At 46.5% G+C, this 72,089-nt stretch overlaps 1 protein-coding gene across 1 annotated transcript; it reads right to left on the reverse strand.

The window, feature by feature from the left end:
* Positions 1-1,923: 1,923 nt before the first annotated feature.
* On the reverse strand, positions 1,924-36,407 carry LOC146042239 (cell adhesion molecule CEACAM7-like). Its single transcript, XM_083162160.1, has 7 exons — positions 36,364-36,407; positions 24,948-25,307; positions 16,748-17,017; positions 8,079-8,207; positions 6,913-6,968; positions 5,883-5,915; positions 1,924-2,937 (listed from the first exon to the last, which is right to left on the reverse strand). Exons 1-7 carry the CDS (start codon positions 36,383-36,385, stop codon positions 2,872-2,874), a joined length of 936 nt encoding a protein of 311 aa, XP_083018286.1. The 5' UTR covers positions 36,386-36,407; the 3' UTR covers positions 1,924-2,871.
* Positions 36,408-72,089: the final 35,682 nt, after the last annotated feature.

Below are 72,089 nucleotides of genomic sequence, written 5' to 3' on the forward strand. Positions count from 1 at the left end.
TGCCTAGGCACCCTGGGGTACCTCAGGACACTTTCAGGGGTGCTTTGGGTTGGTGGACCAGGATCAATTCATATTATTTATAGTCAATGTACCAGGCAAAACCAGTCCTTGTGGCTGCCAATCATAAAATATGTGGACAAACAGAAGCAAATCCTGTCCCTCACCAGATAACTGTGACATAAAGTATACACACAATGTACTTCATTTAATATTTTTTTTCTGAATTTCTCGATAAGAAGCATTTGGCCTAGGGGTACCCCCAGTGGTGCAAGTAAAAAAATTTTCTTGGTGGTACTGATAGCCTCCACCAAAAATGGGCATGGTCATGTGTCATCAGGGGGCGTGGTCACACAAAGCTAGAGGAGTGACTAAATGACAATAGAGGCGTGGACACAGGAGACAGGGAATGAGAAACTGGGAATGACTGGGGGTGGGTTGGCTCTTGCTTGGGGGAGAGCCTGGCAGCTTGTGCTTACAATAGTGGAGCCTGCTCTTCATGCTGTCGGCGCTGCTGATGCCAGTCAGTGTGACAGGCTAAATCAGCAGCAGCCGGTAGCTGCATACAGCACCAATCATAACGCTGGGTGAGCGGGCTGCGGATGCATTATATTTAGACTTAAAATGAAAATAGAAATGACAGTGGATCAGGGGTAAGTGGTACTGCGTACCTGCAACATATTTCTTACAGGTACTCCGTACCACGCCGTACCCCCTTACTTGCAACACTGGGTACCCCTGCTGTATGAGAACAGCTCTATCATGGAAACTTTCAGTAAGGTTTAAAGGATTCAGTAAATTTACCCCTAGTGTATTACCTTTTTACTTAAGATTTTACTTAGATATAATCACCATGGCTTGAAGGAGAAGAGAACCCTAAGGGTATGCAGGAGAAAGGAGACCTGGGGGAGGATGTCTATTACTCCTTTGACACCTGGCTTAATAATATGTTTATGGCTTGCTACCTCGAGTCTTGGCTGGAGTCAGGGGCGAATCGGGATGGAAAACCAACCTGTGAAATTTCTGGAAGCCGCCTTCATGGAGGCGGGGACTGTTGAGGGAGTGGGGCCTGTTGAATTGGCAGGTTTTCTCCTCATTGGACACAGTTGGAGCTGTCCTGCAGTTGTGTCTGCAAATTTATGAAAATTCTAATTCAAAGCCATTCACTGGTGTCATAGGCGGGTTGAAAATGTAAAGTGGCCTCATTACATGCTCACATCTTCAGCCTGCCACTGTCTACCCCCTAACACTACTACATCCACACCACCCTTCTGTCACCTCTAACCTCTCCTGGACACAGGTGGTCCTACGAGCGCGCCGGCCCCACCAGGAATATTCCCTGTGGTTTCTATTGCCAATCCACCCCTGGCTAGAGTAGAGAGATAAGGTTATCAGTTATCATTTATCACCTGCTTCTTGGCCTCTTACAGACATCACAAGGGACAGTTTTAAACGCCTATGATAGCCTCTTTCATTTGAAGCAGAATGGACTGTATGTGCTGGTGTTTGGCTGCAAGGACATTGAGGTTTGGCTAGAAGTGACTCAGCCCCAGATGCCTTCTGATGCTCCATACTTTTATCAAGATGGGGGGTACTGCTTTGCCTTCAACCACACTTGCTTAATTGATTCATGCTGCCATTACCAACATATCTCTCTCCATTGAAATGGTTCACAACCAGACAGTGTTGACATACGAGTTGATGGAGAGCTCCTGGCACTTCTACTACTACTTACGGAGGACTCTATTTCAGGGTGGCCATCCCATATATCGATAATGTACAGTATGAAAGTTGATATTAATTACTAACTGGTGAAATCCAATAAGCTATCATTCTGACATTTCTAACAATACTAATGTACTGAGGCATTACATGCTTACAAACAATACTCTAAACAGAAATATAGCTTTTATTTCCAGTGTGTACAGTATAACAGTCATTGCTCCCAAATTATTAAAAACAAAAAAGTATATAGGTAGAACAACTTGCTCCCTACAAGAACAAGATTCCAAGAACATTGATAGAATATTTTAAATAAAATGGTTTCACCGTGTATCGAATGAGGATCTGAAATTTCTAAAATTGACTGGTTTGGAGCATATTGTAACCACTTAATGTCTGGGTGATCAGTATAGGAAACTATGTAAACAAGAAGTCTTCTGGGTGTTCAGATTCAGAATGAATTCTATAATTCCAAAAGGTTTTACAGACTCTGTGGAGTTAAATACCTTTTTTTTAGCATTATCTTGTTATATGTACATTCTATTTTTGTTAGACTATAATTATTTAAATACCATAATGATTAAAAATGACGATTGTCCTCCAAGTCTGATCATCTCTACCAGATTGACTGGGACCTCTTGACTTCTGACCTCTCTCTCTGTGAGCACTTTCTTTCATTTGCTGGGTGATTTGTTGGATTAGGTTGGAGTAGCTCTGGTGGCAAGGTGGCAACTTGTGGTACAAACCTTGTTGTGGCAGACAGGACTGGCTATTTGGTGGGCAGCAGGTATGCTCTCCATCACAGTGGCATTTTGGCTGTTAGCCTTGGTCCAGAGGCCTGTAACGCCATATTATTGGATGGGTCTTGAGGTCCGTTAGGGTGGAGAGTTTGTTTTTGACTGTGCACCATTTCTGGGATGTTTTAAGGCTACAGCGGTTGAGTTGTTAATTTCACTTAATAAGCTATTGGTCGGCTTTCCTGATTTTTGATCACCACCAGTTTTAGTTTATGTTATCATTAGAACTGATGATCTGTGTAACACCACTTACAATTATCTTTGTATTTATTTGTCGATTTGAGTGTTTTCAGGATAACATGTTATTATTAGGTGTTTTGGTAATGGTAACAAGATGGCTTCTGCCGCAAGAAGATTATGCAGTGTATCCATGTCCTCCCTTTAAGTCGCTGTAAGTGTCCTGGGATTTGTATTGCAATTCCTAAAAGAAATACAGATATATAGTGTTAAACCATACACACTACTGTATATTATACACACACACACACGTATCAGCACACACACACACACACGTATCAGCAAACACACATCATGGTGGCAACATTTCCCTAATCATTTATGTTGGTACTTGCTGAGCAGATACCAACTGCAGGTACCAACTTCCTCATTCTGAGGAAGCCGCTGACTCTACTTGTAGGTGGGGAAACGCGTCAAAATACCCGATCATTGACCGGCGGAGAACCTGAAAATTTCCCTAACTACCTCCAGATAAGGCTGCATTCCGGAGAGACGCCAGCAGCCGGGAAGAGTTTGAGGAGAAGCCCCCAGGCAACACTGGACTGATCTGACCCCTTAAAGTTACAGCAAAGCGGTTTTAAAGCCACAATTGTCATGGGTGGGTATTAAATTGCACACTACAAGCCTGATTGCTGTGTTAAAATAACAGAGATATCTATTTCCATAAAAATCAACTCCACTCTGCTGAGAGACCAAACGCTGCTGTGAGGGAGCAGTGAGTCTATGGACTTACATTACCATAAATTGTTTCTGAGTAATAAGACAATGTTGTGAGAGAACATTAGTCAAAGCTTAAACATCAATTCATCGGAAGATAACAACTTTTGCATATACAAATAACATTCTCCTTATCTTTCCCTCCGGCCAATAATCCAACTCAGTTGTGAGAGAACTGTTGCTATAAACTAACCCATGCATGCATATTGCCAAAAACAATCTGCTTTTTACTGCTCCTTATACCCCTTTCACATTGCACCTACTGTAATTACCGAGTACAAGCCGATTTCTTGCCGGTTCGATGTAAAAGGGGTTACTGGTTACAGCTAACCGATAGCAACACGGCAATCCGAACCGGGTTAAAAGCATAGTTCTTACCGGTTCATTACCGTGTTGCTGTGCAGTGTGAACGGGTTAAACAGGTCAAGCAGTCTATATATATCTTTCTTTTTTGGCAAATACTGTAAATATCTCACAGGAGATGCCGTCTTTGTGGGTCCTGGTGTATTCTATATCTATCTTGCTGCATTTACTGATCTTGGTTATACATTTTATTTGTAGCACTTTTAATACTCTTCTTCAATAAATATCAACTCCTAAATCTCAGATATTAATAATAGACTGTGGGGCAAATTCAGGATGGATTGCATACGCAGGTCGTGCAATAGCAGTGCAGAACAGTGAATGCCTCTACCTGACTGCTGATTGACAGGCAGCTGTGCTGGCAGGGAGGAACAGGGGGAAGGCTGGCATTTCTAGAAATGGGGCAAAATACCCATTTTCTGGAAGTGGCTAGGCCAAGGACTTGCAGCCTGAGTAAGGTTAAGGCCCCCATACACTGGGATGATTTGGCCCTGATGGGATGTGTCTGACATCCCATCAGATATGATCAAGGTCCCGTGCACATCAGACCGGAGTAGTCAGAGGTCGGACCTGCTTGCACGTCCAACTTCCTACTCAGATCCCCTCCCAGTGGCAGGAAACAGGTTTGCATGATGACACCAAAATGCTGGCTCCTTCTCAGTGACCTGGTGCTGCATTGTAACATTACATGCAGCACTCTGCTCCTGTCACTATGCAGGAGCTGACACTGCAACCACTGTAGTTTTTAGTGACATCCCACATCTCCAGGACCACCAAAGTGAAGAAAATGGAGGTTCGAGAGAAGGGATTGCAGCACAGTCCAAAATTCAGATTGTGGAGAAACCCCAGCTGCCAGTTGAGTCCCAGCCATCAATGTTGGCAGTTGAGTCCCAGCCACAACTGGGTTGGCAGTTTTTGTGACTCTCCTATTTGATTTGTTGACTGTGGTGAAGCCCCACCCCTTGAGCCGGTCACAAAGCCCTGCCTTTTTCTGTGAAGCCCCACCCCCTTTTTGTAAAGCCCTGAGTTGGCTGCACCAGGTGTCACAGGGGTGTGATGCCCCGGCCTCCACATTTCACTAATTTCTGAGACCAAGTAACCATTACTACAAGAACAAAAAAGTTTAGCAAAAGTATAGCCACGCCAAAAAAAGGCTTCTGCACTGTGTACCGTCTAGGGATACCAACCCCACATGCAAGCATACACAACAAAAAGATGGACACCTGTGCGCTGTCGGAGCTGGGGTTCGGGTAACAGCAGAGCCCCCCGGCACAGCACGCAGTGTACATACCGCAGGACTCTCCCTCGAGCCGGGCACACACCGCGCAGCAGCCACAGCCTGGTGCCCAGACCAACTCCACACACGCCGTTCGAGAAGAGGCTGCTGGGCAGGCAGCCAGGCACTCCAGGGTGCCACAAATACCTCTAGTGTAAACCTAATCACTACTTTACACTAGAGGTATTGTGTGGGAACCCCCAGCTTCACTGACCCTCAAAGCTCTGTTTCCATCTTAGAGCTTTCACCTTTTTTCTACAGCCCGGGCGAGCGGAGGTGTTAGAGGTTAAGTGGCAGCTGGATATTTTCTGTTTTTAATGCTTTTTTACTGTATTTTTTACAACTTTTTTAATGCTGTCTGGAATAAACTTCTCGTGTGAATCAAGTCTGGAGGGGGACTCTGAAGTAAAGAAACCTTTCAGGGAAAATAGGGCACCACCCTGAGGTGAGCTTGTATTTCATGGCAATTGGAGCACTTGATGATTTTAAAGATACCTTTACATGCATAGAGTGCCTGTGGCACAGGTCAGTTATATAAATAATACTTTATCCGTTTAAGAAGATTTAAGTGGATTCATTATTCATCGATTGTCTCTCTATCTTTCATTCCTCACGTGGGTACTTACCTGTGGAGAACCATCCATCAGATGAAAGACAGTGCACACGTGATCATTACTTTCCTTACTTTCAGAGTTTAGTGATATAATCCATATGTCAGGATTATGATGATGCTACTACTGTACATATAACATTGGCTATCTGGAAACACTCACCGTATATGTAGGCTCTTGCTTATCAGGATACCCCTAGAACAGGTAATAGACAGAGGAGTGTTATAGTATCTGTATAATATGTAGTATTTGATTCTAGATATATAAACTGATCAGTGGCGGAACGTGTGGGTGGTGGGCCCAGGTGCAAAATATGATTAGGCCCCCCATCCTCCACCCCGACCCAAGTATATAATATACAACATGGCAGTGGGTGACAGGGAGAGGAAGAGAATGACAGGGACAGGCATGGGGAGACACATGCAAAATGCTGACATGGAAAAGGTAGACAGGTGAAACGGTCAACGCCAGTTTTTCATGTTTTTATATGACAATGTTAACACCTGAACATGCGGACCCCCAATTGCACTATCACATGACTAGTACCACTACAGTTTTGCTCGCCACATGTTACCATTCTAGATCAATGTTAAAGTAGGACAGCCTTTCCATGTGTCAAACATTGCCATGCCGACCATTTGTTGACCTCCTGCATGTCGTCCTTTTGGCGTTGACCTATAGGCATAATGCAGACCTGATCGCTCAGCTTCAAATTTGCAGGCATGGTAATTATCGATAGACTGCGCATGCATACAGCCCATAGCACACATGCGGGAGGTCCTATACAAGTTGATTGACAGGAAGCCGGAGTTTGGGGTTGGTAACCGACCATTTTCTGGGAGTGTCAGGGAAAATGCAGGCGTGGCCTGAGCTCCACCCCCGATCAGCCTGATTCTATCGCAGCCACCGAGTAAGTCCTGGGCTACGCACAGACTGCACACACTGGAAATATTAATGAATGGTGAGTGATGGTGAATGGATTCACAGCGAATCATGGATCCATCCACAGGGCTGTCATCTGGATTACCCATAGTGTCCCTTATGCTGTCTATGTGGATGGATAGATACATATTAATACTAATTCAATTGTTTTGCATTTAATGACACATTACATATACTGTATCAGCAATTCCCGAGTGATCCCATAGAATATATACTGTACAATTTCCGGACACATTAGTTTTATACTCACCACTGTAGCAGCCTGTACATTGTAATACTCTGGGGCGTCCCTCTTATATGATGTCACTGTTGGTAATTAGAAATACTTAGATGCATTTACATTGGTTATCATGTAGGATATTACTGTATTATGCAGCTCTACTGATGCTACTGTAAGTGACTTGTCAAATTAATATACTGTCATTTTATTTAGAAAACCATCTTATATCCAGATTTACCAGAGATGGTTGTGTTTTGGGGACTGTCCCGCTTTCCCAACCATGAGCAGCAGTGTCCCATGGGAAGGGGTATGATGGCAGCTGGATGCCCCCTGTCCTTTCCTGCAATCAGTGGTGAATGTGTCAGGAGACAGAGGGTCTGGGGGCATGAGCAGCTCCCAGAGATGGCCAAGCCCCCATAGTGAAGCCACACCCCTAGTGTTGAGACCACGCCCTTTTTGGTCCCATGCAGACTACAGCAGCCAGATTATTGGGAGGTATGTCATCAACCACTACTATGTCCACAGTGAGTATGTCGACATGACAATGCTGATGCCAGGTCCCAACATGGGTGTAATGTTACCAGGACCGGTGTAAGGCATCTCAGCACCCTAGGAAAAACTGCACCCTACTGCCACCCCCTCCGCCCCGCCCATACTGCCACCAATAACCATTTTCCAACCCCTTAATGCATATTTGCCTAACATTCTGGAGTGGCAGGAAGTCTACCAAAAATTGAGTGGTCCACCCAGCCCCAGGAAGGTGGGCAAGACCCCTGCTTTCCCTGGAGGCCACCCAGCACCCTCCCTTTTGCCACTCATAACAGAGTAGGCAGAGAGAGGGCAACAACATAGGGAAGTATGCCTCAAGAGAAAGTATGGAGGTGAGGTCTTAGAAGTTCCACAGGTGCCACCTGCATTAAGTACAACAAGGATCCTCACAGACATCATTGATTTTTTTATAGGCAGACTTGGTGACGCCCACCAGATCCTGTGCCCTAGGTAGCTGCCTAAAGCTGCCTAATGGTAGAGCCGGCCCTGAATGTTATTTATACAGCAGTGTGACAGTCTGGTTGTTAGACAATAGTAACACAATATACACACATAACAAACGTACGACACATATGCTCTGTTCACATTACACAGTTATATACTAACGCTCATCCAATGACATGTATATTGTACTTCTCAACCATTACCTGTCTGCTCCTGTCTCAGGGGAAGGACACATCTCTTATACAGCAGAAAGGTTGCACTAACAATCAGCACAACCCCCAGGACTGTCCCAAAGATGACTCCAGCTATCCCTCCGACTCCGAGCCCAGCACCTGTGCAATACATGGATGTCTGTTCTTAGAATATTTTAGAAAGTACAATAAAGTATACAGGAATACAATAAATAAAATCAGCAGCGGCTCCTACCTGTGTGGGGAGGGGGCTGCCTGGTGTGGGGGAGCAGAAGAGAACCCCCGCCTCTGGCCATGCCCTGGTGCCTGGCAGCTGCATAGTGAAAACTCTTGGCTTCTATTTAGTGCATTGGCTGCAGCCCACAGAAGCCAACTTGGGCTGACGATGAGGCAGGGAGTGTTGTCCTACAGGATGCCAGCTCTTTACTAATTACAGCCCAGTCTGGCAGGCCCAGGTGGATGGAACATCTCCAAATGGGACCACCTGTCCTGCAGGTACATACCCTCCAACTGTACTGATTTAGCCGGTACAGTACCATATTTAACGGTCTGTACCAGCCATAAGCGCCGATTCTGTGGGTGCTGAAGGGCTTGAGCACCCACGGAAATTCAGGAGCACCCACTGCCGGTTGCCCTCCAAGTCCCACTGGCCAGTGCAGCCCTGCTGAATCTTTAGTTCAGGGCTGGTCAATAGATCGATCGCAGAGCTTCCCATGGAAACAGCCACTGAAACCTCTGAGAGACTGTCAGAGGCTTCAGCGTTCCCAGGCATGCAGTGCGCGGATGCACGATGATGTCACCCATGCACCGCGAGTGAGGAACCATGATGCTCGGCATCACACTAGAACGCCTGCATCCTCTGCAGGGGTTGTTATTATGCGGGTTGGCACCATCAGTTACGGCGTCTGCCCCCCAGTACCTCTCGTCTGCCTGCCCGCCTGTGTCTTCTGTCGTCTGCCTGCCTGCCTCTGCTTCATGATGTCCAAGAGCAATACAGCAGGTGGCTGAAAGAAGTGTCTGCTGCTAGTGTCAGCCCGGGATGGACAGAGAGAAAATTGGCAAGGTGAGGGGGCAAGGAGGCATATGGTTGTGCTGGGTTTCTCCACAGTCCACAGCAGGGAATATTTTATATGTGGTGGGAGGGGGACTCCTCACAAGGGTAACTACATTCCATTTGCTGACTGTGATGGAGTTTTGTGCCCCCCCCCCTTAATAAATATATATATATATATATATATATATATATAGAGGTAGAGGTGTAGGCCTGGCACTCCTCCAGCAGTACAGGTAACCCAGGTGCCTTCAGGAACAACAGAAGTACAGGATGGATAGTGAAGAGACAACAGCGGCACTTGAAAAAATATATTTTCAGCAAAAAAAAAGCTTCCAACTTTTCGGGGTATGCGACACCCCTTTGTCAAGGTTGCACGTATAACCTTGACAAAGGGGTGTCGCATACCCCGAAACGTTGGAAGCTTTTTTTTGCTGAAAATATATTTTTTCAAAAAATCCCCAGAGTGCCGCTGTTGTCTCTTCACTATCCTATATATATATATATATATATATATATATATATATATATATACACAGCAGTGGATGGGCAGTGGCACTCAGGAGACTTCAAACGTGAAATAACGAGTTTAATGTAAAACTGCTGACATCTCAATGCCGACATTTCGGGGTCAGACAAGCCCCGTTTTATTTTTTTAAGTGACACAAAACTCCATTACAGGCAGCAACTGGAATGTACTTACACTTGTGAGTAGACCCCCTCCCACCGCATAACCGAATTTTGTACAAACAGTAGATCCCGGGTTACAAAAGTCTGGCCACCCCTGCTTTAGTTTATAAAACAAATCATACCCGCCACGGCCGCCATACTTCCGCCCTGTGCAGTCCACGCCCCACGCACTCTTACATGTCCTGCGTCATGCTCACCCGCCTGGTGCCTTTGCCGACGCCAACCACCTCCCCCTCTCTCTCCTCCGCGCGCGATCAGTCACACAGCGCGCCTGGCCTGCCACCTGCTGCAGCCTGCGAGGAGGTCTGGAGCCCAGTCTGGAGACGGCAGCTTACCCGGTCCCCAACAAACAGAGACACAGAGTAGTAGCCTGGCTGGCAGAAGCAGGACCGCCCAGCCCCGGCAGATTCTAACTAGTGAGTGACTGTCAGGCAATAAATATCTGCTCAGGCCCAAAAATATCTTTATCAACAGTTATCTGTGCATCATTTGTCATCCTCAGCCTCAGCATGAGAAATGATGCACAGATTACTGCTGATAAAGTCTTTATCCTTTGTAATAAAATATGTGGCACAAGGTGTGTGGTCCATTTACTCTTTCCTAGCATTTGTTTTCACCATATGATGTCCGGTATGAGCTGCAAACTCCATACAGCACTGTGGACAATGCCAATGCTTTCCAAGTAACGGACACAACTCCTGTTAGATACATATATGCAGATATCCTGGTGGCATGTCCTGTTGTCAGACTACAGTTTACGTGTGCAGCACACTTTCAGTCACACTAACCATACAGCAAAAGTTGTCATACTAACTGTATTGATCCCCTTCCATCATATTAACTGACAGACTAATACTGAATCATTTTGATGGCATTGATTACTTTCAATACATTTCATGGTGTGTACTGTTACATTGTGTTGTAATGTGTAAAAAGGGGGACTCTGTTGCCGTAATTTGAATATTGGAGACAAATGTGCTGCGTAATATAACTTAGTATTATTTTGTGGCCACGTCCCTTCCTCATTAAGCCACTCCCCTATAGTTTTGGCTTGAGAACCCACCGGCAAAACAATAAATCGGCACCTATGGTACCGGCTAAATCAGAGTGTACCGATTGTTCCGCTTTTTCAAAGATTCAGACGGCTCCTCCTTTTATTGCATTACGGACACGGAGCAGAATGAAAGGATCATTCTCCGGCACGGCGGCACCCTGGCACCCTCTCCGTTCCCTGGGGTGCATTGCAGCAGGTCCCAGCAGCGTACGCCACGTCATGACATCACGCAGCATGCACCGTATCATGGCGTCACGCAGCCCGTGGACCTTCCTGCTCTGGAGAGATGGGACGTGACAGGGAGCGTTAATTTGTATGTATATAATATAAGGGGAGTGTTGCGAGTGTTAAAATGCCCAGTACGCATTCGGAAAGGGGGGTGTGGGCACGCCCCTTTACCAATGGACAAGCCCCCTTTACCATTGGTCACGCACCCTTTCCAAATGTGTACCGATTTATATCATTCATATGTTGGAGGGTATGCAGGTGACTGACAGGTAGCACTTCCAATAAGAAATCTCTGCCAGCCTCAGTGTACCAGGGCAGTCATGGCTCACTGCAGTGGCGGGGTTTACTGGGTGTCTGCAGTCCTGCCCTCCATAGATTAATTCAGCGGGATGCAGTCATTTGGTCTACAGAATGATGGTCGACAGTCATTAGGTCGACACCATTAGGTCGATATGGGTAAAGGACGACATGGGTCTAGATCGACATAGGAAAAGCTTGACATGGGTCTAGGTCCAAACGTCATTAGTTTGACAGGTCATTAGTTCGACAGGTCATTAGTTCAACAATGTCTAGGTCGACAGTCATAAGGTGGACATAGGGTTTTTCAATGTTCTTTGAGCCGATGTGCCGACAGGCGGTATTTCATGCCCTACCATCCACTAGGGTGTGGTGGGGGAGTAAAATAGTGTGCCGAGCATAGTGAGCGCAGAGAGCGATGCAAGGGGATGCGGTGCACTTGAAACTGTGTCCATGTCGACTGTGTTGACAGTCAGGTAAAAAAAAAAAACAGTGAAAAACCCCATGTCGACCTTTTCACTGTCGACCTAGACATTGTCGAACTAATGACCTGTCCAACTAACAACCTGTCGAACTAATGACCTTTCGACCTAGAACCATGTCGACCTTTTCCAATGTCGACCTAGACCCATGTTGACCTTTTCCCATGTCGATCTAATGGTGTCGACCTAATGACTGTCGACCATCATGCTGTAGACCAAACGATCCCAACCCAAATTCAGCCACTGAATACAGTTCTGTAAGATAATACACAGCGATATCACCCATATTTCTCTATATATCGATTATTGTTCTACTGTATTTCACATGATATGAAGAAGAAGTGGGACAATGATCAATGTCCCGGCTCTTCCCTCGGCTTAAAGAATTCCTACAGTAACTCTTAATCTTAGTACACAACCTACAGTCACAGTTTCAATATTGGTTTGTTTTATCATATACCAATGAATAAGCATGTTTGATGATGGAGGCCCGTTTATGAGCTGGATGGATCTTAGATCACTAGACTGAGGAAGATTGGGCTTATTCAGTGCACAGCACCATGGGGATATGTGTTTGTGGTTATCCTAGCTGGGGTGTGGTTAGGGATAAGAAATATACATTTTCCTATGGTGACCTTGTGCATGTCAAACTCTATTCGGCTGCACATTATAGAGAAGGAGGGGGCATTATTTGTAAGCGGCACTACTCTGGGCAATATGAATAAGGGCCACCACTCCAGAATAATGGGCACTACTCTGAACATTGGGGCTGATTCTGGTTGACTCGGTAAGCTGCAAACATCGAGCGCCAGAGACCCCAGGCTGATGAAAACTGAAGACACGTATCCTTGAATGTGTCCAGTGCAGGATAAATCATTAAAAGTCAGTGGAAGCTGTCTATTATATGCGTGTTCCTGGAGGAAGATGGGGCGGGCAGCTGACGGCGTGTGAAGTCAGCCGCCCACCGGCGGCACACATCGGTCCGTCTACATTCCCATAAGAATGCCCAGTGTTTTCATGGGAAAGACCATGAAAGAACTGGGCGTTCCCATGTGCGAAACCCGACCCTGCCACATCCGCCCCCGGCCCGCACTGTTCCTTGCGAACAGCTCGCAAGTTCCCAAAACCATTTGTAAAGAGGACCTGCAGATGCACATAAAAGACCATGTGAGTGCGCAGTCCCCCAACCATCGGAACTGGGCCAAATTCACCCCATTCCAAAGGGACTAGAATGATCCCCATTATGTATAACCTGCACTACTCTGGCCATTATAAATAATGGGCACTATCATAGATGTTGTGCACATGCACAGAGCTGGCATTATGTGGAACAGGCACTAATCTGAGTATCCTGTGGAAGCGGCACTAGGCTTCAACTAAAACTATCAAGAATGATGACCGATAATAGTGATCCGAAGCTGCGTCCTCAGTCACTTTCCTGCGACTGTGCAATTCCATCCAATCATGAATTGGCTTAAAGTAAGAAAAAGTAAGTAGCTGTAACCATGTTGTACTGCAGGGGAGAGATTTAGATGTTATGGGGGTGTGTCCAAACTGTGATGTAAATTCAGTGTACAGTATAAATAAAGCTTTTCAATATTTGTCAGTTACATAAAGAAAGTAGCCAATAGTCACCCAGCATACAATAATAATAATAATAATAATAATAATAATAATAATAATAATAATATATACAGTATATTGCACCGCTTGCTTTGTTTTGTCCAGGTACAGCTACTGTACGTGCTTTTTTAAATTTTATTCCCAAATCATTCAGCTTATCTGCAAGAAGTGCATTTTAAATCTTTATATAGATTGTATATCGCAAGTGCACAGAGTAGACATATGGGGGAGACCGGAGAGTGTTTGAAGTGCAGAATGAGCAATGCAAAATACTTTCACTGTTTTTGGTCTTGCTCTAAGATCCTGAAATTTTGGCGCAAGATAATGGCATATATTAAAAATATATGTTCAACAAACGTCCCTCTGGATCCTCTGGCATGTATTTGTATTAATTTCAAAAAGTGGTCTATTCCCCCTCCATTCTCGGCTACCATATCCTTCCTCACAATAACGTTTACGATGGCTAAGAAACAAATTCTGACCCACTGGACAGTCAGAACAGCACCAACTCTGAACGAACTAAAAGATAGACTATTCCAAATCCTCCTCTTTGATATGAGAGCGACCATCCAATCGCCTCATTATACAATGGGTAAGCTGATGCTGAAATGGGGAATATTCATCGAATCCCTTCCTTCAACCCAAAAACTACAGATATTATCCTCATTACCCCATACTAATACGACTCACACATCCCAGCATCCATGATGTTTAACTTCAATAGTTCATAATATAACACTACTCCAACTACTCCCTCAACCCCCTCAGATCTCGTGTTAGGTTTAGTAGTAGTAGTACGTTTATTTATAAGGCGCCACAAAGTGTCCGCAGCGCCATACATAGCAAACAAAAAACAAATGACAATGTAACGTACAGGGTGTGTTGATAAAATACAGCATAAATAGGGGTATAGCTGGTAGAACTAAAATCAGCATCAGTTCTGAAGTAGGTGTCGAAATTGTCGAGGAGACTGAAGATGAAGTAGAGGAAGGGAAGAACAGGACAGGAGCACAGGTGAGGTAAAGTGGTAGAGTGAGTACGTGAGGAAGGAGGGCCCTACTCATAAGAGTTAAAATACTAAAAATAGGTGGGTGGACGAACGAAAAACAATAGGATAAGTAGGAACGGATGGGAACGGAGGCAGGATAGGAGGATCAAAAGAGGTTAGGAGGAGGAGGGATAGGCTAGTCGAAAAAAGTGGGTTTTGAGGGAGCGTTTAAAGGAGGTAAGGGAATCAGAAAGCCTGATGGGTGGCGGGAGGTTGTTCCAGTGCAGGGGGGCAGCGTGAGAGAAGTCTTGGACACGGGAGTGGGAGGAGGTGATTAGGTGAGAGGTCAGTCGGCGGTCAGCGATGGAGCGAAGAGGACGGGAGGGAGTGTGGATAGAGGTTTACTGATACAAGTGCCTTTTCTCCGCATAATTGCCTCTCCCAGAGGCCAATTTAATTGGGACCTTATCTCACTCATGGATGCCAGAAGACAAAAGAAAACAGAAGATCCTAAGCTTCCCCAACACCCCCACAACTTTCATGATCTCCTCCCCTTCTGGAAAGACTAATCCCCCCCCCCCCTTTTCCTGGTGTCTCCTGTCTTTTCTTTAATGTTTTATAGTTCTTAAGGTTATTCAGAATTGTCACAAATATGGTGATATTGCTGGAGTAACGGTTCAGTTGCAAGCTTAATTTGATAAGTTCTAGCCTTCTCCATGGATCTCTACATAACTTAATAACCATGGTGATATTGCCTTAACTGTTATACCAAATGTTTAAGTGATCAAAAGCCATGGGAGACGATCTTTAACCCATATACTATTTGTTCACAATTTCTATATGTAACCTGCCGTAATTTTTGAAAAAAAATAAAAATATTCCCAAATCATAATCAGACCCAGTAGTTGCTTACAGAAAGCCCATTTCTGGTCATGTGTCTATGCATGGTGTGATGCATGCACAGCCTCCACGTACCCATATGAGCCATGATCTGCGGGATATAGGTAATATCAGGACACAGAGGCAGAAATGCTACTATAGGTCACCCTGTATCAGTGTCGCTCCCGGTCTAGGCTGAAACAGTGTGGCCTAAACAGTGGGGAAACTATACATTTTTGCTCCCCCAAGCCAAAAAAATGTTAGGTGCCCCCTTCTCCATAATGCCCCTTACACTATACTCCGCACATCGTAATACCCCTTACACTATATGCTTCATATCATAATGCACCTCATACTATACGCCACACACTGTAATGCCACTCACATTATACTCCGCACATAGTAATACCCCTTACACCAGAGTGTGGTTCGTGACCCAATGGGGTCGCGGGTGCTCAACTGCTCTGATACCCATCCCCGATTAGGCACCCCAACACCACCACTCAGGTGTCCATCTGCAGGTGAAGTGACCCCGCTGCTCTTTGGCAAATGGGTGTGGGTACAATGAAGAGGTGCTTATACTCTCATTTGGGGTGGTAAGGCTGTCTACAGGGGCAGCCATTATATGGAACATATTGACAGCACTAATCCCTCCCTTCTTCACACCACAACTGCCTCCCTGCTCCGCACCACTGCTCCCGCCCTACCTATCTATTCTGCGCCATCAATCCCATCCTCCCTCCCTGCTATGCACCACCACTCCAACCCTCCCTCCCTGCACCAATACTACAACTCTCACTTTCTGCTCTGCACCACTACTCCAACCCTCCCTCCATGCTCAGCAATAAAACTCCCTCCCTGCTCCACACCACTATCCCACCCTCTCTGCTCTGCACTACAACCACTCTCGCTGCTCCGCACCACAACTCCATCCCTGATCCGCACCAGTAGTCCAACCCTACCTATCTACTCCACACCACCACTCCCATCCCCTCTCCCTGCTCTGCATTACCTCTCCCACCCTCCCTGATCCATTCCACAACTCCCTCCATGCTCAGCCCCACTACTGTGCTTGATGGGGAGGTGGCCCCAAGAGACTTCCGTGTAAGGGGCCACAAGATTTCTGTTGGCGGCCCTGTTGACTCTGCTCAAGCTACTGCAGACAAAACACATATGGAAGTAATAAAAGGCATTTTGTGTTGTTACATTCTAAATTAGCACATACTACACTGCTGGTGTGGGAGGATGGTGTATCCACTATTATTTAATGTGGCACTTAATTAAAGTTTACTTTAAAAAATATATATACTCCCAAAATGGATTATAAATGCAGCAATACTGTATGTAGTCATTTACTTATACACAGTCAGTAATCTGTCAAGTACTTACGGGATACGGTCACTGGGTAGGGATCGCTGATACTCCTACTGATTAGGTTTTCAGCCCCGCATCTGTATTCTCCTGTGTCTGCCTGTTTAACATTAGAGAATGTGACCGTCTTGTTATCTGCTGATAGGCTGGGTCCAGAGGGGAGACTGAGGCTGTTCTTACTCCATAGTATCCTCTCAGCTCTCTTATTGGTGTCACATGTCAGGGAGAATGCGCTATTTTCCTTGGGCTGAGGTGTAGACGCTGTGACCATAGGCTTACTGACCCGCTCTGTGGATGAAGGAACATAGAAGCTAATAGATCACATTTTCACATTGTCAGTTATATTACTATGTAAAATGACACAGAAATAAAATTTATCTGGTAACTAATAACTACATTTTGCTCCTTGATATGATAAAATCCCCATCATGCTTTAACAGATCATTTCATTTACTAGAGGATCCATCATTGAAAAACAATCCTTTGTGAGCCCAAGTATCATATTGCCACTAGGAAACATTGGGCAATTGTTGACTTCTTTCTAATGCCCCATGTGTGGGGGCAACCAGGCTGCCTTTTCCGGGGACTGGTAGTAAGGAACCTATTAGATATGATGACATGGGCAGTAAAAGGAAGTCACAACAATGTGGGGCTGGATGTAAGGACACGAGTCCGGCGGCCAGTCTAACTGGACGTTTTCTTAAAGGGGCAATCATTTTCAAGGCATAACTATGTCTTGTAAAGGATTGCCCCTTTTGAAAAAAAAATCAGAGTTTTTCCAGGGTCCTGCACAGCCACCAGACTCTCCCAACTCCAACCTTGGCCTTTAATTTTTCAGCTATTTCCTACCTATCAAAAACAGTGATTTGAAAATGCAGAGGTTATTTTATGTACAATGGCCTAAGGGCCTGATTCAGAGGTGGACATAGTGTGGCTAAATGTGTCATCTTCAGTCCCTTACTCAGATACACTGTGATAACTGTGTCAACTAACAGTCAAGGATGCAGCCACTGACTTCAGTACACCCCAGAATATGTGGCCAATGTCACCTATTTCAGCAACACTTCCCATTAAACCCACAAAATGCCTGATACTAAGGCACCATCACCACACTTGCACACTGTGGCTCCTGTGCGCAGTTCCAAAACCATAGCTCAGATGGAGCAAATCAAGACAGCGTCCAAGGCTGAATCAGCCCCTTAGTCTGGCCAAAGCTTGCTTGATATTAAATCTGTTTTTGGATTATAAATACTAGTTCTGATATGGCTACAAATCTCAAATTAGGGGCCTATAGTACTACAGAGTATGGATGAATTGTATTTCTAGGTCAGGGTTGGCTACTTTTATGCTCCCCTCACCGGTAGGAGGCAGCCTGATAGAGGAAGCAGGAGGTGAAGCTGGCAGGTGTGCTGTGAAAGGGGCGGGGTCGGCAAACACATCATCATGACCAAGGCCCGTGCTGTGAAATGACAGTATTTCACAGTGGGGGGCGGGGCCACGATGACATGATTTGCATCATCAGGTCCCCACTGATCCCATGCCGAGGGAGGATTGCGGGAGGCTTCCTGGGGGCCATGAGGAAGATACGATTTTCAGGAGCCTCCCAGCATTCCGGGAGGGTATGCAAGTAAGATCTATGTTCTACCCTCTCTTAGGTTGTAAATAGGACATTGCGCACTTGACAAACCAGTCATTTCAGCCAGAGGGACTGCCAAACCTGTGACTGAAATGACTGGTTCATTTGGGCCCCCACAATAAAAGAAGCAATGCTCAAAATAGCACATCATATAAGAAGAATAATCTCATGAAATAGAAGAGGCGCAAGGTGGAATTGTCCCTGGAAAAGCCCACCCACCCTTAGGTTGTAAATAGGACATTGCGCACTTGACAAACCAGTAATATCAGCCAGTAATATCAGCCAGAGGGACTACAAAACCTGTGACTGAAATGACTGGTTCGTTTGGGCCCCCACAATAAGGCACAGACTGACTGATGTCATCATTCGCCATCCTAATCTTCACTCTCATCAGTGTGTACACTAGGGCGGAGTGAAAAAAATTAAATTGAGAAATTCAAAATCGGCTAGTGTGGAAAAGTTTTTGAATAAGAAACGTGCAAAAGCATTTTGAGTCAACATCTTCTGTTCTGGCAAGAGGCTTAAAGTTCAACTTTTTAGGTGAAAATAACAAAACCTATGAAGATGCTCCGATCTAGTTAAAATTATGTCAGGATATCTTAGAGTGGTTCATTAATATACTATTGTGACCATGAAAATGGGTCAATTATTAGGGATTTTTTCTCCCGCCAAAGTCAGTCACTTTGCACTACGACAAGCTCATACTGTTTTTTACTGTGATAAAGTATTAGCCTCCCATTAGCCTTGTAACTGTGGCTAATGGGAGGCGGGGGACGGAGTCAGTGTATGGAGCTTGCTTCTCCATTAAGCAGGAACCGGAAGTCCTTAATTTGTTTTTAATGCGCAGCTTGTACAACGCTGCATGGAGGCCGAACAATTACGCACACCTTCTGACAGTGTGTGCACTACACACTATGGGTGCACTACACACAAACACTACACACAACACTACACACAACAAGGATTTGTTTGAATTTCTTTTGTTTTTTTAATGCGCAGCTTATACTGTATAACGCTGCTTGGAGGCCGAACAATCACACACCAACCTTCTGACAGTGTATACTATGGGTGCACTACACACAAATAATGAATAATTAAAGAAAAGAAAAATTGATTAGGAAGTTCTTGATAAAAGTCTAGCCGACTAAAAACATCGAACGGAGAACCCCAAAGTGGTCTGACTGTTTTTTTTTTTCATGCTTGAAGTCCTGGTGAGTGCCGCCATATTGCCCTACACATATATATGTAGGGCAAAGCCAGAGGCAGAACTCTGGGAGGCAATGGAGTCATCTGCCGCCGGGCTCCTGCTCTCAAGGGGGCACTTCTCCACCACTGCCAGTTTAAATCCATTAATTGAAAGCCATCAAAATCGCTTCTGTGGCTGAGTTCTGAAATATATGTGTTCTCCCTCTCTGTATATACATACAGTATATAATATATATTTCATAACAGACTATATATATTTTGAAGAACGGTGTGTGTGTGTGGGGGGGGCACCAATATTCATCTTGCCTCCGGGCAACTGGGACAAACTTACGCCACTGGGCAAAGCCATCTGCACTGCACAAACCCCTCTGCTGAGTCTGCACTGACTGCACTGCCACAAACTCCTCTGCACTTCACATCACCCCTCTACACTGCACAAAAACCCCTCTAGTCTGCACTGCACAACACCCCTTGGTGTAATATCACGGCGCCCGTTACATAGTTAGCGTAGCATCCCTGTCAGAATCAGCGTATTGTTCCAGCAGCCAGCGTATCTGTCAGATTCGGCATAGTGTTCCCGCGGCCAGCGTAGTGATGGCTGCAGAACCTGTCACAGTGTTTAACCTGCCACAGACAGAGGAGTCAATGGCTTTTTTTTCAGCAGCACCATTTTCTGCCACTGACACAAACCTGTGTTAATGGACACCCAATTCACTTGAGTATGAAGGAGTGCATGTGGCGCTGCCACATTAAAACTTAAAAAAAGGTCAGTCTCCATGCGGTACATTGGTTTCCGGTGTGTCGTATACCATTTCTTACCCTCATCCGTTTTATTTATTCATGGGCGGAGGAGCTCACAAGCATATCGTTTTGTGAGCGACAACTAAAGTTGTCGAACAAAACCACTGTGCTGTACAATAACCTTATGCGGGAGGCCTGCACCATGGATTTAATGTTGCAGCCCCAACGCTGGATTGGCGGTCCGGGAAAAATAGTTGAGGTGGATGACAGTCTCTTTGTCCAGAGAAAAAGTCATGTCGGACGCTTGCTGCCTCAACAGTGGTTGTTTGGAGGCATTTCCAGAGACACCGGTGAGTGTTTTGTAATGCCTGTGGAAAGACGTGACGCCAGCAGCCTGATGTCCACCATCAACAAATATATAGAACCAGGGACAACTATATATTCAGATTGCTGGCGTGCATATAACACCGAACAGCTGAAGCAAGCAGGGTACCACCATGCACGGGTGAACCACCGGTATAATTTTGTTGATCCGGACACTGGGGTTCATACCCAAAACATCGAACGCCTTTGGGGATCGTGTAAGTGGTATAACAAAAGGCAAAGGGGCACTGCGCGCCAGAACATGGACTCCTATCTCCAGGAATTCTTTTTCCAAAAAACTGTTGTCGCAGAAAACGCTTTCCAGCGTATACTTTATGCCCTTACTCTGCTCCCAAACGCTGACAAGCAGACGACACAGATGCAGACACAACTGCATCAACTTCAGCTGCAGGTTCTGTGAATGCAGAATCAGAAGAATAACTGTTTATTTTCTTTGGTCTTGATAATTTGATATTATTGTTCTTTGTTAAGTTGCTTTTTTCTTCTTTATTATTTACTAAAATCCAGTTACCAGTTATCAGGGTATTCAATCCTCCCAAGGGGGAAAGCAGATGCTCCATCTGTCTGAATTTTAGGCTCTGTATATACAGTATCAAAATTACAGGCCACTCACTGACCTCCAGAGGATCAGGACTATCCTGACGGTCAGCAGCAGCAGCAGTTTTTTCTTTACAACTGTGGAGCCATTTTTTACTCTTTCAGAAGCAGTCACTCTCTACGGTTACCGCTGCAGTCACCAATATGCCATGGGGTGCCTAGAATAATTGATTTCACATATTTAATGTCGGTACAAAATTTGATAAAAATTGTGGCTGTGTCTGGACTGTACCAGTGACAGGGCTACCCCTTCTTGGTCTATTATTGGTCTATTATTGTATTTTAACATCTTGTGACCAAATAACCTAATATATTTCGCTAGCTCACAGCAACTTATACGTGCCCAGAACGGTGACAGGGATTGGACACATTTATATATTACTTCCTCTGAGCTCCCTGTTCATCAATTACCTGTTTAATGAATTACTTATTAATTGAATCTATTTGCACAGAAAAAGTTATCTCTGTGACATCGATACTGCATCAGTGGTAACAAATAGGTGTATACGACCGTACTATCTGAATGTAGACTTTTTGTGTTGTTTGTAGTTTGTCTATGTGTCCATAAAACATATTTTAGTAATATACAATAAAATCTATATTTTAGACTAAAAAAAACCTTTTTATCTTACATAAAAAAAGTGCCCCAATCATACAACTCTATCGGGACTGGAGGTGGTCGCCGGAACATGTTGGGTGAATAATGGTATGTAATATTTCTATTCAACTTGTTAAAACCTGACGAAAATACCTAATAAAGAGGATTGAAATGTTCACTATACACCTGGAGTACAATGTCTGCTTATAAGCTTGGATTGCTGCACATACTGTATCCATATGTCCCCCCCCCCCCCCCGTCCCCCCATGTAGGCAACCAGCTAAGTTGCGTAAGTCTGTCCCTTCTTCTCTCCATGACATGATCACTCTCCTGATCTCTTCTTTCTCACTCCATCTCTGACATTCTCTCACTCCCCTCCCTCTTGCTCCTCACTCTTTATCTCTGACACCCTATCACTGGCTCTCCCTCGTTCTTGCATTCCCAATTTTCCATGAAGCCGTCTCTCGCTCCATGACCACCCCTCTCTCCATCGTTCACACTATTTCTCTGATGCTCTCTTGCAGCACAATGCACCAAGTAATGGCTGTACATCCAGCTGCCCACCACATATCACATATGCACTAAAATATACAGGTCCGGATGCTGTAACATCCGCGCCCCCTGTCTGCCGCACATCGCCGGCTACCGCAGACTTAACTATCGCATATGCTCTAACATATGCGATAATTATGGCAAAGGACACCTCTTGCGTTAAGAGCTGTCCTGCAATCTTGCCGGCGATGTGATGCGGGTCCCGGCGGCTCCCCCCTCCCTCCATTACCTGGGGTTGCTGCTGCTACATGCGTGTGGGCTCTCCTCCTCCTCCCTGCACCCAGAAGAGGATACAGTGCGGGAAGGAGGAGGTCAAAGGTCCAGGCAGCACAGTGCTGTGCTGCCCGGTCAGATGAGGGGGAGGGTAGGTGCGAGGGGGCGGGGGTCCGTTCGGGGCAGCGTGGGTTCGTTAAGAAGACCATAGGCTTCTATGGGGTATTGCCCTATACCCCCCGCAGCGAACACCCGCCGTGCATACCAAAATGTGGTAAAAACCCAGATAACGGGGTTTTTACCGCATTTCTGCTTTAGAGAATCTCCCCCAGAAGGTAGAATTGTGTAAGAGTATCCGATAGAACCCCCTTTTTCCAACTCGTGTTGGTAATTATTTATGTCTCCTTTGAAACCCTTTCAGGTTCCCCATACCTTTCTTTCTCACCCCTTCGAGTCATCCTTAGTAATATATACATGGAACAGAGAGATCAAGAGTATGTCCCATGATGATTGAATTTAGATAGTTAGAATAATCTTCATCATTAGATATTGGATAGGATTCTCCTTTATCTTTACACACTGGGCAATTAAATACATAGACGAATGAGAATTCAGAATATGTATATATCTATCAAAATTGTTTCTTTCTCCCGGCAAATAACAACTAAATATTGCCATTATTATGTTATCGAGGTGATTAGAGAGGACATATGATACATGTTTTAATTAAAGAGATTGCTGCATAGAATAACCCGGCAACAGAGACGCTAAATCAGTCATGTGACCGGCTGCTAAATCAGAAAGAACAAGCCGGGTAACCTAGCAACTAAGACGCTAGAAATGAACTCACTATGCTGACAGATGCCGAAACCAACCACGTGACCGGCTGCCTTGATAGAATGGTCAGCAATAGAGACGCCGGAGCCAGTCACGTGGTCGTCAGCTGTGAAGAAGCCGGGTAACCAAGTAACTAGGACGCTGAAAAAAAACATGTGACAGGCTGCCCCAATAGATTGTGAGCGGCCGGAAAACAGCCGCCCACCCAGCAACGGAGGACGCCCGCACCACCTGAAATAGTATGCTAATCAAGGGCTGTACCTCCGTTATACAAATGTGCAATAATAAAAGCCTAATACTAAGGCCAGAATAAGGTTTATTTTACCATTTTCTTAAGTAATTATATTTCATTGTGTATGTGTATAAATGCTGTTTTTTTGCCTCCTGTTCATTTCTTTGATTTTGTGAGATTTACAAATGATTGGATATTCTCAGCTGGGGCTGATAAATCATGTGACAAATAATACCTGGGTATATAAAGCCAGCCCCAATACAGTCAGCTACCCACCTTTGATAAAGCCACCTGGAGTGGCGAAACGCGTCAGTTAGCTGCTTGGACCCCCCCTCTATGTGCTGACTTGTGCCGGATTGTAGCCTGAACCAACCCCCGGAATCAATAAAGTGAATTTCTCACCAAAGGATTGTTCATCACCTCCAAGGGCCTTCATCATCCTAGCCCCAGCTATACTATTCCACTAAACACCATCGGATTGGACTTACCATCTACACCTGCGTTTGTCGGCAATTTGTGCCAACTTGGGCCGACCGCACGGAAGATCGGTGGAGGATGCACATACCCTACTAAGGGTGGTAACTATTGATTCATCAAACTTTCTATTCATTCGGGGGTACAATAGGAACAGACTCTCCGGCAACCAGCCTTATCATTAGAGGTGTCCATGAATTGATTTGATCAGATTTTTATTGTGTTATATGTGTGTTATAAAGAAAATGTATGAGTTAATCACGTTATTAAAATTTTCTGTAAACGGATTATCCAATCTATTCCAATTTTTCTATCCTCAAAATTGTGCGCTGCTTTAATTTATTCCCTTTTTTCTGCTCCCCCACAATGTGCAACACAAAGGGCAGCCCTTCCGATAAGCGCTGCCTGTTGCTATCTCTGCCGCTACCTGAACCTCTGGGTCTGTAACCCAGGAGTCCCTCTGTGCATGCAACAGCGGGGCATGCTGGGAGAGATCCGTGTCAGATCCCTCACACAGCAGCATCACAATGCATGGTTTTTACAGAATTTCTATTTTAGTATATCCCGGCTCTTTCTTCTGTTCCCTGAAGCATTGTAGGGCCCTTTAAAAAAATTGCTATGGGGGCCACAAAGTTCTCACTATGCCCCTGGCTGGAGCTACCCCGGTACCCAGCCTTACACAGAGGTGACCCAGCTCATTACCCATCACACGGCCGCCTGGGGCAGTTACACCATTGTTACTACTCACCATAGACAGTCAGGGTCACAGAAGATGTTTCTGGTCGACTATAACCAGCCTGGCTCTTCACTGCATAATTACCAGCATCAGTTATATGGAGATCTGTGATCAGTAATGAGCCATTAGGGAAAGGTGTGATCCGTGAGATGTATAGAGGACCAGTAACTAGTGGGGAAGGATCATGTAGACTATATGTGAGGATTATATATATATCATCTGTGTTTGGTCCTTTATACCAAATAATAGACTCAGTCGTCGAAGTGACCCCAGTAACAGCCAGGGTGACAGATTCGCGGATCGCCGGATACTGAGGGATCAGCTGAATACTGATGTTTCCACCGGTCAGATCCATCCACAGACTGAGGAGAACTGGAAGAGAAGAATCCAGACATCAATCATCAGCCAATCTGACAGTGTTACTGCGGGATGTGGTGGTGACAAATACGTCTGTAGGGTACTAGTGATAGCAGGAGACATGACGTGGGCACATAATGTAGATGAAATATGGAAATATACATATGGGTGATATGGTAAAGAGTAGCGCTAATATACAAGTGACATTGCTCATTTTGGCCCTTCTGAACCATATAATTTGTAATATTGTCCACTATGTACACACGATGTCGCTAACGATGCGCACTCCTGAGACCCGGGCCACAGACAATACAATACAAATATTCATTCCCTTGTTTAGGGAATATATCTGTCTCAGCTGCTGCTCATATTCAGTAAGTAATTGGAGAAACGTCCTATATAACCACCATACAATGCTATATCCTGGGCAAAGCCATAGAACCAGTGGCGGCCTGTACCTTTTCTGGGGAGGGGGACTGACCTAGATGCAGGCACCCCTCTGTCGCTGCCGCCGGTCCCTGCAGTGAGTTACTACAGTGGCCGATATTACCTGGGGGGGCAGCAGTCCTGCCGCCCATAGGTAAAAACTGCCACTGCATAGAAAATATGAAGTGCTGCTGAGATATACTTTTATCGACACATTAATTGATCAAAAATATATTTCTAAAAAAATCAAATAAAGCAAAAAACATATTCTAGATTTTCTTATCCACAGTGATAGCGATTAATGATTATTAGGCTTGGTACTTTTCTTTATACTAAAAAGAAATGCTGGAAGATCCTTCCCATAATATTCTTATTCCTTTCTATAGGATAGTCACTTGAAGGGCTTAATATTATCAGTCCTGTGCCTGCAATCAGCCGCCTATGATATTAGAGGCATATTACAGTTAAGCTTTGAGCCAGCCATTCATCTACAGACCGATTGTCAGATTGGGCTGGTTGGAACAAAGTCCTGGTAATGGATGAGAGCAAATTACAGTTGACCATTTGTTTTGAAATGCTGGAAAACTGCCAAACTGCCATTCAGATACTACCAGGTTTTTGTTCCAACCAGCCCAATCTGACAATTGATCTGTAGATGTATGGCCAGCTTTACAGTGCACTGACCTCTCACAGTGCAGTCTACAGAGATGACCTCACATTAGCTGGCACCAACGCTCAGGGGCAAACGCAGGATTTCTAAAGGGGGGTTTCCAAGTGGGATGAGTCAGGCCGCGGAAGGGGGGTTAGGTTTAGGCACTAGTAAGGGGTGACTTAGGGTTAGAAAGTTCGGAGGGGTTTACAAGTTGGGGTTAGAGATAGGCTGCGGGGAGCCCTGCCTGGATTCTCCATATCGGGATGTTAAATGTATCCCTTTGAGATATTTGCTGTATTTATGTATGTATGAATTTATTTATTTATGAACCGTTTCTTATATAGCGCATACATATTACACAGCGCTTTACAGAGTATAGTTGAACATTCACATCAGTCCCTGCCCCAGTGGAGCTTACAATCTATATTCCCTACCACATATACACGCACACACAGACATTCTAGGGTTAATTTGTTAGGAGCCAATTAGCCTACCAGTATATTTTTGGGTTGTGGGAGGAAACCGGAGTACCCAGAGGAAACCCACGCAAGTACGGGCAGAATATACAAACTCCGCACAGTTAGAGCCATGGTGGGAATCGAACCCATGACCTCAGCGCTGTGAGGCAGTAATGCTAACCATTACACCATCTGTACTGCCCCATATATATATATATATATATATATATATATATATATATATATATATATATATATATATATATATATATATATATATATATATATATATATATATGTGTGTGTGTATGTATATATGTATGTATGTATGCACCCCTCTGACGAAGTCTGACGACGAAACGCGGATAGCAAGTCACTTGCTATCTGGACACTGGAGAGTGCACATCCACAGGGAGCACTAAGGAGACTCCTTTGCCTTGATTTTAAGCCATTTAAAGGATTAAGGGACTCCATCCTTTTTTGAGGAAAAAATTATATACATATATATATATGGGATACGGTCATTTGGTCTACTGCATTATGGTCGACAGTCATTAGGTCGAATCCATTAGGTCGACATGCTAAAAGGTCGACATGACTCTAGGTCGACATGGGAAAAGGTCGACATGATTCTAGTTCGAAAGGTCATTAGTTCGACAGGTCATTAGTTCGACAAGGTCATTAGTTCGACATTGTCTATGTCGACATTCACAAGGTCGACATGGAGTTTTTCACTGTTTTTTGAGCCAACATGTGCCGACAGGCGGTATTTCATGCCCTACCATCCACTAGGGCGTGGTGGGAGAATAAAATAGTGTGCCGAGCGTAGCGAGCGCAGCGAGCGATGCGAGGGGATGCAGTGCACTTTAAACTGTGTCCATGTCGACTGTGTTGACATTCAGGTAAAAAAACAGTGAAAAACCCCATGTCGACCTTGTGAATGTCGACATAGACAATGTCGAACTAATGACCTTGTCGAACTAATGACCTGTCGAACTAATGACCTTTCAACCTAGAATCATGTCGACCTTTTACCATGTCGACCTAGAATCATGTCGACCTTTTAGCATGTCAACCTAATGGATTCGACCTAATGACTTTCTACCATAATGCAATAGACCAAATGATCCCAACCCATATACAGTAGGAGCAAGTTTCATCTTTGCTCCTTTGGTCATGGCTAGCCATGGCTAGCCATGGCTATTCTATTGTTCTCAGCTGCAATACAATACGTATTGCAGCTGAGAACAATAGAATAGCCATGGCTAGCCATGGCCAAAGGAGCAAAGATGAAGCTTGCTCCTACTGTATATATATAATAAAGTTCCCCCGTTTATGTGGTTGATTTATGTCTGGACGTATCTTTTGAGAGGTACATCATTTCCAATACAATAAAAAGGTGAAGTTATTATTTATCTAAAATGGTTCACACCATCAACCCATAATTGATTCCCTCCAGAGACAGAGGGTTTCAACAATTGGTGAGCACATATTTTACTCCAGCAATTATTTGGCCACAGTGCCAAATTAGCCAAATTAACCTGGATAAAATTTCTGTCGACATGGAGTGCTGACATCAGCATCAGCTCCCATTTGTTTTGAAGTACTGATAATAACACCAACCACCTGGTACTGCTGGCTGCTTATTATTATACTGGGACTCTGTATATCCATGCTTTTCTAAATCTGAGCCTACCCATACGCAATCGGAAATTCCAATCCCCATATATGTGCTTACTGATAGTATTGCAATTTATGGATGTAACTACTGTAGGAATTAATAATGTATGAATTTGCATAAGTGTCCCACAGATGTCATTGTGATCACCTTCTATTTCTATTCAGAAATTTATAGTTTTTTTTTTATATTTTATTACTGTATTAATAAATTTATTGATTTTTATGACAATTGCGCTCCTTTTCTTATCAAGAAATACCTGTGCTTTAAAGTTGAGTGATACAGAATCACTCTTAGGAGCAGCAATATTGTTATAAATTTTAATTTAATTTATTCCCCTGTGGTGCCTTTTATTGAGAGTGTCACTAACCGCGGGTTATTGCGTGCCTGATTTTGTCCTATCTGTGATTTGCATTCTGTGTCTAAATATATCACACGTTTGCAACATCACAGATTGGCTATTGTATTGAGTCTCCTGGAACCACTGACTGCCGCCCTCCCAGGCCGCTGCCGAGTGACAGGTGATGTCCTGCAACTTTAGAGAGGTGCCTCGAACTTGCCGCTGCCTCCATTACCAAAGTCCCTCTCTAGTCAATGCTGCTGCAGCTTCCGGGTGCCCACCGCTGCTGCCAATGCCGAGTCGCACTACTGCGGCTTCCTGGTGCCGACTGCCTGCCGCTGCAGTGCTCAGTGCGCCTGCCGTCTCCCTTGCCTGCCGCTCCCCTAGCACAGAGATTGTGGCTCTTCAGCAACCTCATCCTGAAGAGCTGGCGGCATAAGCTTGTGAAAATCCGCCTCTGTCTCTGCCCTGCCAGGTACTCGGGACGGAGAAGTGGCAGCAGGTCACTCAGGAGCAGCGTCAGCAGGACACTATTGAGGACATTCAGCATTCACAAAAAAAACCTTAACCTCTCAGGGGGGGGGGGGGTCTCTGGGCTCCCAGAAACCACCCACGTGTGTGCCACTCAGCGCTGTAAGCCTGTTGCAGGTTATTTATGCATGCAGACTCCTGACGTTTCACAGGATTCCTGTTTGGCTGTGGTTGAGACGATGGGCAGTATTCAATGAGAATTTTGACGATGTGCAGCGAATCCTGTTTAGGATTCCCTGCACATTCCCCACTGCCCGCCGCGTCCGGGAGCCTCGCCGGCTCAGTATTCAACGAGTCAGGGGCTCACTGCCCCTGACCGGCAAATTTTAACTCCTGCGGCGATGCCGCAGGGAGCCTGAGGACGGCGGCAGGCAGGGAGATGGAAGTCTCCCTGCCTGCCCCAGAACGTTTGTGGGGGGGAGGTGGGCTCCCCGGGAGCCAGGCAGCACAGGCTGCCCCCCAGGATAGCCAACAGGGGACCGGGTATTCACTACACCCGATCGTGCATATGTAATGATTGGGTGCAGTGAATATATGAATATCTAATGAGCGGCTCGGCTCCCGGCCCCCTGCTGGCTGCTGTGTAAAAAAAAATATATATATATTTTTTAATTAAATATATATTCATGTGCTTACAGCACATGAATAAAAATAGCATGCCCCTCCTCAGAATAAAATTCCTGATTTTTTTACACCAAATGTAAAAAACAAAACACTTTATTTAAAAAGTTCACATTCCACTTCACCATAAAAAGATAGCGATTGCTACTCGGTGAATCATGGCTATAAAAACCTTGAAATGTATTCGCCATCTGGTCATTGAATAGGGTGATTCACCGTTTTAGTCAAAAAATCGCCGTACAGCACGAAAATAGCACAAAATCGCCATAAAACATGGCGAATCAGCCTCATTGGGCAGTATTCAATGTCAGAAAACAACAATTGTCCAGGGGCTCAAATTACAGGTTTCTCTGCCTTTCCCCGAGTATCAGCGGCTTCCTCCATCCTGTTACACATCAGGAATCTGCACGCCTAAACGACCTTCCAATAACAGGCATAGTACAGTGTTGGTGCAAGCTACTGTGATGCAATGTAGACTACATTGTGAGAGGACAGACAGCGTCAGCACCCAGTTTTAGGGAAGACAGCAGCAGCACCCAGTTATAGAGCAGAGAGCGGCAGCAACCGGTTATAGAGCAGACAGCGGCAGCACCCAGTTATAGGGCAGACAGCAGCAGCACCCGGTTATAGGGCAGACAGCGGCAGCACCCGGTTATAGGGCAGACAGTGGCAGCACCCGGTTATAGGGCAGACAGTGGCAGCACCCGGTTATAGGGCAGACAGTGGCAGCACCCGGTTATAGGGCAGACAGTGGCAGCACCCGGTTATAGGGCTGACAGGGCAGCAACCACTTATACGGCTGACAGCGGCAGCACCCAGTTATAGGGCAGACAGTGGCAGCACCCAGTTATAGGGCAGACAGTGGCAGCACCCAGTTATAGGGTAGACAGCGCCCGCTTATAGAGCAGAGAGCGGCAGCAACCGGTTATAGAGCAGACAGCGGCAGCACCCAGTTATAGGGCAGACAGCAGCAGCACCCGGTTATAGGGCAGACAGCGGCAGCACCCGGTTATAGGGCAGACAGTGGCAGCACCTGGTTATAGGGCAGACAGCGGCAGTGCCCAGTTATAGGGCTGACAGGGCAGCAACCACTTATACGGCTGACAGCGGCAGCACCCAGTTATAGGGCAGACAACGGCAGCACCCAGTTCTAGGGCAGACAGCAGCCCCCAGTTCTAGGGCAGACAGCGGCAGCAACCAGTTATAGGGCAGACAGCGGCAGCAACCAGTTATAGGGCAGACAGCGGCAGCACCCAGTTATAGGGCAGACAGCGGCAGCACCCAGTTATAGGGCAGACAGCGGCAGCACCCAGTTATAGGGCAGACAGCGGCAGCACCCAGTTATAGGGCAGACAGCGGCAGCACCCAGTTATAGGGCAGACAGCGACAGTGCCCAGTTATAGGGCAGACAGCGACAGTGCCCAGTTATAGGGCAGACAGCGACAGCGCCCAGTTATAGGGCAGACAGCGGCAGCACCCAGATATAGGGCTGACAGGGAAGCAACCACTTATACGGCTGACAGCAGCAGCACCCAGTTATAGGGCAGACAGTGGCAGCACCCAGTTATGGGGCAGACAGCGGCAGCACCCAGTTATGGGGCAGACAGCGGCAGCACCCAGTTATGGGGCAGACAGCGGCAGCACCCAGTTATGGGGCAGACAGCGGCTGCACCCAGTTATGGGGCAGACAGCGGCAGCACCCAGTTATGGGGCAGACAGCGGCAGCACCCAGTTATGGGGCAGACAGCGGCAGCACCCAGTTATGGGGCAGACAGCGGCAGCCCCCAGTTCTGGGGCAGACAGCGGCAGCGCCCAGTTATAGGGCAGACAGCGGCAGCACCCGGTTATAGGGCAGACAGTGGCAGCACCCGGTTATAGGGCAGACAGTGGCAGCACCCGGTTATAGGGCAGACAGTGGCAGCACCCGGTTATAGGGCTGACAGGGCAGCAACCACTTATACGGCTGACAGCGGCAGCACCCAGTTATAGGGCAGACAGTGGCAGCACCCAGTTATAGGGCAGACAGCGGCAGCACCCAGTTATAGGGCAGACAGTGACAGTGCCCAGTTATAGGGCAGACAGTGACAGTGCCCAGTTATTGGGCAGCACCCAGTTATAGGGCAGACAGCGACAGCACCCAGTTATAGGGCAGACAGTGGCAGCACCCGGTTATATGCAGACAGCGTCAGCACCCAGTTATAGGGCAGACAGCGTCAGCACCCAGTTATAGGGCAGACAGCGGCAGCACCCAGTTATAGGGCAGACAGCGGCAGCACCCAGTTATAGGGCAGACAGCGGCAGCACCCAGTTATAGAGCAGACAGCGGCAGCACCCAGTTATATGGCAGACAGCGGCAGCACCCAGTTATAGGGCAGACAGCGGCAGCACCCAGTTATAGAGCAGACAGTGGCAGCACCCGGTTATATGCAGACAGCGTCAGCACCCAGTTATAGGGCAGACAGCGAAAGCACCCAGTTATAGGGCAGACAGTGGCAGCAACCAGTTATAGGGCAGACAGCGGCAGCAACCAGTTATAGGGCAGACAGCGGCAGCACCCAGTTATATGACAGACAGAGGCAGCACCCAGTTATAGGGCAGACAGTGACAGTGCCCAGTTATAGGGCAGTACCAGTTATAGGGCAAACAGCGACAGCACCCAGTTATAGGGCAGACAGTGGCAGCACCCAGTTATAGGGCAGACAGTGGCAGCACCCAGTTATAGGGCAGACAGCGACAGCACCCAGTTATAGGGCAGACAGCGACAGCACCCAGTTATAGGGCAGACAGCGACAGCACCCAGTTATAGGGCAGACAGCGGCAGCACCCAGTTATATGACAGACAGAGGCAGCACCCAGTTATAGGGCAGACAGCGGCAGCACCCAGTTATATGACAGACAGCGGCAGCACCCAGTTATAGGGCAGACAGCGGCAGCACCCGGTTATAGGGCAGACAGCGGCAGCACCCGGTTATAGGGCAGACAGTGGCAGCACCTGGTTATAGGGCAGACAGCGGCAGTGCCCAGTTATAGGGCTGACAGGGCAGCAACCACTTATACGGCTGACAGCGGCAGCACCCAGTTATAGGGCAGACAACGGCAGCACCCAGTTCTAGGGCAGACAGCAGCCCCCAGTTCTAGGGCAGACAGCGGCAGCAACCAGTTATAGGGCAGACAGCGGCAGCACCCAGTTATAGGGCAGACAGCGGCAGCACCCAGTTATAGGGCAGACAGCGGCAGCACCCAGTTATAGGGCAGACAGCGGCAGCACCCAGTTATAGGGCAGACAGCGGCAGCACCCAGTTATAGGGCAGACAGCGGCAGCACCCAGTTATAGGGCAGACAGCGACAGTGCCCAGTTATAGGGCAGACAGCGGCAGCACCCAGTTATAGGGCAGACAGCGGCAGCACCCAGTTATAGGGCAGACAGCGGCAGCACCCAGTTATAGGGCAGACAGCGGCAGCACCCAGTTATAGGGCAGACAGCGGCAGCACCCAGTTATAGGGCAGACAGCGACAGTGCCCAGTTATAGGGCAGACAGCGACAGTGCCCAGTTATAGGGCAGACAGCGACAGCGCCCAGTTATAGGGCAGACAGCGGCAGCACCCAGATATAGGGCTGACAGGGAAGCAACCACTTATACGGCTGACAGCAGCAGCACCCAGTTATAGGGCAGACAGTGGCAGCACCCAGTTATGGGGCAGACAGCGGCAGCACCCAGTTATGGGGCAGACAGCGGCAGCACCCAGTTATGGGGCAGACAGCGGCAGCACCCAGTTATGGGGCAGACAGCGGCTGCACCCAGTTATGGGGCAGACAGCGGCAGCACCCAGTTATGGGGCAGACAGCGGCAGCACCCAGTTATGGGGCAGACAGCGGCAGCACCCAGTTATGGGGCAGACAGCGGCAGCCCCCAGTTCTAGGGCAGACAGCGGCAGCGCCCAGTTATAGGGCAGACAGCGGCAGCGCCCGGTTATAGGGCAGACAGTGGCAGCACCCGGTTATAGGGCAGACAGTGGCAGCACCCGGTTATAGGGCAGACAGTGGCAGCACCCGGTTATAGGGCAGACAGTGGCAGCACCCGGTTATAGGGCTGACAGGGCAGCAACCACTTATACGGCTGACAGCGGCAGCACCCAGTTATAGGGCAGACAGTGGCAGCACCCAGTTATAGGGCAGACAGCGGCAGCACCCAGTTATAGGGCAGACAGTGACAGTGCCCAGTTATAGGGCAGACAGTGACAGTGCCCAGTTATTGGGCAGCACCCAGTTATAGGGCAGACAGCGACAGCACCCAGTTATAGGGCAGACAGTGGCAGCACCCGGTTATATGCAGACAGCGTCAGCACCCAGTTATAGGGCAGACAGCGTCAGCACCCAGTTATAGGGCAGACAGCGGCAGCACCCAGTTATAGGGCAGACAGCGGCAGCACCCAGTTATAGGGCAGACAGCGGCAGCACCCAGTTATAGAGCAGACAGCGGCAGCACCCAGTTATATGGCAGACAGCGGCAGCACCCAGTTATAGGGCAGACAGCGGCAGCACCCAGTTATAGAGCAGACAGTGGCAGCACCCGGTTATATGCAGACAGCGTCAGCACCCAGTTATAGGGCAGACAGCGAAAGCACCCAGTTATAGGGCAGACAGTGGCAGCAACCAGTTATAGGGCAGACAGCGGCAGCAACCAGTTATAGGGCAGACAGCGGCAGCACCCAGTTATATGACAGACAGAGGCAGCACCCAGTTATAGGGCAGACAGTGACAGTGCCCAGTTATAGGGCAGTACCAGTTATAGGGCAAACAGCGACAGCACCCAGTTATAGGGCAGACAGTGGCAGCACCCAGTTATAGGGCAGACAGTGGCAGCACCCAGTTATAGGGCAGACAGCGACAGCACCCAGTTATAGGGCAGACAGCGACAGCACCCAGTTATATGACAGACAGAGGCAGCACCCAGTTATAGGGCAGACAGCGGCAGCACCCAGTTATATGACAGACAGCGGCAGCACCCAGTTATAGGGCAGACAGCGGCAGCACCCAGTTATAGGGCAGACAGGGGCAGCACCCAGTTATATGACAGACAGTGGCAGCACCCAGTTATAGGGCAGACAGGGCACCCAGTTATATGACAGACAGTGGCAGCACCCAGTTATAGGGCAGACAGTGGCAGCACCCGGTTATATGCAGACAGCGTCAGCACCCAGTTATAGGGCAGACAGCGGCAGCACCCGGTTATATGCAGACAGCGTCAGCACCCAGTTATAGGGCAGACAGCGACAGCACCCAGTTATAGGGCATACAGCGGCAGCACCCAGTTATATGACAGACAGAGGCAGCACCCAGTTATAGGGCAGACAGCGGCAGCACCCAGTTATATGACAGACAGTGGCAGCACCCAGTTATAGGGCAGACAGCGGCAGCACCCAGTTATATGACAGACAGTGGCAGCACCCAGTTATAGGGCAGACAGCGGCAGCACCCAGTTATATGACAGACAGAGGCAGCACCCAGTTATATGACAGACAGAGGCAGCACCCAGTTATAGGGCAGACAGCGACAGCACCCAGTTATATGACAGACAGTGGCAGCACCCAGTTATAGGGCAGACAGCGGCAGCACCCAGTTATAGGGCAGACAGCGGCAGCACCCAGTTATATGACAGACAGTGGCAGCACCCAGTTATAGGGCAGACAGCGGCAGCACCCAGTTATATGACAGACAGAGGCAGCACCCAGTTATAGGGCAGACAGCGGCAGCACCCAGTTATAGGGCAGACAGCGGCAGCACCCAGTTATATGACAGACAGAGGCAGCACCCAGTTATAGGGCAGACAGCGGCAGCACCCAGTTATATGACAGATAGCGGCAGCACCCAGTTATATGACAGACAGCGGCTGCACCCAGTTATAGGGCAGACAGCGGCAGCACCCAGTTATATGACAGACAGCGGCAGCACCCAGTTATATGACAGACAGCGGCAGCACCCAGTTATATGACAGACAGCGGCAGCAGCCAGTTATAGGGTAGACAGTGACCCAGTTATATGACAGACAGTGGCAGCACCCAGTTATAGGGCAGACAGGGCACCCAGTTATATAAGAGACAGTGGCAGCACCCAGTTATAGGGCAGACAGGGCACCCTGTAGTAAGACAGTAGACACAGCAAGCACCCACTGAGGATACCACCCACAGACAGACAGAGTACCGTCCTGCACCCTCTTCTATGCTGGAGTGAAGATGGCACCAATTGGCAGGGACTTACATTATATAGGACCCAAAACCCAGGAAAACCCATCCATGGCAATATGTGCTATATTATACATGTGATAATGTAGTATAGATGTATCATTATATATGTGGCACCTTACCTGCCGTTACACAGACCCTCATTGTAGCTGTCCGCTCAGTGTGTCTCCTGTCAATCATCTGCAGAATGAGGAATCTGTGCCTAGTTATGTAGCAATAGAGCGGCTATTTCTTGTGTCACAGCCCAACCACAGAACATCCCATTCCTGTAATCTAGTGACACCATCAGAAACCTCATGCTGAATAGACCTTATTGAGATCCCTTCACAGATAGCCTGCGTTCGCACGAGGAACAATGTTTTGCTAGTGCGCATGTGCATTTCTGCGCATGTGCTGTGGTCCCATGAGAATGCTTAACGTTCTCATGCTAATGAGGGCGTGGCATTGGAGGAGTGTGGGCAGCTGACATCACCTGATGGTAACTTCCCGCCCATTTCCTCCCCAGCATGCACGCATATGTAAAGTTGTTTAGAGCTACTGTACCTTACATATGCCAGCACCTACAACGTCTTTCTATGGTCGGCGATCATCGAAAGATGTGGGAGGTTCCCCCGGCACCGTGCAACATCCATTCGCAGGCCCCTGCGAGCGAGTCGCCCTTGCGAATGGGTGTCATAAGCCAACCATAATAACCCCCTCTTGCGAATCAACCAGAATGTTTGTACATATTGAGGAATTCCACGGTGAGTTGATTGCTAGGAAGCCTGGCAAACTCTGGCATGCCCAAAGGCCTGTGTTGTCAGTGGCAGCCTTAATCAGCATTTTTCTATTATACCCCTTTCACATAGCAAAAAATTACTGGGTTCATGCCGGTTTCTTGCTGGATCAACCCAGTAATTGGTGCAATGTAAAAAGGGTTACTAGTAGCAACACGGCAATAAAAACCGGGTAAAAAGAAGGGATCTTACTGGTTTATTGCCGTGTTGCTGTGTAGTGTGTACAGGTTAATTGGGTCGAGTAACCCATTTTCTGTTCACACTATGGAGGAGTCAGCGCTTGGAGCAGTCCCAGCTCTAAGCGTTGCCTCCTCCCCTGCCCCCGATGATGCTCCACCGCAGCCCCACATGACTTCAGACCAGCAATATTGCCGGTTCACTGATGCAATCTGAACAGACTGCAAATGCAGGGTCGCACCGGAACCGAACCGCTTCAAAGTCCCGGCTCTCCTACTCACAGCGGCAGAGGCACCGGAGGGGTGGGGAAAGCCTGCAGTGCTGCACTCTGCTCTCCTACTCACAGCGGCAGAGGCACCGAAGGGGTGGGGAAAGCCTGCGGTGCTGCTCTCTGCTCTCTCATACTCACTGCATCAATGGAGGAGACCAGCCCGGACTACACGGGTGAGCCTGCACTACAGGGGGCATTAAGCAGAGGCACTATACGGGGCATTTTGTAGCGGCATTACAGGGGGCATTAAGTAGTGGCACTACTGGGGGCATTAAGCAGAGACACTACATGGGGATATTAGGGAAATTTACTAAGCATACGAATATGACTCAGGTGGCCAAAAGAGCCTTGGGAGGGAGGAGCCGCAAAAAATAACCAAACCTTCTGCGGCTTCTTATCAGTGATTGCAGGGATCGGGTACAGATGTTTTGTTTTTGGATGTCTACATGGAACGAAGAGGACGCGATCCATGCCTAGGAGGTGGTAAGTAGGGTTTCCTTCCCCAGGTATCCCAATTGGATTTCTACTGGACAAGGGGACCAATCTACATATCAAGATAGGTAAGTTGGTATGTGTGGGCTCCGTATGAAAGGAATGGGATCATTAGATAGACAGTAAGGAGGTCGACAAGCATTAGGTCGCCAAGCATAAAGCTCGACACGACAGAAGGTCGACATGCGTTAGATTGAAAGGTCATTAGGTCGACACAAGCATTAGGTCGGCATGAGGAAGGTCAACAGTCAAAAAAGTCCAGAATTTTGACACAGTCGAAATGGACACTGAAATGTAGCACTGCGTCCCCTCGCACGGCTCGCTGTGTTTGCCATGCTTAAGGCACGGTGCCTCGCTACACTATTTTTTTTCTCCCTCCATGCCGTAGCGGATGGTAGGGCATGAAATAAAGCCTGTCGGCACATGTCGTCTCCAAAAAAAGGTGAAAAACCCCATGTCGTCCTTTTGACTGTTGACCTTCCCCAAGTCAAACTAATTTTAGCTTGCGAGCAGGGCCCTCCTACGTCTATGTCAGTTTGTTTAATCACTGTTGTTTCCAATTGTAAAGCGCAACTGAATATGCTGCGCTATATAAGAAACTGTAAATAAATAATAAGTAAATAATGACCTGTCGACCTAACCCAAGTCGACCATCAGTCATGATTAAGCCCGGGGATAGCCCAGGGCTTCAGCCAGAGCAGGTAAATTCTGGAGGGGGGACCCCTTCATTAGGGGGTCAACACTTCCCCAGGACCCCTGCCAGGGATGACCGGTCAGGGGGGTAAGTCCTTTGACTTACCCTGCTGGCTTGTTCTCGAAATATGGGGGATCCCTACTCGTTTTGTCCCCCATATTTTTGGGAACCAGGACCGGCCCTCGAGCCTGGTGCTGGTTGTAGAAATTCAGAGGTACATGCCTTACCCCGCAAATTTTTAGAACAATGACTCTGAGCCCGGAGCTGGTTATGGCGGTGGGGGGCCACAATGTTTTTTTAAATTGTACATTTCTTCTATTTTTTTTTACACTGAAGCTTACACAGATCTGACTGATCCATGCAGGCTTCTGCCAAACATGCCTGGAAAATGATTTGTATTTTACATACGGCCGCTTAGTAAATTAGGAATCACCATTCGAATGAATGCTGATTCCTATTCATAGTCTGTCTATAGCATATACATTTGTATAAATAAATAGGAATACGAATGTGCCACGAATACTAACACAAATGTAAATGTTTTCGGCTTAGTAAATGGCGAATATACATGTAGGCAGTCTCGTATTTGCATATGACTGCCTATGAATACACCTAAAGGAATAATGTAATGTCTGCAATAGGCATGGAGTGGGTTAAACATCCAAGACTGTTGTGTGACCTAGGGAAGCATGTGACTCGGTGGTCCAATAAGGACTTAGGGAAGGGCAGTGTTAGCTGGGATATCAGGGCAGGAAAGGGAGGAGTATTTCTCTCTTTCCTGAAAGTTTTCCCGCCCTCCCTCCCTTGTGTATTATGGTTGGGTGGGTGTTAATCGCGTTGACTGATAGGCGGGAAAGAACGGCAGGTGAATAGAATTAGTTCTTATTCAAATGATGATGCTACGTATATGTTTGCTTTTCGGTGCGCTCGCCACTCATTGGCTTAGGCCTTCGCTCGATCACCCGCTCCGGGGGCAGCGAACCCATCAGATGGGTGGGTAGTCAATGCAGTAGGTCGAGCGGATACCGCTTGTTAGGGTAGGCTTGATTACGTATGCAGATTGTGTGGGTGGAGTTTAGGTAATTAGCCGTTCTTTCTGGGTCACCATTAATTAATTAATAATTAATAAATTAATCTAGCTTAAAAGTGCTAAAATAAATCAGCTAACAGTTTCTGCCAAACCTAAGTCTCCGAGTCTTTATTTCAGGTTTAGTTTGTAAGTTTTGAAATGTGATGTATACACATGCTAGAGGTCACACACATCAGATGCTAGGATGTTTATAGGCATATTCACCTTAGGGGCCGGGCAATATAAAGCAGCACTACACAGGGCATTATGTATAATCGGCATTACAGGGGGTATTATATATCACCCGCACTACAGGAGGCATTATGAAGCGGCACTACAGATGGCATTATGTATAATCAGCACTACAGGGGGCATTATATATCAGCGGCACTACAGGGGTTTTGAAGCGGCACTACAGAGGGCATTATGTATAATCGGCACTACAGGGGGCATTATATATCAGCGGCACTACAGGGGTTAATGAAGCAGCACTACAGAGGGCATTATATATAATCGTCACTACAGGGGGCATTATATATTACCGGCACTACAGGGGTTATGGAGCAGCACTACAGAGGGCATTATGTATAACATGTAGCAGTGGTGCTACCAGTTCCTTAAATATAATTGTTGGTAGGGATTTGGGAAGGGGAGGAGTCAGGACTGGAGGGAGAAGGGTCAATATTAAACTGTAAACTGTCACCCCCCCTCCCCCCCACTCCCTAGAAGAGAATGGTACAGGGTGATAATATTAGGACTGATTGTTCTGGGTGTTATATAATACAATAACTAACATTTATTTTGGGTATTTTGTCATCATGTCATCATCTACAAAGCCAAAGCTGTAAGAGGAACTACAGGAGACTATTGCGGGAATCGTTTCCTCACGCGACTCCTGTACGTCAGTAAGCGGCTGGCCTGGGGTTGCTCACAGCATTTTGTGCTGTGTGAATAATGTACAATAATAAAATAACAATGCATTACAGATTGTTCATTATGTTAGGTCTATACATATTAATATAAGGCACATATACTGTAGTAAGTTACACAAGACCATAGGCGTGCGCACAGGGGGTGCCAGGGGTGCACAGGCACCTCCTAATGATGCTCCCCTCGCTGCTGCCGCCTCCTTCACATTTAAAACGCTGGCCGGAAGCTATCCCCCGCTCTGCGCCTCCAGTCCTTTCCCCCCCTCCGCCCGGCACCTCCATCCCTCCTCCGCCAGGCCGGCAGCTTTTTCCTCCCTTCACCGGGCAGCAGGAGGGCCGCCTCCTTCCCCCCCTACGCCCGGCACCTCCTCCGCCAGTCCGTCACCGGCAGCTTTTTTCCCCCTTCGCTGGGCAGCAGGAGGGCCGTCCCCCTTCCACCCGGCGCCTCCTTCCCTCTTCTGCCTGAGAGCGGCAGCTTAGTCCCCATGGCAGTGCTCTCCCCTCCCTCCGCAGGCTCAAGGCAGCTCTTACCCATATACACGCCACTGTGTATATGGGACAGAGCTGTGTATATAGCACTATGGGGGCATTACATTGCATGGCAATACGGGGGCATTATGTGTGTGCCATTACAGGGGGAATTATGCATGTGGCACTACAGGGGTATTATGTGTGTCACTATGGGGTGCAGTATGACTATAGCACTATTGGGGCATTGTGTGTGACATGAAAGGATTAGCATTATTTGTGTGGCACTAGAGGGAGCATTATGTGTGTGGCACTACGGGGGGCATTATGCATGTGACACTATGGGTGGCATTATGCATGTGGCACTATGGAGGGCATTATGCGTGTGGCATTACGTGGGCATTATGTATATAGAACTAAGGGGGGCATTATATGTGAGCAATAAGCATGTAATCCCCCCAGACATTGAGCATGTAATCCCCCAGGCAACGAGTATGTATTACCCCTGGGCAGCGAGCATGTAATCCCTCCTGGTAATGAGCATGCAACTTCCACTGGCAACGAGCATGTAGTCCTTGTGGCAATGAGCATGCAACCCCCCCCCCCCCCCATGGCCATGTCAAGGAGCATGTAAACCCTGCAAAGAAGAATTTAAACCCTGGCATCGAACATGTAATTCCTGACAACGAGCATGTAGGTAAGTGTACTTATATGGCATAATATGTAAGGGGCATTATGGTATGTGGAATAATGTGTAATGAGCAATATGGTGTGTAATATAATATGTAATGTATACATGTATTCACCATATACATATGGTATAATGTGTAATGGGTATTTTGGTGCATGGCATAATGTGTAATGGGCATTGCTGTGTGTGGAATAATGTGTAATGGGCATCACAGCATGTGGCATAATGTGTAATAGGTAATTCGGTGTGAGGCGTAATATGTAATTGGCATTACGGTGTGTGGCGTAATAGGTAAATGGCATTACGGTGTGCGGCGTAATAGGTAATTGGCATTACAGTGTGTGGTCTAATAGGTAATTGGCATTACGGTGTGAGGCGTAATGTGTAATGAGCATTACGGTGTGTGGTATAACATGTTTTGGGCATTAGAGCATGTGGTATACTACTGTATGTAATGGCTGTGTGACGTGTAATAGGCATTATGGTGTCAATTTTTGGCGCATGCCTTCGGCACGTACTGTCACTATTGTCCCTATTTTACCCAAAAAATTGTCAAGCCCTGGCATAATGTGTGGATTTTTGAACTGAATACAGTCATACCAAATGGCTTGAATGAATACACCAGCTACAATTCATTTTTGTAGTAATCCTACTTCTTTTGTAAATATAACAAAAAGTATGCTAACAACACTGCCTGAATTTATTATAAAAAAATCACAAGTCTCACTGCATATGTCACAATCCAACTACATACCAAGATATTACTGTATAACACTGCTTCTTAACCTTCCTCCAATCAACAGATTGTAAAGTATTTATATGGTAATATCAATATGTATGTTTTCCTATAAACCTTTCTGTCTTATCTTTTTTCTTTTTTTCTTTTTCTTCTTCTTCTTCTTTTTCTTTTATTTCTTTCTTTTTCTCTTCACTTCTTCCTTTCTTTTCTTTTTACAGCTTTAAATTAAAGTATATTAACAGCACGTACAGCACCATTTAGGACAAACAGATATATGTCCACTTCACAAAAGACCATTACGCAGACACTATGGGGGAAATTTACTAATATGAAAAACCTAGTTTTTTGTATTAGTATTTTCCCTACGACTGCATACGACTGTTTCAGTCGTATGCAAAGTCGTGTTCCGGAGGGGGATTTACAAAGCAGTCATATACGACTGCTTTGTAACCCTCCGATGTCGTAGGAATTCGTATTAGCAGCCGTATATACGGCTGCTAATACGAATTATTTGTAGGCAGTCTGCACGGATCAGTCAGATCCGTGCAGGCTGCAAGGTGTAAAAAAAATTAAAAAAAATAAAAAAAAAACGGCGTGGGGTCCCCCCCACAGCCGAAACCAGCACCAGGCTGACAGAGCCTGGAGCCGGTAATTAAAAATCAGGGAACCCGACAAATAGGGGTTCCCTGATTTTTAACAACCAGCCCCAGGCTCCTGCTCTGGGGCTGGTTCCCAAAATACGGGGGACAAAATGACTAGGGGTCCCCCGTATTTTAAGAACCAGCCCCAGGCAAAACCAGCCAGCAGGGTAATGCCACAGCCGGGGGGAGACTTTTTACGCCCAAAGCATTAACCCTACCGACCAGTCAGCCGGCCAATCAGGAAATACGAATGTTCAATCTTTAGGACTACGAATTGTTGTATTTTTGGGATTGTAAATCCCGAAAATCCAAATTCGTAAAAAAAAGGTGTATTTCTCCCTACGAATACACCTTTTTTCTACGAATCCATTTTGGTAAATGTCCCCCTATACTTCAACAACATTCCACCTCTATCACACTCAGTACACCATAATTAACATATCCATACTTATTGAACCTACCACACAGATAATTACTTTAAGTAATTCACTAATTTTATGCCCCAACACCATCGGTTTCCCCCTTTTCCCATCACTCCTCCTATAGTAAAAAAGGCATTATGTCTCTTTTACACACACTGCTAACTTATTCTGGTACTCTTTACCTAGAACGGCGCCCATCGTGACCATCGCATGCACTAAAAAACGGGTGCGATGCGATGCCCGTGATGGCCGCGATTTCCCATAGGGATCAATGTTAAAAGTGTGATTGGACGCGATTTTAGTGTTCAATGGCCGCGATTTTTCCATAGGAAACAATGTTAAATGGGCCACAGAGCCCAAATAGTCACCCTAAAGTCAGAAATGGCCCCCACAATTGTTAACGCCACCCCACGATCAACGTCAACCCGAAGCGTGGCGAGCGCAGCGAGCCCGCGAGGGGCGGCGGTACGCGTCCTCCGACCTTTTCATACCCCCACTATCCACGTCGGCGTGGAGTTGAGAATAGATTAGTGTGGCGAGCGCAGCGAGCCACCGAGCCCGAAACGTGGCGAGCGCAGCGAGCCCCGCGAGGGGACACGGATACCTTCACAGGTAAACGCGTCCCTTCGCGGGCTTCACAGGTATCCGCGTCCCCTCGCTGCGCTCGCCACACTATTCTATTCTCAACTCCACGCCGACGTGGATAGTGGGGGTATGAAAAGGTCGGAGGACGCGTACCGCCGCCCCTCGCGGGCTCGCTGCGCTCGCTGCGCTCGCCACGCTTCGGGTTCACGTTGATCGTGGGGTGGCGTTAAAAAATGTGGGGGCCACTTCAGGGGGACTATTAGGGCTCTGTGGCCCATTTAACATTGTTTCCTATGGAAAAATCGCGGGCATTGAGGCATTTAACACTAAAATCGCGTCCAATCACACTTTTAACATTGATCCCTATGGGAAAATCGCGGGCATCGCGTCGCACCCGTTTTTTTAGTGCATGCGATGCCCGCGATTTTTTACCCCCGATGACCGCGATGGACATCGTGGGCGCCGTTCTAGGTAAAGAGTACCCTTATTCTCTTTCACAGATATCTCTCCCTACTCTATTACACATTCCTATAGCAATTCACTTATCTAGTAATAGCACACACCCACCTATCCTCAAACTCATATTACCACTCCGTTACACAACCTTATATATCTCTCTCCACACAGTCACCTAATTTTATTTTATTTTTCACCATTAATTTACACTTCACACAATTATTTTATTTTCTCTTTACACCGCTTGGCATTTTTCGCAGGCTGATCACGCTTTAGTACACTTGCTCAAATACTATTCATCAGCTATCGAACACAAAGACACCATATAATTATTTCATACAACTAAGCCATACCGGGCAATTTATGCCATTTATACATTATAACTTATTCACTGACACTCTATCTCTCCCGACCAGTTACACATTCCCACTAGCATTTCATCTATCTAGTAACAGCCACACACCCACCCATCCCCACACACACTGACACAAACTTTATCTTTCTATACACATTCACCTTTTTCTATTTTTAAGTTCATACTTAATATTAATATTAATTATATTTATTTTATTTATATTTATTTTTATTTATTATTATTATTATTATTATTATTATTAATTTTATATTTATATTTATTTTAATATTTACTTATTTTCACATTAATATTTAATTTTATTTCTATATTTATTTTATCTTTTATTTTAATATTTGTTATTATTATTTTTATTTACAATATTATACTATTTTATTTACATTATATTATCATCATTTTATTACCAAATAATCCACCATTACCCTTATTAATATTCTACACTTTACATATCTCACACGCTCTCTCTACACCCCTTTGCATCCTTCGCAGGCATATCACGCCAACAGTACACTTGCTACAATACAATTCATCAGCCATCTAAGTATCAGATACACTAGGTGATTCATCGCGCCCTCCGGGCGCTCTTCACACCGTCGTGAGGGGCTTCGCCCCATTAGAAGTAGAAATATGTGAGTGTGAGATATAGTGTAATTGTTTCTGAATAATGTGCTTGAAGTGCATTTGAGTGAGAGCCTAAATGTTTTTAAATGAAAGTGCTTATAATTGCAAAGGGGTGTAGTGAGTATTGTGAGGCATGGGTCGGTGCGCGCGTGTGTGTGTGTATTGGAGGCATGGATGGGTGTGTGTGTGTAGTTGTGAGTATTGGAGGCATGGGTGTGTGTGTGTGTATAGTTGTGAGTACTGGAGGCATGGATGTGTGTGTGTGTGTAATAGTGAGTATTGGAGGCATGCGTGTGTGTGTGTGTGTGTAGTAGTAGTAGTGAGTATTGGAGGCATGCATGTGTGTGTCTAAACCCACACAATATAGTGTGAGATTACATGTTTAAGGGAGGAGAGGTGTGTTATAAGAGGCGTTGTTGGTGTAGTGTTATGGGGTGGTGAGTGGTACTTACATATGGTGGTGGAGATTGACGTTTGGTGGCAGCAGGTTATGGAGAGTGTAAATAGATGTGTGTATGTGTTAGGTGAAGTAGTGTGAGGTGCATGTGTATTGCAGATGTGAGTGTAAAAGGTGAGGTTTTGTGTTTTGTGAGTGGTGTAGGGTGCAGGAGATAATAGAGATATAGGGTAAGTAGTGTGAAGCATGTGGCATGGAGTTGTGAGTATTGTGAGGCATGGGTCTGTGCGCGCGTGTGTGTGAGTATTGGAGGCATGGGTCTGTGCGCGCGTGTGTGTGAGTATTGGAGGCATGGGTGTGTGTGAGTAGTTGTGAGTACTGGAGGCATGGATGTGTGTGTGTAGTAGTGAGTATTGGAGGCATGCATGTGTGTGTCTAAACCCACACAATATAGTGTGAGATGAAATGTTTAAGGGAGGAGAGGTGTGTTATAAGAGGCGTTGTTGGTGTAGTGTTATGGGGTGGTGAGTTGTACTTACATATGGTGGTGGACAGTGACGTTTGCTGGCAGCAGGATATGGAGAGTGTAAATAGATGTGTGGATGTGTTAGGTGAAGTAGTGTGAGGTGCATGTGTATTGCAGATGTGAGTGTAAAAGGTGAGGTTGTGTGTTTTGTGAGTGGTGTAGGGTGCAGGAGATAATAGAGACATAGGGTAAGTAGTGTGAAGCCTGTGGCATGGAGTTGTGAGTATTGGGAGGCATGGGTCGGTGCGCGTGTGTGTGTGTGTGTGTGTGTGTGAGTATTGGAGGCATGGATAGGTGTGTGTGTATTGGAGGCATGGATGTGTGTGTAGTAGTGAGTATTGGAGGCATGCGTGTGTGTGTGTAGTATTTGTTAGATTGTAGCGCTCAGCGCCTGTCTCCATACACTGTCTAGTGTAAGGCTCACAGTCTGCCTTGTCCCCTTGCAGCCAACGTAGCTAGGCGTCACCCTGAGTGACAGCTCGCTTAAGCGTATAGCAGGGCAGAGACCCCTGACCCTGCTGGCAGCGTTCCCTTTCCTGTTGGAAGTCCCCGCGTAGTGTGTGCCTCGGAACGTGTGTGACTCCATCCATGCTGTTTGTAGCTCCACGTGCACCGGAGCGCGTAAGAGCAAGCCCCGCTGTAATCCCGTTACAAGCGTGACCTTTGCACAGGGAGATCCATCATCATTGGCAGCAGCGACGACTGGGAGAGATACCGCCAGCGTAAACCAGTTGAATAGCCATTAACCCTGCACAAACCGAACGCTACAGCTAAGTAACAATCTGACACTGTGATTCCCAATGTACCAGTTGTATTACTGCCTGAAGTTAACTGCAAAAGTACTGTTGTATCCTACAAGCCTGCCACTTGAATAAATCCTTCAGTTGGTTATATCTTCGAAGTGTGTCGTCTAACAACCACACTGCACGTACTTATAGACACTCTGCCAATAGGTTATGGGCCCAGCACGTCACGTGCGCGAAGATTAACCCCCTAAAGACAAAGTGCTAGCGCAGTACATAAAAGAACACAAAGGAATTATTTCTGAATTGCCATTTGTGGAAGAGTTAACGAGAATGCACAGTACAGGGCATAGCATGAACTTTCCAAAGCTCAAAGGCTCAGAGAATTATACTACATGGAAGTTCGCTATGGAAATGCAGCTTAAGAGGGAGAAGCTATGGAAAGTCACAATAGCCCCAGGAGATAGTCCAAACCCAGAAGAGGTAGACAAGGCCATTGGCACAATAGGCCTGGCTGTGGAGCAGCATGTTTATTCTACTATCTGTGGGAAGGAGTCCGCTAAGGACATGTGGACAACTCTACAAGGTGCTTATGAGAATAAAGGCTTAATGAGAAGGATAAGTCTGAGACGCACACTATATGGAACAAAGCTGAATGCATGCAAGGACATGAACGATTATATTGATAAGATACTATCGATAGCTCAGCAATTGGCATGTGTAGGAGCAAAAGTGGATGAGGAAGAAGTGGCGATGGTAATGCTGCAGAACTTGACAGAAGAATTTGACTTTCTGGTTGTCGCACTGGAGTCAAATGAAACCAAGCTTACAACTGAAGTTGTGAGAGCCAAGCTACTACAGTTTCAAGAGAGAATCCACAAAGATGCCATGGCTGAGGGTTCTGCCTTAGTAGCAAAGGGTGCGAAACCCAAGAAATGCACATTCAAATGTTATGTGTGCCACAAAGTAGGGCACAAGGCTTCAGAATGCAGGATGAAGAACACTAGTGGCATGCACAAGCGGCATGACAAGAAGAACGAGTCAGCACTGAATGTAACAGACAAGCCAAGGAGGGATCTCTGGTACATGGACTCGGGAGCCTCTAGACACTTCAGCTGCAACAAGGAGTGGTTCAATTCTTTAACACAGTGTACACCCACAACAGTTACCGGGATTGGTGAAAAGGTCCTTACTGCATCAAATGTTGGGACAATCACAGTGAGACTAAGAATTGAGGGACAGACAGTAGTCACAGATATTCAAGACGTCCTGTATGTACCAGAATTGGGAAGTAACCTCATCGCTATCAGCGTACTCGAGGCAAAAGGCTACAGAGTCCAGTTTGCAAAGGGCAGGTGTATGGTGCATAATGAAAGAGGGACTGTAATTGCTTCAGCAACCCGATGCAACCAACTATACGTCCTAGACACAGATGAATGTGTAGCTTTGGCAGCCTCTGCTGAGAATGAGTCAATGGAGCTCTGGCACAGACGTTTGGGACACTTAGGATATGATAATGTCCAGAAACTAGCTGATGGGATGGCAACAGGAATCACAGTGAAAGACACCGGAAGACCTGTGTGCGAGAGTTGCATAAAAGGCAAGCAGACCCGCAACCCATTTCCCAAGTCAGCAGGCAGAGCAGAATCACGATTAGCTCTGGTGCACACAGATGTGTGCGGACCAATGGAAGAGGAATCAACCAGTGGTTACAAGTACTTCATGACTCTCATCGATGACGCCACAAGAATGACACACGTATACTTCATAAGGAAGAAAAGTGAGGTGATCAAGAAAATTGTGGAGTACAAGAACCTAGTGGAAACTCAGACGGGCCTAAGGCTAAAGGTCCTGAGATCCGACAATGGGGGAGAGTACGAAAATGAAGAACTAACCGACTTTCTCAGAAAACATGGCATAAAGCATCAGCTGACGATGGCCTACACGCCTGAACAGAATGGCGTAAGTGAAAGGGCGAACAGAACAATCGTTGAAAGAGCACGATCGATGGTAAACGATGCTGGCCTGGAGAAGAGTTTTTGGGCAGAAGCTGTATCTACTGCAGTATACCTGAAAAACAGAACACCTACAGTGGCCGTGAAAGGGAAAACCCCCTTAGAGGCCTGGTCTGGGAAAAAGCCAGACATCAGCCATCTCCGTGTCTTTGGGAGCAGAGCTTATGCGCATATACCAAAGGAGAAAAGGAAGAAACTTGACCCAAAATCAAGACAGTGCATATTGCTAGGCTATTGTGAGGAGAGCAAAGGATACAGGCTTTGGGATGCAGAGAACAGACGTCTTCTGAAATCAAGAGATGTGATATTTCAAGAAACAGCATCACCCACAAAAGCAAAAGAACAAGAAAAGCAAGCACTAGTAGAGGTGTGTGAAATAGAAAGCATACCTGAAACAGAAAATACTGAAGAAGGAAGCGAACCAACAAACAGAGCTTCTATAAGGAGAAACAAGGGCATACCAGCCAGAAGATATGAGGAAGAATATGCGAATATAGTTTTCAGTGAACCACAGAGTATTCAAGAAGCGAAAGCGTGCAGTGATTGGAAGAAATGGAAATCTGCAATAGACACAGAGCTATCAGCACTGAGAGAGAACGATACTTGGACCATAGTAGATAGGCCAAGCAATCGCAAGACAGAAAAGGTGTGTCTTCTGAAGAAATCCATATATGGCCTAAAGCAGAGTGGTCGTTGCTGGTACATAAAATTGGACACAGTACTACTTGAAATGAATTTTATTAGATCAGAGACTGACCACTGCCTTTATCACAAAACTCTGGGAGAAAAGTTGTTCATCATAGCAGTCTATGTGGATGATATACTTATAGCAGGTCACGAAGATCACATTACAAGTGTGAGAGATCAACTAAAACAGAGATTCAAGTTGAAAGACTTAGGTCCAGCCAATCATCTGTTGGGCATGAGAATTGTTCAAAACTTGCAAAAGGGAACAGTCACAGTCGACCAACAAATGTACATCGAGGCAACAATCTTGAAGTATGGAATGGCAGACTCCAAGTCAGTAAATACACCAATTGACAAAAGCATCAAGATTACAAAAGGTATGTCACCAACCACACAAGAAGAAGCAGAGGAAATGCAAGATGTTCCTTACAAGAGCGTGGTTGGAAGTCTTATGTATGCAAGTATTGGAACCCGTCCAGACATCACCCATGCAGTCAGTCGGGTGAGCCAATTTGCAATAAATCCTGGAAGGCAACACTGGATCGCAGTGAAGAGGATCCTGAGATACCTAAAAGGTACAAGTTCCTTGAAATTAAAATTCGCCAAGACAAGCAATTCAAATTTGAAAGTCTTCTGCGATGCCGACTGGGGAGCAGATGAAGATGATCGTCGTTCCCACACCGGTTACCTGTTCACACTGGCCGGAGCTGCAGTTAGTTGGGCGAGTAGAAAACAACCAACCGTTGCTCTCTCAACAACTGAGGCCGAATACATGGCTCTTACAGAGACATCAAAGGAAGCACTCTGGATCAAAGAGACTTTGTGTGAGTTAGGTCTACTTTATGAAGAAGAGACTATCAGTATCGCATGTGACAACAGGGGAGCAATAGATCTTTCCTGTACTACCAAGCATCATGGAAGGTCGAAACACATCGCGATAAGACACCACTTCATCAGAGAACTAGTGGAGAACAAGTCCATCGATGTTGAATACATTGCAAGTGAACAGAATGTTGCTGACATGCTCACTAAAGGACTGTCGTAAAACTTGCTTATTAAGTTCGTGAAGGACTGTGGACTTGTCTGAGTTCAAAATGTTGATTTGAAGTTTTGATGTTCTGAATGTCTTTTCTCTCTAACCATATTTTCGGTTACAGGTATTACAAAAGGACAAAGTATTGTATTAAGTTCTTTTATGTAGCCGAAGACAGCCTTGAGCGAGGGGGAGTGTTAGATTGTAGCGCTCAGCGCCTGTCTCCATACACTGTCTAGTGTAAGGCTCACAGTATGCCTTGTCCCCTTGCAGCCAACGTAGCTAGGCGTCACCCTGAGTGACAGCTCGCTTAAGCGTATAGCAGGGCAGAGACCCCTGACCCTGCTGGCAGCGTTCCCTTTCCTGTTGGAAGTCCCCGCGTAGTGTGTGCCTCGGAACGTGTGTGACTCCATCCATGCTGTTTGTAGCTCCACGTGCACCGGAGCGCGTAAGAGCAAGCCCCGCTGTAATCCCGTTACAAGCGTGACCTTTGCACAGGGAGATCCATCATCATTGGCAGCAGCGACGACTGGGAGAGATACCGCCAGCGTAAACCAGTTGAATAGCCATTAACCCTGCACAAACCGAACGCTACAGCTAAGTAACAATCTGACACTGTGATTCCCAATGTACCAGTTGTATTACTGCCTGAAGTTAACTGCAAAAGTACTGTTGTATCCTACAAGCCTGCCACTTGAATAAATCCTTCAGTTGGTTATATCTTCGAAGTGTGTCGTCTAACAACCACACTGCACGTACTTATAGACACTCTGCCAATAGTATTGAGTATTGGAGGCATGCATGCATGTGTGTGTGTGTGTGTGTGTGTGTGTCTAAACCCCCACAATATAGTGTGAGATTACATGTTTAAGGGAGGAGAGGTGTGTTAGAAGAGGCGTTGTTGGTGTAGTGTTATGGGGTGGTGAGTGGTACTTACATACAGTATGGTGGTGGAGAGTGACGTTTGGTGGCAGCAGGTTATGGAGAGTGTAAATAGATGTGTGGATGTGTTAGGTGAAGTAGTGTGAGGTGCATGTGTATTGCAGATGTGAGTGTAAAAGGTGAGGTTGTGTGTTTTGTGAGTGGTGTAGGGTGCAGGAGATAATAGAGACATAGGGAAAGTAGTGTGAAGCCTGTGGCATGGAGTTGTGAATATTGGGAGGCATGGGTCGGTGCGCGTGTGTGTGTGTGTGTGTGTGTGTGTGTGTGTGTGTGTGAGTATTGGAGGCATGGATAGGTGTGTGTGTGTGTATTGGAGGCATTTATGTGTGTGTAGTAGTGATTATTGGAGGCATGCGTGTGTGTGTGTGTGTGTGTGTGTGTGTGTGTGTGTAGTATTGAGTATTGGAGGCATGCATGTGTGTGTGTGTGTGTGTGTGTCTAAACCCCCACAATATTGTGTGCGATTACATGTTTAAGGGAGGAGAGGTGTGTTAGAAGAGGCGTTGTTGGAGTAGTGTTATGGGGTGGTAGGTACATATGGTGGTGGAGAGTGACATTTGGTGGTAGCAGGTTATGGAGAGTGTAAATAGATGTGTGGATGTGTTAGGTGAAGTAGTGTGAGGTGCATGTGTATTGGAGATGTGAGTGTAAAAGGTGAGGTTGTGTGTTTTGTGAGTGGTGTAGGGTGGAGGAGTTAATAGAGATATAGGGTAAGTAGTGTGAAGCATGTGGCATGGAGTTGTGAGTATTGGGAGGCATGGGTGGGGGCACGTGTGTGTGTGTGTGTGTGTGAGTATTGGAGGCATGGATGGGTGTGTGTAGTTGTGAATATTGGAGGCATGGGTGTGTGTGTGTAGGTGTGAGTACTGGTGGCATGAATGTGTGTGTGTAGTAGTGAGTATTGGAGGCATGCATGCGTGTGTGTGTGTGTGTGTGTGTGTGTGTGTGTGTGTGTGTGTGTGTGTGTGTAGTAGTAGTAGTAGTAGTGAGTATTGGAGGCATGCATGTGTGTGTCTAAACCCACACAATTTAGTGTGAGATGAAATGTTTAAGGGAGGAGAGATGTGTTATAAGAGGCGTTGTTGGTGTAGTGTTATGGGGTGTTGGGTGGTAGGTACATATGGTGGTGTAGAGTGACGTTTGTTGGCAGCAGGTTATGGAGAGTGTAAATAGATGTGTGGATGTGTTAGGTGAAGTAGTGTGAGGTGCATGTGTATTGCAGATGTGAGTGTAAAAGGTGAGGTTGTGTGTTTTGTGAGTGGTGTAGGGTGCAGGAGATAATAGAGATATAGGGTAAGTAGTGTGAAGCATGTGTCATGGAGTTGTGAGTATTGGGAGGCATGGGTCGGTGCGTGTGTGTGTGTGTGTGTGTATTGGAGGCATGGATGTGTGTGTGTGTAATAGTGAGAATTGGAGGCATGCGTGTGTGTGTGTGTGTGTGTGTGTGTGTGTGTGTGTAGTAGTAGTAGTAGTGAGTATTGGAAGCATGCATGTGTGTGTCTAAACCCACACAATATACAGTAGTGTGAGATTACATGTTTAAGGGAGGAGAGGTGTGTTATAAGAGGCGTTGTTGGTGTAGTGTTATGGGGTGTTGAGTGGTACTTACATATGGTGGTGTAGAGTGACGTTTGTTGGCAGCAGGTTATGGAGAGTGTAAATAGATGTGTGGATGTGTTAGGTGAAGTAGTGTGAGGTGCATGTGTATTGCAGATGTGAGTGTAAAAGGTGAGGTTGTGTGTTTTGTGAGTGGTGTAGGGTGCAGGAGATAATAGAGATATAGGGTAAGTAGTGTGAAGCATGTGTCATGGAGTTGTGAGTATTGGGAGGCATGGGTCGGTGCGTGTGTGTGTGTGTGTGTATTGGAGGCATGGATGTGTGTGTGTGTAATAGTGAGTATTGGAGGCATGCATGTGTGTGTGTGTGTGTGTGTAGTAGTAGTGAGTATTGGAAGCATGCATGTGTGTGTCTAAACCCACACAATATAGTGTGAGATTACATGTTTAAGGGAGGAGAGGTGTGTTATAAGAGGCGTTGTTGGTGTAGTGTTATGGGGTGGTGAGTGGTACTTACATATGGTGGTGAAGATTGACGTTTGGTGGCAGCAGGTTATGGTGAGTGTAAATAGATGTGTGGATGTGTTAGGTGAAGTAGTGTGAGGTGCATGTTTATTGTAGATGTGAGTGTAAAAGGTGAGGTTGTGTGTTTTGTGAGTGGTGTAGGGTGCAGGAGTTAATAGAGATATAGGGTGTGTAGTGTGAAGCATGTGGCATGGAGTTGTGAGTATTGTGAGGCATGGGTCGGTGCGTGCGCGCGTGTGTGTGTATTGGAGGCATGGATGGGTGTGTGTGTGTAGTTGTGAGTATTGAAGGCATGGGTGTGTGTGTGTGTATAGTTGTGAGTACTGGAGGCATGGATGTGTGTGTGTGTGTAGTAGTGAGTATTGGAGGCGTGTGTGTGTGTGTGTGTGTGGTAGTAGTGAGTATTGGAGGGATTCAGTACTGAATCCCGGCGGTCGGGATCCCGGCGTTCAGAATCCCGATGCCGGAATCCCGACAGCCGAAATGGCGAGGCCCCCACTACCCCATGGGGGGAGAGGCGTTGGTAGTGTAGTAGTATGGGGTGGTGGGATTGTACTTAGGGTCTTGTACAGTGGTGGTTTGCTGCAGCAGGTTAGTGAGAGTGCGGATAAGGGAGGAGAGGTGTGTATGAAGTGGCGTTGTTGGTGGTGGAGTGGTATTGGGTGCTGGGTGCAATAAGGCTGCAATATGGCTGCTAAAGTTGTAAATGCAGCACGTACTGGGCTGCGATGGAAAGGCTGGAGTGTTGAGGACTTTAGCACACCTATTATGGCACTTAGCACCCCATGGTGGGAGAGGCGTTGGTGGTGTAGTGGTATGGGGTGGTGGGATGGAAGTTTTACAGTGGGGGTCAGCGGCAGCAGGGGTGAGTGCGGTAAGGGAGGAGAGGTGCGTTAGATATGGGGTTGGTGGTGTAGTGGTATGGGGTGGTGGGATGGTAGGTCGGGTCCTGTACAGTGGTGGTCAGTGGCAGCAGGGGTGATAGTGCGGTAAGGGAGGAGAGGTGTGTTCGAAGCGGCGTTGGTGGTGTAGTGGTATGGGGTGTTGGGTGCCATAAGCCTACTAAAGTAGTAAATGCTGCATGTACTGGGGCTGTTTACTACTTTAGCACACCTATTATGGCACCCAGCACCCCATGGTGGGAGAGGCATTGTAGTGGTATGGGGTGGTGGGATGGTAGTTAGGGAGCTGAACAGTGGTGGTCAGCGTCAGCAGGGGTGACAGTGGGTTGGTACTTACTGTTGGTCAGCGGCTGGAGGGTGGCGCTGGGTGGTATGATGTCCAGGACAGCGTCGGGCAGCGGCAGCTGTGGTCAGCTTGAGGCAGCAATGGCAGGCGGCAAGCTAGCGGTGCACTGTGCACCTGCGATCCGGGCGTCTGTGGGCGGGCAGTGTGTGCGGAGGCAGCTCTCTGCAGCGGCGTACTGTAGCTGGGCTGGCAGCGGCTGGTGGTGCACTGTGCACCTGCGGGCAGTGTGTGGAGGCAGCCTCAGCACTGCTGTCCTTCCGTCGATCCATCCGGGTGTGGGGGGATGCGCGGGCAATGTGGGCGGAGCCAGCGCCGTGTGTCGATCCGGCCGGGTGTGGGGCGATGCGCTAGCAAGGGGCGGGCAATGTGGGCGGAGCCAGCGCCGCGTCATGTAGCTGGGCTGGCAGCGGCTGGTGGTGCGCTGTGCACCTGCTGGCAATGTGTGCGGAGGCAGCCTCAGCACTGCTGTCCTTACGTCTATCCGGCCGGGTGTGGGGGGATGCGCCATTGGACGGCGTATAGTAAGGGGCGGGTAATGTGGGCGGAGCCTGCGCCGTCTTTCTATCCTGCCGGGTGTGGGGGGATGCGCCTTTTGTAGCAAGGGGCGGGCAATGTGGGCGGACCCATGAGACAGTTCTGGCCGGGTGTGGGGGGGGTGCGTCCTCGGACGGAGGGTATTTGTGCTGGGAGGGGCTGGGGGAGGGGCGGTGTGGGCGGTAGAGAGAAGTAGGAAAGTGAAGGGGGTGGGATTGGGGGCGTGCTGTGCACCCGTGGGGCAGGGGGGGTGGGGGTGTGTGCGCTGAGGGGGTTGGTGGTCGGTGACTTGCTGCAGCTGCCTGGTGTAGAAGACAGGGCAGTGTATGACGTTGGCCAGGTCTGTGTGTATGTGGAGCCCCGCCCACCGTTAGAGACTGGGTTTGAGTGACAGATCTGGCTAAATATATAAGAGATTGTTTCTTTTTCCTTCACCAATTTCTTTCAGTAATTTTTCACACAAACAAACCAGACCAGGCAATTCAAGCCTAAACAACATACATTATAACACAAAGTGGCAAGATCCTACAAACATCTTAAACCGGCTGTCGCTATTGCCGCTAGGTACTAATAAATATCCAATACGCAAAAGCCACAAATGTGCATGTAAAACTTTCTTTTCTCTCTCTACTAATCTTTAAATAATTTTCTTTGATTACTTAGTCGGCTGACTTGCTGTGAACGGCAGAGACAATATAACACAGGCTCTTCTCTCCAAACGCTCTTTCTCAATATAAATACCACTGAGTATTAATTTTTATTCATTAGTCGGCTGATTTGCCCTGTACGGCAGAGAACACATAACACAGGCTCTTCTTTTCAAACGTTCTCTTTCAATATAAAAACCACTGGGTATTAACCTTTATTCATTAGTCGGCTGATTTGCCCTGTACGGCAGAGAACATATAACACAGGCTCTTCTTTCTATAAGTTTTTTCTCAATATAAAAACCATTGAGTATGAACCTTTATTTATTTATTAGAATATTTCTATCTTCATAAAACCTATTCTAAAGCAGAAATCTTCAGTAATTACCGCCTGCGCAGAAATTCCAGCGATACAAGCTTCTAACTACCTGCTCTGATACTAATTAGCTATCCCGGCCAACACATTTAGCCAATTAACGGCTTATAAATACCCTCCCTGTGAACTACCAAGTCACAGGCACTGAGGAAGCTCCACCCAGCGAAACGGCCGTCTGATCCTGACCGCAGCCACACTAGTGGCTCACCCCCACACCCTGCCGCACTTGCGGCTTATAGCAGTCCCGGAATTTAGGCGAACGAGACCAAGACATCTCAGGGTAAGCGGCGGTAACCGCCACCTTCTACAAATGCGCACTGGTTAGCATAAGTCTACTATCAGAAATTACTAACAGCTCAGTGCACTCTTTTTCTTTCCTCCCCACTACCAGGGGTTTTCTATCCTTCACGCTGACTTGTGGCAGGTGTCGCTCATCCGCTATCAATGTTTGGTATATAAACACATAGTGGAAAGCAGCACACCTACCCCTAACAGTAAGACGTTATCTAATACTTTTGTAACCACATCTATACACCTGTCAGTAAGGGCACTCTCAACTCTGAAAGGTATTATAATCATTTAAACCCTGCACTGACCACGGTACATCAGGGTTTTAGATCAAACCTAAAGAGACAGCAGATGCCCTAATTTCTCTTCTTCTGACACTTTTTACGTACAGATATAATATCCTTGATCGCTCACTGATTGTCATAGAAACCTGGACGGTTGCGATAGTCAGCAGCAGCCTCAGGGATCTTTACTACTGTGAGTGTCACTCACTGACCTTTCTTGATCTACTTAATTGTATCCCTATGTGAGTGGTTACCGTCGCATTACAAATACCCTACCTTGGTACTCACCTCCAGACCTATAAATTACAAAAATAATTGAAACAGTAACTATTGTTAGATACATAATTGTGTAATGTAATTTACAGTGTTCCGGACTGTACCAGAGCAGGACAATTCCTCTTTGGTGACTATATTCTAAGTACAAAATATTTCGCTTACTAAACTTCCCTCATTGTCAAGTTGGGATTAAAATATTGAAAAATTGACAAAATAGCAGTATACTCTACCCATAACACTGCTCGTCCCACTTGACTAATCTCAGGAGTCTACTATACTCATAAGATTGTATCCAATTATTCTATAAGGTTATTTTTACTTTACTTATGACATATATGTTTGATGTTGTGTGTCTGTCAGTCTAAAAATCCCAATTTTTAAATGATCATTAAAAGTTACATTTTATAAATATTTCTTGAAACACTATCTTATTGACAATTTAAAGAGTGCCCCCAAACAAAAGAGAGTACTTTTTCTTCTCTTACTTTGATAATGTGTAATGGGCATTTCAGTGTGTGGCATTATGTGAAATGGGCCTGTTTCTGGTATGTGTGGGTGGAAAAGCCCATGTACATAAATAAGTCACCTTCTATCTAGTTTGCATTTATACCCAGTAGGCAGTGATGGACACGCCCAGTAGGCGGTAATGTACACGCCCAGTAGGCGTGATGGACACGCCCCTCCAATGGTGCACCCCCTAAGAAAATGGGCTGCGCACGCCTATACATGCACAAGACACAATACCACATACTACACAAATGCATGTGCCTGCAGTATTGTATTACTCCCATAGTCATTTACACTCCTGACATGTAGAACCCTGAATATTATGATTCATACACCACTTCTGCCGCACACCATGCCCCCCCCCCCCCCCCCCTACCTGAATTAACTAAAATTAACTCTAATGCTGTGTACACACGGGGGCGATAGGGGCTATAATCGCTGGGAATATGGTCGCAGGCGACCATATTGCCAGTGATTGGAGTGCGCACCAGCGATAAATCGCCGGGTGTGCGCTCCCATTTTCTGCCCCATTGTAATCGCTGGTCGCAGGAGCTTGCTCCTGCGACCAGCTAATTACCTCTGCGGCTCCCCCAGCAGAGTTTCCTTTTCATCAGCGACCATCTCTGGTCGCTGATGCAAAGGAGACACTGGGCAATATATTGCTCAGCCATACATAGCTAGCAATGTATGGCTGAGCAATATATCTCCAACCCATGTGTACGGGGCTTGAGGATAGTTATTCAATCTGTGCCGATATTCCCCGACAGGGGAAATATCGTCACTCACCAGTGCAGAGCTACCAACAGCATTGAAGCCTGCCAGACAGATATTTTTAAAGTCGGATCTATTTTGTTGAAAATGGTCGCGGATTGTCAACAATCCGTGGATGTTTTCACCAATCCACGGACTTTCCGACAGTCAGAATCCCAGATTGAAAACCCCCTTAGCCTACTTGTAATGCCCTATCTACAAAGTGAACTCAGTGCTCTGAATAGGCATATAGTTATAAGATATGTTAACAGATAGGTATACATTTATGGAACTACAGTAATATCTGTAAATATATATATATATATATATATATATATATATATATATATATATATATATATATATATATATATATATATATATGCTGTGCGGGGGTCCGGCACTGGAAGCTTCCTCTTAACAAACAAAGTAAACTTGGCCCGGGTGCTCGTTAATCCAGAGTAAAACTCTGGTACATGCAAGTCTTGAATAAAGAAAAACGTCACTCCAGGCTCTTAGTAAAAGTGAAAGACTTTATGCGTCTGTGTTGCCAACGGCGTTTCGAGCCTTATGGCTCGTCTTCAGGACATTAACAGTGTGTGCATACAAAGGCATACATTTTATACCTTACCTTGAACAGGTGCCTCCACGCCGGCATTCCGTCCTCCCACCGGCTCCTGGACTCGCTTCCGGGTTCACTTTCCGGATGTGACGCGGTACCTGTTGCCAGGGGACGCGGTGTCAGCGTGTTGGCACTGTCCCTGTACAGATACAATAAAAAACAATTAAATAGTCTATTCTATCATCTCAGCGCTAGTGACAGAATACTTATATATTAAAACAGTGACGTTATTATATTTTACATGTGCATAAATTTATCACAGTGCTTGTGGATGTTATACCGGGTGATAGCCCCTAGATGGCGTTCACCACTCATACTTGTATATTGGTGTGAATTTTATAAATGACTTGCTGTTTAGAAAAATACACATAAAAAAATACACATAAAAAATGTGGGCAAAATCCAATTTGCTCCTATTATTGAGCTCTCGTACTTGTGCTATTTTATTGGAAAAATATTTAAATAAAGGGAGAGATAACACATCTAAAAAATCGTCTGAAAAAAAAAGTGTCAACAACTAAATTAAGACCCAAGTAGACTATGTCGACCACTTGAGAAATGGTGTCAAAATACGTGCCCAAACCTATATTAGTGTCTATCCGATTTCTGTCACGTTGTTTCTTCCTTATACCCACCTACTTATCGTGCGTCAACCAAATCCGTGTCGACACATGAAAGTTTGTGGATTGCTGTGCACTATGTGCTATAAAAAAGGGGGGGATATACTTGTGTGCTAGGTGTACTCTAGCACCAATCCTATATAATCTGTCACTTGATTAGCTTTGTTACTTGTCCTACTTGTATGTTCACTATTCTGGATAATTATATTCATTTTTTTTAGAGAATTTGCTGTTAGCTGTCTAATTCTTACTAAATCTCCCAGTGTAGTGGCTCTCTATTATAAATTCTTGCTGTGACTACTAATGCTTAGAACCGACCGTTGTATTATTTTCATAAATTTATAAAAAGCAGCTAAAGTTCAATGCCTCATTCAGGCCATTGGGTTTGACCGTATTTAATTTGCTGATCCAGCGACATTCCATTTGGAGAAGTCTCTTATTCCTGTCTCCTCCCCTTAATGTGGCAGGTACGTGGTCTATCATTCTGTATCTTAGGGTGGCCATACTATGTCGTGCCTCCCCAAAATGTCGGGCCACTGCCTGGTCACTGGTTCCGCTGTTCAATGCATCCCGGATGGCTTTACGGTGCTGTGCCATCCGTTCCTTAAATTGTCTCGCTGTCTTGCCCACGTAATGTAGGCCGCATGGGCAGGACAGTAAATATACCACGTATCGTGAAGAACATGTCAAAGCATATTTGATTCTGTATGCTTTGCCCGTGAAGGGATGTCTGAACTGGTCTCCGGTCACCATATAGGTGCAGGTCGCACATCCCAGACATTTATGGCATCCTGGCTTCTTCGTCAAGAAATGTGTTGGTCTCATTTCTTTAAATTCACTGATGTCCGTTTTTACGAGAAGGTCTTTGAGGTTTGGTCCTCTCATATAGCTTGGCATCAGTCGGCTCTCCTGTAGACTAGGTAAATCAGGATCTGTGCTTACTATGGGCCAATACGCCTTCACTTTTCTACTGATCTCTGGGCTTCTGTCCGTATAATGCGACACCCAGGTGATCATATTTTCTTTCCCTTCTTGGGCCATTTGTTTGTTTTTGCTCTTCAGGAGATCTGGTCTATGAATACTGCACGCCTTTCTCCTTGCTTTTTTCAGAGCCACATCCTGGTATCCCCGTTCAAGAAATTTGTTATGCATCTCTTCCAGTTGTTGGTCTCGTGTGTCCTCATTGTTATTGATGCGACATACGCGCAAAAACTGGGAGTATGGTAGACTTGAGATGGTATGTCTAGGGTGAAAACTCTGGCTGTGTAAGATCGTATTCCGATCTGTAGGTTTTGAATACAATTGTGTCTGTATTGCTCCTTCTTTGATATTAATTTGTACATCCAAAAAGTTCACTGTTTCCTTACTCAGGTTGTGCGTGAGTTTTGCGGCACAGTTGGATGCATTATGTTGTTGTATCAACTCTTCTAGGGCCTCTTGTGAGCCCACCCATAGCAGCAAGATATCGTCTATGTATCTGTGATAACGATAGACATTTCTTGTAATTTCAGGGTCTGTGAAAAATAACTGCTGTTCCACTAAGTGCATGTAGGCATTGGCGTATACCGGAGCTGCCGCCGAGCCCATTGCACACCCTGCGCTCTGATTATAGAATCTGCCATCATACAAGAAGCAATTATGGGTCAGAGTGAATTGTATCAGTTTTAAGAAGAAGTCAACTTCCGGTCCCTTGTATTTGTCGTTATCCACGATCAGTTCTCTTACAGCCAAAAGTCCCTGTTGGTGGGGAATACAGGTGTATAAATTCGTCACGTCAATGCTGGCCAAGATTAAATTATCAGGAATTTGTTCTATTGAAGCCAGGGTAGCCAATAACATGGTTGTATCCTTCAGGTACGTATGTGTGGCTTGGATACAAGGTTGGAGGTAATGATCAATGTATACCGCTAACGGTTCACATAGGGAACCCCGGGCAGATATTATGGGTCTGCCCGGTGGTCTCTGAGCGTCCTTGTGGACCTTCGGTATAGTATAAAACAGTGCCGTCTTAGGTTCACTTCTGTGCAGGATCTTCTGTGTTTCCACTGTTATGATCCCTTCATCCACTGCTGAGGTCAGTAGTTCCCCCAACTCCTTCACATAGCGTGTGGTGGGGTTTTCTTTTAATGCCTCGTAGGTGTTAATGTCCGTAAGTTGTCGGTTACATTCCTCCCGGTAAGATGTAATATCCTGCACCACTATGGAGCCCCCCTTGTCCGCCCCCCTAATAATTATATCCTGTCTCTGACTCAGATTTTTTAGGGCCGTTCTTTCTTCCCTGGACAGGTTGGGTTTGAAATTTGAGCGGGCTTGTTGACAGGAGGAGTCCACCAATCGCGAAAAAGTTTTGATGGAGGCATTGAATGACTGTGGGTCAAATGTGCTGCTGGGTCCTATTTTTTTTCTTATGCTATTGTGCTCTTCATTTTGTTCCATCACCAATGTGGGTGCTTTTTTGTCATAATATTCTCTAAGGCGAAGCTTCCTCTTAAACTTGTAGTTATCCACTTGCGTTTGAAAGTCATCTTGTCTTACTGTGGGGGTATAACTTAACCCTTTACTTAAAAGTTTGGATTCGGCAGCCGTTAGAGGTGTTTGTGACAAATTGAAAACTATGGCTATATATATATATAGACTTTCTTTGTATGCCGGGCACACCTCCGAAAATACTCAGCTTTGCAGGTGCCCTCGTCCAGGGGTAGATACAGACTTCGAAATGACGCGGCACTCCAGACCATACAGTCGGTGCAAAAGACTTTATTTCAAGCAACGTTTCAATACGTGGGTATTTTCTTCAGGCTTAACACACAAGTGACTTGAACCATATTTATAGCAAACAGGTGTATCCTACGTCAGTGGGGCCACCCACTGGCGCAGCAACGTGCAGGTGAGACTCCACCCCTTCTTCCGCCTCACCACGGCAGATAGATTGAATGGAGTCTCTCCTGAGGGTGTCATACAACACATGCAATCAGTGGCAAAACAATATATATATATAAAGTAACATCTAACAATGTGAAAAAAATTATTGATATCAGAAAGTGTGGTGTATATATATACTTTCTGATATCAATAATTTTTTTCACATTGTTAGATGTTACTTTATATATATATTGTTTTGCCACTGATTGCATGTGTTGTATGACACCCTCAGGAGAGACTCCATTCAATCTATCTGCCGTGGTGAGGCAGGGGAAGGGGTGGAGTCTCACCTGCACGTTGCTGCGCCAGTGGGTGGCCCCACTGACGTAGGATACACCTGTTTGCTATAAATATGGTTCAAGTCACTTGTGTGTTAAGCCTGAAGAAAATACCCACGTATTGAAACGTTGCTTGAAATAAAGTCTTTTGCACCGATTGTATGGTCTGGAGTGCCGCGTCATTTCGAAGTCTATATATATATGTGACATCCTGCAAATATAAATTGTATATATGTATATAGATGTGCTTAAGGTAAACTTGTAAAGCCCTGATAGCACATAATGCTGGTAATGCCATTGGCTAATGAAGTATACATGGCTCGGTTACAGCAGTGACAGTTAAGGCCATTGCAGGGTACTGTGGCCTCATGCATTGGATTGCCTGTGGTGCCAGGGACACTTGTCAATAAAGTTTCTGAGCGGTTAACGGCAGTTGTTTAAGATTGTTGGTAACTGGCAGAGCTGCGCAGCCCGACCGCGGTAGACAGCGGTGCTGGGAAAGAATTGGAGTACACTTACCACAGCCCGGAGGGGAAGGATTGACGGTGGTATCACCGGTGGTGCCTGTTGTTCGCTTTCCGGTGCCCATTGTGAGAAAGACGCCATTACACTATTCGGCAGCCGCGTCAGGGAGAGGCTGAGCCAGAAGCTGCGTCAGAGCCGGGCGGCTCAGGGAGGCCGGGACAGAGACGGCCCTGTCAGCATCAAGCAGGGCGGTGTTACAGCTGGAAGGTGGTGAGTGTTTACATTACACCACACGACAGGGAGGTGGGGTTATTATAGACTGCCCATCTGCAAGTGACTTCAGCATAAGTACGGAGTGGCAGCAGTGGCAACATTGTATACGCAGCAACTGTTGATTAAGTGACACGCTCCATTAACCCCTTGATACCCTGTATTAACAGCATAATAAACTATATTCATTTAGGAATAGGCAGTGCAACTCCCTTTTGGCAACTTTATCCTTATTCCCACAAAGGAGAGAGTGTGCAGGCGATTTCTCCACTGTTTACGCAGACAGAGCCAGTGATTACAGAAATGGAGTAACCTTTTACAGGCTAGTTAGAGACCTGTCTACAGTACGGGACACCTAGGCTAAACCCGACTGAATTAGGGTCAGGGGACGCCTGAAGAGGAACAGAGATAGTCAGTCTGACTAGCATTCGAGGATCTATGGAGAGAGAGGCTAAACCCGACAGCAGCTGTCAGGGGAAGCCATTTCCTAATTGGTCTGGAATTCGGAATCAACTTATGCAGGAGTGAAGGAGCAAAGGAGAGGCTAAACCCGACTCAGAGTCAGAGTCAGGGGACGCCTACTAGTGAAGGAGCAACTAGGCTGCAGAATAGTCATACAGAAGAATTAGCCGTATCTGCACTCCACTAACATTATTTATTGATACTCCATTACCCGTGGTTCTTTGCTAGACATTATTCCTTCTAGGATCGATACTTAACTGTTTAGACTGGGACTCACGATAGACTTACCTGAAATAGAGTGATAGAGGGTATCTAATTGGTTTGAACGTTATCTGTAAAAGTACATAAAGTGGTAAACATAAATTAGCATATAAGTGAGTTTTAGCATTCCTTATTGCGCAATAAGATTATAGTCAGTTTGTTATTTAGTAGTGAAAGGCCTATCACTTATAAGTATAAACCATATAAAGTTGTTATAAGTAGTGTTTTCAAGTGTCATTTAAAGTAAAGGTAAGGTTAAGTTGTGGACCTCGGAGAATACGGAAAAAGAGTGTCTGACTGGAGGGAGCAGTTCAAGTTCCTGTATAATAAAATCTTCCTGTTCTCTGTGTGACCATTTTATGTGAATGTAATGTTTTTCACAGTGTTGCTGTGAAGCATTTGTTTGTTATTAATATCCTGTTGTAACATGTTCAATAAACTTAAAATAAATCCTGTGTGAATATCTGCAAAGAAAAGAGAAAAACCTAAATACTTACCGGTCCGGAGAAGGTGACATTTGGCGTCATTCGAACAGGATTAGAACAAAGTTTCAACAATGTCTTCAGAGGATCAAGACGAAGTGCTGGGAAACCAAGGAAATGGAGTGTCGTCCAGTGTGCAGACCGAGCCCACAGAAACGGGCACGAATCCTCTCACCTTGCCCTATTACTTTGGAGCACCATGGCTTCCCATGTACTCTGGGGAAGAGAAGGATGGAGATGGAAGCGTGTTTAAGGCGTTCAGAAAAAGAATTAGATCAATGTTTAAGTTATACAAGCCAGGAAGTGAACAGCAAATAGAAATACTGTTAGGTCAACTGAAAGGAGCAGCTGCGAGGGAGGTGGCTTCATGGCCATCCAGGCAGAAGCAAACGGCAGATCAAATTTTCCAAAAATTGGCCACGACATTTGATACTAGCACGTTGCCGGAGCGAAAAAGTCGGTTCTATAGCCGAAAGCAGAAAGCAGGAGAGACGCTCAGAGATTTTGCGTTAGGATTACAGGAGGCCCTACGTGACATTAATGGAGAGGGTCATGTCGAGGGAAGAGAGGAGGATGATGACACGTTGATCACTCAATTCATTGAGGGAGCATATCATGGGGGTATCAAAATACAATTAAAAATGCTAAAACTACAAAATGGACCCAAAACTTTTGAGGAATTCAAAGAAATAGCTATTCAAGTGTTGGGAACGGTAAAGACAAAGGAATTGACCTTCGCAGAATACACCGGGTACCCGGAGGAGAGCAGCGGTGAAATGGATGGAGCTATGGCAGAAGAAGAGATAAAACCCAGGCCAGTTATTGCACAGAGTGTACAAACGTCCGCTGCGGACTTCAATTATACTTTGAAAGGACAGGTGGAAGATTTAGCCACAAGTATAAATCAGATTAAAAGAGACTTGCAAAAACTGGCGCAACAGAGCCTCTCTCCCTCCCGTGAGGGCAACTGGCGCCCGAACTATCGGGCAGAACGGAGCGACTGGCGAGAAATCTCAGCAGGAAGAGGACGTCGGTCCCCCGATCACTTTGATCCTCAAGGACGTCCTATCTGCCGAAGATGTGGACAATGTGGACACCTTGAAAGATTCTGCAGAAGTGAGGAGGCGTTAAACCCAAGACCCCCGGGGATGGAGACCGATCCTCGGGGGAACTGAATGATCAAGGTCCGGCCCCTGATGAATGGTCCCCGCAGTACATTGGACATTGCCCGGTTGTGGTCATCAAGATTGAGGGCCAGGAGGTGCCAGCGTTATTGGATACGGGGTCTCCCGTTACCACTATCCAACAGGGACTGTTTCAGCGGCACTGGATTTCTAAGAGTCCTCTTCCAACCCCACCTACATGGTTGAAACTCCTAGCCAGTAATGGACAAGATATCTCGTGTGTTGGCTACTGCGAGCTGGATGTCCAGGTGGGACAAACGATTATGTCAAAGCAGGGTTGTCTAATTACCGAGGTGAACGATCCCCTGGTTCCTGCAATCATCGTGGGCATGAATGTTCTAAGAAATTGCCCTGTGGAACTAACCTCAATACTGACACAGAAATTGTACAGTCAACCTCAGATTCTGACCCAAATTATACAGCACTCTATCTATGGCCGGAGAAGCCCGGCAGGGAAGAGAGTGCTGGCTACTCAGGTGCAAGGAACTGTTACGTGGTTTAATGTCCGTAAGAGGTATGGTTTCATTAACCGGAATGACACTAAAGCTGATGTCTTCGTTCATCAGACGGCTATAACAAGAAATAACCCCCGGAAGTTGCTGCGCAGTGTCGGAGATGGCGAGGTGGTGGAGTTTGATGTGGTAGAAGGAGAGAAGGGTACTGAGGCAGCCAATGTGACTGGCCCTGGCGGTCTACCGGTTAAAGGAAGCCGATTTGCTCCCAACAGGCGCCGGTTCCGCCGGCGGTCCTACCCGCCAAAAGTAGAGTACGCTGCCGAAGCTAGAGAAGAAGGAATAAGCCTGAACCAAGCGAGAGAAGAGGAAAGAGTGGAAGAAACATTCTCTCCGCAGAGATCTGTTCAATGTGAAAGTCCACCGCCGTTCCTCCACCGACGATGTTTTGGCAAAAAAAACCGAGCCGCAAAACAGGAACTTAACACCCTCCCCAAGAGATCCGAAATTATACAGCCTGACGAGGTGAACAAACGTGAGCCTCGACTTGGACTGGCTGAGAGTGTAGTGAAAGAAAGAACGGAGACAGCTCACCAGCAACCAGGGAGAAGTTATGGTCAGGACATGAATGCTGCATCCTTCCGGGTGGGAGACCGAGTTTGTAAGATGGATGACCAACGGAGTAATGAGTTAGCTCCCTTTGGGAAATCTGAAGCCTGTGCGATTATCCATCTTCCGGCTACAGACACGGAGGTGTATGGAATAGGAAGAGATGCCGATGACCACCAAGTTCTCAGCATGGTGGTTAATACCTAGGTTTTGCGTAATTAGTTACTGATGTGTATAACATGAACGCTAGAGATGGTTTTAAGATGCATGAGGACATGCAATTAATTAGAAGGGAAGAATGTGACATCCTGCAAATATAAATTGTATATATGTATATAGATGTGCTTAAGGTAAACTTGTAAAGCCCTGATAGCACATAATGCTGGTAATGCCATTGGCTAATGAAGTATACATGGCTCGGTTACAGCAGTGACAGTTAAGGCCATTGCAGGGTACTGTGGCCTCATGCATTGGATTGCCTGTGGTGCCAGGGACACTTGTCAATAAAGTTTCTGAGCGGTTAACGGCAGTTGTTTAAGATTGTTGGTAACTGGCAGAGCTGCGCAGCCCGACCGCGGTAGACAGCGGTGCTGGGAAAGAATTGGAGTACACTTACCACAGCCCGGAGGGGAAGGATTGACGGTGGTATCACCGGTGGTGCCTGTTGTTCGCTTTCCGGTGCCCATTGTGAGAAAGACGCCATTACACTATTCGGCAGCCGCGTCAGGGAGAGGCTGAGCCAGAAGCTGCGTCAGAGCCGGGCGGCTCAGGGAGGCCGGGACAGAGACGGCCCTGTCAGCATCAAGCAGGGCGGTGTTACAGCTGGAAGGTGGTGAGTGTTTACATTACACCACACGACAGGGAGGTGGGGTTATTATAGACTGCCCATCTGCAAGTGACTTCAGCATAAGTACGGAGTGGCAGCAGTGGCAACATTGTATACGCAGCAACTGTTGATTAAGTGACACGCTCCATTAACCCCTTGATACCCTGTATTAACAGCATAATAAACTATATTCATTTAGGAATAGGCAGTGCAACTCCCTTTTGGCAACTTTATCCTTATTCCCACAAAGGAGAGAGTGTGCAGGCGATTTCTCCACTGTTTACGCAGACAGAGCCAGTGATTACAGAAATGGAGTAACCTTTTACAGGCTAGTTAGAGACCTGTCTACAGTATGGGACACCTAGGCTAAACCCGACTGAATTAGGGTCAGGGGACGCCTGAAGAGGAACAGAGATAGTCAGTCTGACTAGCATTCGAGGATCTATGGAGAGAGAGGCTAAACCCGACAGCAGCTGTCAGGGGAAGCCATTTCCTAATTGGTCTGGAATTCGGAATCAACTTATGCAGGAGTGAAGGAGCAAAGGAGAGGCTAAACCCGACTCAGAGTCAGAGTCAGGGGACGCCTACTAGTGAAGGAGCAACTAGGCTGCAGAATAGTCATACAGAAGAATTAGCCGTATCTGCACTCCACTAACATTATTTATTGATACTCCATTACCCGTGGTTCTTTGCTAGACATTATTCCTTCTAGGATCGATACTTAACTGTTTAGACTGGGACTCACGATAGACTTACCTGAAATAGAGTGATAGAGGGTATCTAATTGGTTTGAACGTTATCTGTAAAAGTACATAAAGTGGTAAACATAAATTAGCATATAAGTGAGTTTTAGCATTCCTTATTGCGCAATAAGATTATAGTCAGTTTGTTATTTAGTAGTGAAAGGCCTATCACTTATAAGTATAAACCATATAAAGTTGTTATAAGTAGTGTTTTCAAGTGTCATTTAAAGTAAAGGTAAGGTTAAGTTGTGGACCTCGGAGAATACGGAAAAAGAGTGTCTGACTGGAGGGAGCAGTTCAAGTTCCTGTATAATAAAATCTTCCTGTTCTCTGTGTGACCATTTTATGTGAATGTAATGTTTTTCACAGTGTTGCTGTGAAGCATTTGTTTGTTATTAATATCCTGTTGTAACATGTTCAATAAACTTAAAATAAATCCTGTGTGAATATCTGCAAAGAAAAGAGAAAAACCTAAATACTTACCGGTCCGGAGAAGGTGACATATATATATATATATATATATATATATATATATATATATATATATATATATATATATATATATATATATATATATATTTTATATGTCTGTAAGGAGATTGGAGGACTTCTATCGGCTCACGTCACTGGAGTATGACTATGGTTGAGTACCGTTACCTACCAACGGCCAGCTTTGTGTGAGCCTCCGTGATCCATCAGCAGCATCCACACACCTGTGATAGGCACCTGTGTCCTCCGGCAGGTGTGGGGGCGTGACAGCTGTCCAGTCTTCCTGTTATAAGGTGAGCACTTGTTCATGTATGATTGTATGTGTCACAATCCTGCCAGAACTCTGTGTGTTTGTCCTGTCTTGCCTGCCTGTCAGTCTTGTATCTCAGCCTGCTGTAGCAAGATCTGAGTCTTTGCTAGTAATGAGCACCTGGGTGAGTTCTATAGTTACCAGTGGAGAAGGGTCATGCTAATTCCCTGTTTGCCTCACCCAGAGACTGTGAACAGGTGTGGCCGTTTCTAATCACCCAGCTGCCCAATCAGTGCTGCTCTGAGGGGTTATCCTCCCAGCCCTGCATGAACACTGGGCTTTTACATTGTTGTCAATCCCTTGGGAGGAAGCTTCAGCCTGTGCTCCTGCTTAAGCTCTGTGGTGTTCCAGTTACCCAGCATTTGCTTCCAGCTATCCTGCACTGCTGGTATCCCCAGCTTCCAGCTATCCTGCACTGCTGGTATCCCCAGCTTCCAGCTATCCTGCACTGCTGGTATCCCCAGCTTCCAGCTATCCTGCACTGCTGGTATCCCCAGCTTCCAGCTATCCTGCACTGCTGGTATCCCCAGCTTCCAGCTATCCTGCACTGCTGGTATCCCCAGCTTCCAGCTATCATGTACTGCTGGTATCCCCAGCTTCCAGCTATCCGGCACTGCTGGTATCCCCAGCTTCCAGCTATCCTGCACTGCTAGCAGGGGCGGATTGGCCATTATAATTCCCGGGAACTTTCCCGGGAGGCTGATGCTACTGAGGCCGAATTTAAAATTGCAGGCAGCAGTGAGCACACAGTGACAGCACATATACAGCTCAGCTCACCTCAGGCTTGGCCGCTGAGGCTGAGCAGTAGGCGGCATCACTAGTGTCAGCCGGCTCAGCCTAGTATAGTCCCCGTGTGCCAGGCCCTGCCTCCTCTGACTGTCATTGGCACTGCTGGTGACTGCAGTGCAGCGGAGATAGTGGCCCGGCCCGCCTCCTCCCGCCCGCTGTTCTCTCTGAGAGCCTGAGTCCTGGCTCTCTCCGAGCGGCACTAGCCCCGCCTCCCTGAGGATTCTCCTCTCTTACATCACCACTTACTCACCAATGCTGGCGCCGCCCATCGCCATTTTTAATGTGTCATTGATCAAATAAAAATGTGTCCGTGCTGTCCTGGGTCCACGATCAACACAGTGCCCTGCTACTAGATGCGGCCTTGCCTCCTCCCGCATGCTGTTCTCTGTGTCCCGGAGAACAGCCGGCGGGAGGAGGCAAAGCCACATACAGTAGTATTATGGCACTGCCGCTGGTTGCCGCTGATCGGGGACCCGGGACAGCACGGACACATATTTTTATTTTATCAATAAGAAGTTCAACATGGCGATGGGCGGCGCCAGCATTGGTGAGTGGTGGTGTAAGAGGAGTGGTGGTGTAAGAGAGAGGATTCTCAGGGAGGCGGGGCTAGCACCGCTCGGAGAGAGCCAGGACTCATATTTTTATTTTACACATTTTTTTTATACATTATGGATGGATTTTATATTTTACAAATGGTGCTGTAAATACAATAACACTGCTGGTACAGTGGCAGAGAGGTCTTGAGGAGGTGGGGCAGTGGACAACACAGCAGCTCCGCTCAGAGAGAGGACAGAGGGTGGGAGAAGGCGGGGCCGCATTCAGTAGTCGGGCAGGCCAGGCATTGTGGGAGGAGGCGGGTCAGCGGAGGCGGCTCAGCTAGATTCTCATCTCCTTAGTGGAGTGGGGAGGTGACAATCACTGTGACAGACAGAGTCAGTCACTCTGCTCTGTCATTGTGTTTATTTGAAATGTGCGTGGTGACGTCACTACGCAAATTACTAGAAGCGCAACCTGTGCTGGGGCAGGGCGGGAGGAAGACGCCAAACCCCATGACTGTTGCGCAGTGCAGAAGACCGACTGCAACCTGCCAGTCCAGTTGCAGCAGCAGCAGCAGCAACTGGTAAGTAAGCACTGCCTGCCATGCTGCAGTGTGTGTGTTTTAAGTTTTAATTTTCCCTGTATCCAGTGCCAAGAATTATATTGATAATATTCTGGTAACAAAGAATACTGATACTGTATCTCTTATATATTTAGCCAGATCTGTCACTCAACCCCTGTGGAGAACGTTCCTGTGTAGAACAGTTTCACTTTCATGTGTCTGACGTT

This window comes from Crinia signifera, chromosome 19 (genome assembly GCF_055691185.1).
Source record: "Crinia signifera chromosome 19, ASM5569118v1, whole genome shotgun sequence".
NCBI lineage: Eukaryota > Metazoa > Chordata > Amphibia > Anura > Myobatrachidae > Crinia > Crinia signifera.

Bases quoted from the DNA above. Each gene is read 5' to 3' on its own strand.
- LOC146042239 (XM_083162160.1), bottom strand. From the start codon at position 36,385: ATGAGGGTCTGTGTAACGGCAG. The intron at 17,018-24,947 runs GTGAGTAGTAAC...CTTCATCCACAG, and splicing joins TGTGACCCTGACTGTCTATG to AGCGGGTCAGTAAGCCTATG. The intron at 5,916-6,912 runs GTGAGTATAAAA...TACCTGTTCTAG, and splicing joins ATGTACAGGCTGCTACAGTG to GGGTATCCTGATAAGCAAGA.